The following is a 72,089-nucleotide window of genomic DNA, read 5'->3' as shown; positions in this document are numbered from 1 at the left end:
CTTGCTGTTGACTTCTATGAGCTTTCATTTGCCATGCTTTAACTTCTTTTATTTATGAAATGATGATGATGCATGATATGAACATGAAACCAATTGAGTTTGCTTCTTAAATGTTTGAATTTGACTTTGATTGGATATCACTTGCTGTTTTGACTTTCTCATTCTCTTTTGACCCTAGGCTTGTCCTAGTGGTCTTATTGCTTATGTTTGAGTTCATGTTTTCAGGGTGAGAAGCAATTGCCTCAAAGAAATCTATACAAGTTGAAAGAATTTGTTTGTTTATCATGAGCTAACCTCATTGTTTTGTAGGTGGCTTGACTCATAAGCCTTGTGCCTTGTGCATTGCACATTTGTCTATTTGACTGTTGACTTCTGTTTCCTTTTGCTTTGACTTTTGAACTGTGTACTGATTCTGTTTGACTATTTCAGGTACCATTAGTTGCTTAGTTCTTTGAACTTGCTTTGCTTTGCTATATAGCAATTTGCATTGAGGTATAATTCCTTTTCTTCATGTAGTCTGGAAGACCTGGCCTGTTACTTGGCCAAGCAACTGTCTGAAGTCCTCCTTAAGAGGCAATGCTTGTGTGTGTTTACATTTGTCCCAAGCAGGAAAAGTCCTTTAAACAAGGCAATTGGTAGATCAAAGAGATATGTAACCTATCTCCTACTATTCTGTGAGTCTTCTCCTTGCTCCCATTACATGGTTGTAGCATTGAGATCCAAGCCCAAGATCTATTGAGTCTTACTTGTGGAGAGAGTTCCTACTTTCTGAACTCCCACACCCTCTGATATTCAATGCTCTCCCTGATCAGGGATAAGAGAAATGAGGCACACCCCTCATATCCTTTCATCTGCTTCACCTTAGCCCCTCAATGGCAAGGTTAAGAGCACCATTGACCCTATTCCAGTTGGCTTCAATGCCTAACCCTTTTGTATGAGCCTCCTTGTTTGGTTATAGTGTGTGCTGATTGCCTTCATTGATTGATTGTTCTATTCATATGCACATGTTTGCTTGTTTGCTCTATGCATTTATCATCATTGATTGCTCATTATTGCATGATCATCTCATTTGTCTTTGTGACATCATTATCATTGTTGTTTCCCCATTGAGAACAATTGTAAGACCATTCCTTTGGCCTTTGTTTCTATGATATGGAAGTGAGTTGTAAGACCATTTCATTGGCCACTCATCTTATCTTTGCATGTTGCATTGTTTGTTGTATGTGAGGATGCAATTATAAGTCCCTGTGATGTGGCATTTGTATTCCCAGGACCGTACTGTGGAGATTAGAATAAGCCCAGATAAATTGGCATCTGATATCCATGTTTTGCTTCTGTTTGTTTATGTGAGGATACAATTGTAAGCCCCTGTAAGTTGGCATTTGCTTTCCTATGATCATAAGTTGCTTTGTTTGATTGTATGTGAGGATACAATTGTAAGTCCGTGTAATTGGCATTTGTATTCCTATGATCATATGTTGGAGTTTAGAGTAAGCCCAGATAAATTGGCATCTGACATTCAAGTGTTTGCTTCTTTTGTTGGAGATTGGTATAAGTCCAGACAGATTGGCATCCGGTATCCACTTTCTTTTCATTTTCTTTGTTAAGGAGATTAGTGTAAGTCCATTGAGTGGCCTCTGATATCCATTTCTGTTTTAGGAGATTGGTGTAAATCCATTTATTGGTATCCGGTATCCGCTTTTGTTTGTGAGATTGGAGTAAGACCATTGAGTGGCATCCGGTATCACTTGTTTGTTTACTTTATTATTGCTTATTGCCCATTCCAAAGGACACACTTGAATCATCCTCTATATGATCTCAAGAGGTGAACTTTCTAAGAAGTTTTACAATCTATCCTCATCCATTCATCCCCATTGTGTCCTAAACCTTTTCACACATTACTTTTAAAACTTGAGATAGATATTGTGCAAACGTCCTCATGCTTTTCAAACTGAAAACCTGGACCCAAGTCCTTGACTTTTTTCAAACTCCATTTCATAATACTTCTTTGAATTAATCTTAATCATACTTTGACTTCATTTTCATAATCACAATCAATTAACTTCACCCATTCAATGTTTTTGTGGCGTTGTCCATTCTTGTTAAGTTTTCATACATGAGCTATAGGTTTGATTTATCTTAGTTGGTTGATGTCAATCTCACCTATTTGTCCTTAGTTGATTGAATTGTAAGTCTTCCTTGCTTATTATAGGGTTAACCCCTCACTAGCAAGTTGAAGCTGTTCTCACATGGTGGACCTGTTGTTTGTATAAGGTTGAGTTTTCTCCCATGGATAACGTAAGACCTTAGGGCTTGTGTTTAAAATTGAATCCACTAACTTTTGGAAGTTTTTAACCGAACTACGGCGTTTTGATCCTTACCTTTGATGGAAGGTACGTAGGCAACGGGTTCATCCGTTCAAACCCAATAAAATTGTATATTCTTTTCTCATCATCCCAATCATGTCTGCACAATATTTATGTCATAACAAATAACAATTTTATACAACAAGTGTGAAAAGGGCTCCCTAGGAGTACCTAGGACGTGATGGGTGCCTAACACCTTCCCATTGCGTAATTTACCCCTTACCCAGACTCTCTGATCTTTTTATTAGTTTTCTACGTGTAAAACTTCTTAGGCTTTTGTTCGCTTTTTAGCCAGTCCTTTGGATAAATAAAAGTGCGGTGGCGACTCGAAATTTCATTGTATGCTTTGCTTATGGTTTAATCGATAGATCATATTGCGACGAATACACCGCTACAAACTGCCACTCAGAACTCTGAGGAAAAACATTCACCTGTAATCCCAAAGAAAGCTAAAAGTCGCATCAACGTATCTGAAGAATTGATTCTGGGCAACAAAGACGAACCTGCCAGAATCAGATCTACCTTCAGGAACTCTGAAGAAACGCCTCTGGGACTAGTGTCTCTGATCGAGCCTACTGTAGCGGTGTATTCGTCGCTATATGATCTATTGATTAAATCATAAGCAAGGTATACAATGAATTTCGAGTCGCCACCGCACTTTTATTTATCCAAAGGACTGGCTAAAAAGCGAACAAAAGCCTAAGAAGTTTTACACGTAGAAAACTAATAAAAAGATCAGAGAGTCTGGGTAAGGGGTAAATTACGCAATGGGAAGGTGTTAGGCACCCATCACGTCCTAGGTACTCCTAGGGAGCCCTTTTCACACTTGTTGTATAAAATTGTTATTGGTTATGACATAAATATTGTGCAAACATGATTGGGATGGTGAGAAAAGAATATACAATTTTTATTGGGTTTGAACGGATGAACCCGTTGCCTACGTACCTTCCATCAAAGGTAAGGATCAAAACACCGTAGTTTGGCTAAAAACTTCCAAAAGTTAGTGGATTCAATTTTAAACACAAGCCCTAAGGTCTTACGTTATCCACGGGAGAAAACTCAACCTTATACAAACAACAGGTCCACCATGTGAGAACAGCTTCAACTTGCTAGTGAGGGGTTAACCCTATAATAAGCAAGGAAGACTTACAATTCAATCAACTAAGGACAAGTAGGTGAGATTGACATCAACCAACTAAGATAAATCAAACCTATAGCTCATGTATGAAAACTTAGCAAGGATGGACAAAGCCACAAAAACATTGAATGGGTGAAGTTAATTGATTATGAGTATTCATGAAAGTAGGTCAAGGTATGGTTAGGATTAATTCAAAGAAGTATTATGAAATGAAGTTTGAAAAAAGTCAAGGACTTGGGTCCAGGTTTTCAGTTTGAAAAGCATGAAGATGTTTGCACAATATCTATCTCAAGTTTGAAAGTAATGTGTGAAAAGGTTTAGGACATAATGGGGATGAATGGATGAGGATGGATTGTAAAACTTCTTAGAAGGTTCACCTCTTGAAATCATATAGAAGATGATTCAAGTGCGTCCTTTGGAATGGGCACTAAGCAATAATAAAACATAAGCAAACAAATGATACCGGATGCCACTCAATGGTCTTACTCCAATCTCACAAACAAAAAGCGGATACCGGATTCCAATAGACGGATTTACACCAATATCCTAAAACAGAAATGGATATCAGAGGCCACTCAATGGACTTACACTAATCTCCTTAACAAAGAAAATGAAAGAAAGTGGATACCGGATGCCAATCTGTCTGGACTTATACCAATCTCCAACAAAGGACAACATTTGGATGTCAGATGCCAATTTATCTGGGCTTACTCTAACCTCCAACGTATGATCATAGGAATACAAATGCCAAATTACACGGACTTACAATTGTATCCTCACATACAATCAAACAATGCAACATATGATCACAGGAAAGCAAATGCCAACTTACAGGGGCTTACAATTGCATCCTCACATAAACAAACAGAAGCAAAACATGGATGTCAGATGCCAATTCATCTGGGCTTATTCTAACCTCCAACATATGATCCTGGGAATACAAATGCCACATCACAGGGACTTATAATTGCATCCTCACATACAACAAACAAATGCATCAAGCAAAGATAAGATGAGTGGCCAATGAAATGGTCTTACAACTCACTTCCATATCATAGGAACAATGGCCAATGAATGGTCTTACAATTGTCCTCAATGGGTAAATCAACAATGATAATGATGTCACAAAGACAAATGAGATGATCATGCAATAATGAGCAATTAATGATGATAAATGCATAAAGCATACAAGCAAACATGTGCATATGAAGATAAGCAATCAATCAATGAAATCATTCAGCACACACTATAACCAAACAATGAGGCTCATACAAAAGGGTTAGGCATTAAAGCCAACTGGAATAGGGTCAATGGTGCTCTTAACCTTGCCATTGAGGGGCTAAGGTGAAGCAGATGAAAGGATATGAGGGGTGTGCCTCATTGCTCTTATCCCTGGTCAGGGAGAGCATTTGGATATCAGAAGGTGTGGGAGTTCAGAAAGTAGGAACTCTCTCCACAGATAAGACTCTATAGATCTTGGGCTTGGATCTCAATGCTACAACCATGTAATGGGAGTAAGGAGAAGACTCACAGAATAGTAGGAGATAGGTTGCATATCTCTTGGATTCTACCAATTGCCTTATTTGAAGGACTTTTCCTGCTTGGGACAAATGTAAACACACGCAGGCATTGCCTCTTAAGGAGGACTTCAGACAGTTGCCTGGCCAAGTAACAGGCCAGGTCTTCCAGACTACATGAAGAAAAGGGATTATACCTTAATGCAAATTGCTATATAGCAAAGCAAAGCAAGTTCTTAAGAACTAAGCAACTAAAGGTACCTGAAATAGTCAAACAGAATCAGTACACAATTCAAAAGTTAAAGCAAAAGGAGGTAGGAATCAACAGTCAAAACAAACAGACAAATGTGCAATGCACAAGTCTCAAGGCATACGAGCCAAGCAACCTATAAAACAAAGAGGTTAGCTCATGATAATCAAATAAACTCATTCAACTTGTATAAGTTTCTTTGAGACAATTGCTTCTTAACCTGAAAACATGAACTCAAACATAAGCAATAAGACCACTAGGACAAGCCTAGGGTCAAAAGAGGATGAGAAAGTCAAAACAGAAAATGATATCCAATCAAAATCAAATTCAAACATTTGAGAAGCAAGCTCAATTGGTTTCATGTTCATATCATGCATCATCATCATTTCATAAGCAAAAGAAGTCAAAGCATGGCAAATGTAAGCTCATAGAAGTCAACAGCAAGACTTAACTCAAAACCAATCATAAACAATTCCAAAAATCATCAAATAATTCATGATCAATCATAATCCATAACATGACATGCATATAAAATTTCAGCTCATTTGGATCAAGGGAAGATAGTCAATGAAAATCAGAAAGTCAAAACAATTTCAAGCATGCTCAAAGAAGTCAACCAAACATGCATCAACTTCAAAAATTCATAAATCAGTGATAACATATGAGAAATGAATGGGATCAACACCATGGCAAAGCTTAAGATGTCTACTAATCACATGTCAAATTTCAAGTCCATCTAATAAAGTATGAGAATTTCACAAATGATATGGCATGATGTGTCACAAAAAGTCAATATATGATCAAACAGGGGAGAAAAATCTCAATCAATTAGGAAATGCCACAAATAATTCCAAGAAAAATCACATGTAAACTAGACATTCAAGAGTACATTCATGCAAAAATTCAAAGCAATTGGAGTTCAAGAAGCATGGTATAGAAAATCATGAAGTTGCACATCAATGGTGTGACACAAATTGTCACACCCTACTTCAAAAAATCATAACTCAAAGACCAGAGATAATAAATTCATAAACTCTAGACCAAAATCACCATGAATGTGTCTAGTTTATGCACAAAAAATTTCAAGGCCAATGGATAATGTATCATCATTTCACAAATGTTTTGGCAAAAGGTACAAAATATGAGCACATGAACAAAACCCTAGCACCAATTAAAATTCACTTATCCAAAAAAATCAGGAAAAATCATGATTAAATATTAGAGATCCAGATGAACACAATGCAAAAATTCTCATGAAATTTGGATTTAAAATGAAGATGCTATGATTTTTGCAAGATGATGCATCAAAATGAAATAAAAAAATAAAACAACATGGATTAATGAGGCAAGGGGCACGACAGTGGCAAACTTGTAATTATGGGACAACTTAAGTAAAACGCTGCGCAGCAGCCCAAAGCTGGAAATGTTCTGATTGGTCATGGGGGAATAGAACAGTACATTCATGCATTCAACACGTAAAAAATGCAAATTCTGGGAATTTTAAGAAATTGGGTTCACGTACAGTAGCAATGTTCATCTCCTTCCAAAATCGTGAAATTAATTTATGCCCAGAAATGGAAATTGAACATACTATCGTGATCAACAAACATCACACATCAACAATCTAAAAGCCATTTACATTAAATCAAACCAAGCATCATGAATCGAGCAAAAACAACTTTGAGCATCAAACTTTAAAACTAGATTTCTCTAAGCACAAGCAACCAAAATGCACGATTCAAAGCTTAATGAAACCAGCAAAGTGAGATCTATTAGAAGCATGTAATGGTTTGGTAAATAGTGAAACTCGAAAACTTACTTGATCTTGAAGAAAAGAATGGAACAGTGATGATTTGGTTCCAAATGCTCGAAACAGTTGTTGCTTCAAGCCTCAAATGATGGATGATGAAGGAAATTTAGCTCAGGAATGTTTGTAATAGCTTAGCTCGACATTTGCCATGGATGGAGCTTGGAAAAACAGTCCATGAAAGTGGCTGCACAGTTAAGATTCGAGGCTAGCAAATGGTCCAAAGATGTTGGTAGACCAAGGAACAAAGGACCAAAACTCGAGCTCTTTGGAGTTTTTAGCAGAAAAATCAAATGAGGGAAAAATGGTGATTTTGAGAGCACAAGAGTTTTTCTGTTAGAATGTGTGGCTGCTAGGGTTGCTTTGAGCAGAAAAAGTGGTATATATTTGCTGTTTAAGGTTGGCTAAGCATGGTTAGTGGTAATGTAATCCCCATTTGCCAAAATAACAAAATTGCTAAAAATAACCAAGCTTGCATGAGGTGTATGTGCTGCACGAAAATGGGCCTTCCAACATGTCTTAAACAACATTTCAGAACTTATTTGAATGGAAAAATGGATTGGAATTGGTTAATTCAAAAGTTCATTTTTCAACCTCACTTGAAATTAATTCATGATAGTTCAAAAATGCCATTTTGATTGGTGATGTTTTGGTGAATGATGGTTACATTTTTGGAAAGAGGGGATCAAATGTGACTTGTTGCAAAAAACCCCACCCAATTTGGCCAAATGGTTTGAGAGATATGGCCTTTTGAAGTTCAAAAATTTCTAAAAATGATTTGATCATAACTTGCCAACCATACATGGGAATTGAGTGTTCTTGGACTTTTTGGAAATGGGAGAACAAGATATTCAACTTTCATGTTGGGCAAAAATTCATTTGAAGCTTGTATCATGATGCAAGTTTAGGATCAAGAAGTTTCCATTTTTGGCAAGTTTCAATTACAGGTCAAGTTTCTATTTTTGGAAATTTTCTGTTTGACTTCAAATTCTTCCATGATGGTGTTTGACATGATATATGAGGCCTATGTGGACATGAATGAGTTCCCTCAAACCAATTCCCACCATCAAATCACTGATTAAATCCACAGTTGACCAAGGGTTGACTTTTCTAGGGTTTTGCTTGACTGAACCACCTTCTGATGAATCCCAAACCCTAATTCCTTGAGATCTTGATTCCAAATGATATCACAACATATATGAACTCTTGATTATTAGTCATGGTGCCCAAATTCTTCAAGAATGGCCACCATCCACTGTTTAATGACTGATTTGACTGATTGACTGATGATTGCTTCATCTGCAAGTAACATGGTTAGTTGACAATATTTTTGTACTTTTTGGTTAGTAAACATATGAAAAGCAATGATATACAAATGCAAAACATGCTTGGTGATCAAGAACCACACTCACAAGGCAAACCACCCACTAGGAGGGAAGCTAGGGCATGCAATGATCCTTGAGGCCATGATATGATATGATGTGAGCCATGAGGGATCTTAGGGCCAAAATTGGGGTCTTACAGATGCCCCTATTTAAGGTCATTCTAGCCGGAGAAGTGAAGTTTAGAAATCTTCATCTCGACGCGGTAGAATGGGCTTAAATAACAGTGATGAGACAAATTTTGGTCCCTAAGAGACCTCATGATGCAAATGTATGCATGCAAAAGACACAAACTCTGTGGGGAATATGATTCACATAGAAGAAAAGACGATCCATCGGAGTAATACACTCACCAGGAACAGAGACTCTAACAAGACTCTAGTTGGGGATAGTAAGAGAAAAAGAAATGCGTGAACAAGACACGACTCTGATTAGGGAACATAAAACAAACTGGAGACCTCACTGGGGAAAAGAATTCCAAAGGAAAATAAATCCATTGGAAAGACACAGGCTGACTCCTGGGAAAAAGCAACATGAAACTTCAATGAGGAAGTACCAAAGAAATGAGATGTTACCGGTATAAGGGTAACAAGCTCAGGAAGAATGAATATCTAAGACCGGTATAAGGGTGAGAGATATCAATCAACCAACATCTGAGAAAGACCTGAAAAAGGTACATAAACTCAGGAAAGTCTGACTCCACAAGGGACCGAGGTCATAATAGGGAGCAGAAAGGAAGGAACACCAGGGATACCGAGGTATATAATAGGTGACCGACCGAAACGTGAATTGGTATATATGCCAAAACACTCATCATCCGAAAGGAGGGCTTGAAAAAGCAAATCAACTTACAGGATGGACATTCGAATCCACAACGGGAAAACGAATCTTACTCAACTGGGGACACAAACCCAAAGAGTGCATGAGATACAATATCCATTACCGGACGACCGTGGATAAGAATACTCGCATGAGATATATTATCTATTACCGTCAGAACGTAGATAATAAACTCGCATGGTAAGAAACACCAGAGATACCGGTTACTGGGTATATAATAGGTGATCTACCGAAAACGTGAATTGGTATATATGCCAAAACACTCATCATCCAGAACACAAACTGGTTAAAGGATGGATATTCGATTCTACAAAGAATACGAATCTTGCTCAGCTGGGGAAAATCAACAAAGGATTCCAACTAAAGAGCGCATGAGACATATTATTCATTACCGGCAGACCGTGAATAATATACTCGAAAGGAAAAGACACCAGAGATACCGAAGTATATAATAGGTGACTAACCAAAAAGAGAGACAATCGATACCAAGCATCCGGGTAAACGAAAGACAACTCAAAGGGATAAATTGCAAGCATCCGACAATTATCCAACAACAAAGAAATATTCGATTCCACAAAGGGAAATAACGAATCTTACTCAACAAAGAAAACACGAAAGGCTTCGACTGAAGAGTGCATGAGATATATTATTCATTACCGGCAGACCGTGAATAATATACTCGCATGGAAGATTATCCACAACCGGTTACTGGGTTAATAAAGGATAAATCAACCGAAAAGAAAGGCATCGGGATACCAAACTAGGTATATAATGATGACCAATCAAGAGGAGCAACAGACATTACCAACAAGAGGGTAAATGAAAGGCGATCTGCTGAGGATTCACTGGTGAAAATCAATGATCCAGGGATGAATTGCATAAACAGCAATTATCCACAACAACAGGCTGGGAATACAATGATGACAATCAACTATCCCGGGAACGCAATCACTGACAAAAGGTGAAAGGACCCACTGGGGATAAAATTGCTAGCATACGGCAATTATCCACAAAAAATTTGCTGGGAATACAAGTGCTTATCTGAGCAACTTATCCGAGCAAAGGAAACTCAACATCAAGAACTAGATGGAGATAACCACAAATTTAGGGTTTACATTTACCGAATACAGGGTAGAAAACCAACAACTCCGCGTGGGGATAGAACAAATCACAAATCCGCACGGGAAACCAAAATAGGGTTTATAACAAACCACAAACTGCTGGAGAGCAGGAAAGTAGGATTTACAACTACCGACTGTTAGGTAGAAAACCAACAAATCTGGCTGGGGAATAAAAGGTGTATAACCACAAATTCTGCCAAGAAGTCAGGAAAAATAGGACTTATAACTACCGGTATGAGGGTAGAAGCCCGAAAAAATCCGCTGGGGAACAACCCACTGGGAAGCACAAGACTTTTGACAAATAGCCAATTCGGGAATAATCCGAAAAGACAAACTGAATCAAAACACGTCCTAATGAGGATGTAACTCAAATAGGAAAATCCATCCCAATATATGTGTTGGGAGGAAACGGAAGAAACCGTCATCCACGAGGATATATCTCGGTGGGGAACTGCAGAAAGAAAGACAGACACATTTTCTGCTTATGGGGCTGACTCTATATGGAGAGATTTTAAACACCCGACATCTGCTTGGGGAGATCTGTAAAGAGATCTGTATCACCCGTTGCAGGAGACACAACAAACAAAGGATATATGGCAATAAATGCAACATGAATATCTGAATGTTTTATGAATATGCATGAATATGCGTGATTTATGTTTAATGAATGCTGACAAAACAGACAGTTTTAACACAAACAGGTCCAGGAATCAAACGCCCGGTATTATACTTCCAGAGGTAAAACCAACTGGAGAGCCAATCCGCGGAGATCTACATGCGGAGAAGCAAAGATCTGCGAGTACTGCTGAAGAAGCAGAGGGTCAGAGATATCAGGAAACAAACCAACCAGGGTACAGAAAGTCACAACGGGCAAAACAGCCACCAAGACAAATCTGTAGGGGAACAAGAGAAAATCCAAGATATCTGCAGGGGATCTCAGCATCAACTGAGGAACAAAAAGTGCGTTGCACAAGCACGAACTGCTGTAGAAGCAAATCCACAAAACTCCACTGGGGAACAACCCACTGGGGGAGAATGATATCATCCAAATAGAATCTAACTACATAAGCAACTCTACTGGGGAAAACTGTCGGCTACTCTCTTGGGGAACAAACCACTGAGGGAGGACAGATCAAACAAGTAGATTCTGCAACAAACCACTCTACTTGGGGAGAATACACATAGCAAACTGATCACAACAAGTAGACTCTGCAATATAAGCCACTCTACTGGGGATCACAAACAGTCAGGAAATCAATCCGTTCACTGGAGGCCAAAGCCATCATCCGACCATACTGGGGATTGAAGGAGTATTCAACAGGCAAAACTGCCTCAACAAACGCTCTGCAGACTAAGCTGAGGAAAAGAATGGATGCAAATACTGGGATGTCAACCCAAATCAACCACCGAGTAGGAACATAAATCCTGCTCTGCTGAAGAGAACAACTCTGATGGAGAGATAGCAACAATTCCGCAGACGACTTCGCCGGGGAAAAGGTAAAGTACCGGGTATCAAACCACTGACTTACCAAGCCTTTCAAAAAGGAAAGCGATCGTGCTGAGGAAACAGACAACTCCGCTGGCAACTGCACTGGGAAGAGTGACAACAACTCTGCTCGCGAATCCGATGGGGATATTAACAACAACTCTACTCGTGACTGTGTCGAGGAGACAAATGAAGTCTGGGAATGTCGTCCCACTGGAGAAAGTGACGGGGCACCAAGATGACAAACTATCAACCACCGAAACTTCCACAAGAAAATCACCCATGCTGGGGGAAAATTGCTGCTGGAGAAAACGAAGTCTTCAACAACGTTCTGCTTGCGACTATACTGGGGAACAACCCTAACAACAACTCTGTTTGAGGAGCAACCCCAACAAAGGTCTGAAGAAAGAAGATACAACCAAACCAGGAATATGAACAAATGTCTTACCTGTTGGAGATCATGCCACCCTCGGGAGAGCACTGAGATATTCTTGAGTATCCTTTCAATCTTGTGAATGTTCACTTTGTTTGAAAAATGATTTTGAAAAGATTTGTTTTGTTTAAACAATGACGTTTTATCAATTAAAAACATGCAAAACATTTGTTGAATTGAAACAAATAAGAGTGCAAATAATTGGATAAAAAGCTCAAATTGATTTGATAGAATGGTAGCCTGCGAATGGCAAGACTCCATAGATCTGTACAAATTTGAAATCAGTGATATATATTGGAAGAGGGCTACATTGAACATAATGATCCTTTCTCTACCAATTTGAATCTCGATGTATCCGAAGCTTCAGTTGACGACGAATCGAGAATCTTCTGACGAAATGACGACTGGTGAAATAGAAAGTCTTGTCAGGATGCAGTTACTTGCCAAATCCCTAATTTTTGCCTAGATTGCCCCAGGGTGAGGTACTCAATCTAGCGGGATGCAAATATATTCTTTTTTTCTAGTCTCTAATTTTTGCCTGGATTACCCTTGCGGGTTCTCCACCGAGACGCTCATTTTTGCCTAAGCCGCCCTTTCGGGTTTTCAACTTAGCGAGCAATTCTATTTTTTTCATTCTTTTCATTTGCATATACTTTTTTTTTATTTTTTTTTTAGGCAAAGTATCTCTTAACTGCATCTGAATTCACAGGACGAGTGAAATCCTCCCCATCCATTGTTGTAAGCATCAAAGCACCGCCTGAAAAGGCTCTCTTAACAACATATGGACCCTCGTAGTTTGGAGTCCGCTTGCCCCTGGAATCGGGCGCGAAAGACAAAACTTTCTTGAGCACGAGGTAACCTTCTCGGAACACACGAGGCTTGACCTTCTTATCGAATGCTTTCTTCATTCTCTGCTGATATAACTGACCATGACACATGGCAGTCAATCTCTTCTCTTCGATCAAATTCAGTTGGTCGTAACGACTCTGGATCCATTCAGCATCAGTCAACTTGGCTTCCATCAAGACTCGCATTGATGGGATCTCCACCTCTACTGGGAGAATGGCTTCCATGCCATAAACAAGAGAGAAAGGGGTTGCCCCTGTTGAAGTACGTACAGACGTACGATATCCATGCAAAGCAAATGGCAGCATCTCATGCCAATCTTTGTATGTGACAGTCATTTTCTGGATAATCCTCTTGATATTTTTATTAGCAGCTTCAACAGCCCCATTCATCTTAGGTCTGTAGGGAGAGGAATTATGGTGTGCAATCTTGAATTCAACGCACAACTCATCCATCATCTTGTTATTCAGATTGGATCCATTATCAGTAATGATCCTCTCTGGCACACCATAACGGCAAATCAGCTGGTTCTTGATAAACTTCACAACCACCTGCCTGGTTACATTCGCGTACGAAGCAGCTTCCACCCATTTGGTGAAGTAATCAATTGCTACGAGAATAAACCTGTGTCCGTTGGACGCTTTCGGCTCAATCATGCCGATCATGTCGATTCCCCACATAGAGAAAGGCCATGGTGATGAAATCACATTCAGGAGTGTCGGAGGAATATGAATCTTATCCGCATAAATTTGACACTTGTGACATTTCTTCACATACTTGCAACAATCAGACTCCATTGTCAGCCAATAGTAGCCTGCTCTCAACATCTTCTTAGCCATGGCATGTCCATTGGAATGAGTACCAAATTAACCCTCATGGACCTCAGTCATCAACAGGTTTGCTTCGTGTCTATCCACGCATCTGAGCAAAACCATATCAAAGTTTCTCTTATACAGCACTTCACCACTGAGGTAGAAACTGCCTGACAACCTTCTTAAAGTTTTCCTATCTTTCACAGATGCTCCAGGCGGGTAGACCTGGTTCTGGAGGAAATTCTTGATATCAAAATACCAAGGCTTGTCATCTTTCACTTCTTCAATTGCAAATATGTGAGCGGGTCTGTCCAAGCGCATCACAGTAATATTGGGAACATCATTCCACCACCTGACCACAATCATGGAAGCAAGCGTAGCAAGGGCATCTGCCATCCGATTATCCTCTCGAGGAATATGATAAAATTCAACTTCTGTGAAGAATGTTGAAATTCTCCTTGCGTAATCTCTGTACGGAATGAGACCTGGCTGATTCGTCTCCCATTCACCCTTGATCTGATTGACAACCAAGGCCGAATCACCATAGACATCAAGATACTTGATTATCAAGTTAATGCATTCTTCAAGTCCCATAATACAGGCTTCATACTCCGCCATATTATTCGTGCATTTGAAAGTTAGCCTTGCTGTAAACGGGATGTGCGAACCTTGAGGAGTAATGATCACTGCCCCAATTCCATTCCCATATTGATTAACAGCGCCATCAAACACCATCGTCCATCTGGAACCAGGCTCTGGACCTTCATCAAGTGTAGGCTCATCGCAATCTTTCATCTTCAAATACAGAATTTCCTCGTCAGGGAAGTCATACTGAACAGACTGATGATCTTCAATTGGCTGGTGCGCTAAATGGTCAGCCAAGATGCTACCTTTGATAGCTTTCTGAGCTCGATACTCAATATCATACTCAGACAACAACATCTGCCAACGGGCAATCCTCCCAGTTAAAGCAGGCTTCTCGAAGATATACTTAATTGGATCCATTCTGGATATCAACCAAGTTGTATGATTTATCATGTACTGGCGCAAACGCTTAGCAGCCCAAGCCAAAGCACATCACGTCTTCTCAAGCGTAGAGTACCGAGACTCACAATCAGTAAACTTCTTACTGAGGTAGTAGATAGCAAACTCCTTCTTCCCTGATTCATCTTGTTGACCGAGTACACAACCCATCGAGTCTTCAAGAACAGTCAAATACATAATCAGAGGTCTTCCTTCCACAGGCGGAGACAAAATCGGAGGTTCAGACAGATAATCTTTGATACTGTCGAAAGCTTTCTGGCAATCCTCGGTCCAATCAAGGGACTGATCTTTCCGAAGGAGCTTGAATATCGGCGCACATGTGGCAGTCATGTGGGATATAAATCTGGAAATGTAGTTCAAGCGGCCAAGAAAACCTCGGACTTGCTTCTCAGTTTTGGGTGCGGGCATCTCTTGTATTGCTTTGACCTTTGCAGGATCAACTTCAATACCTCTTTCACTTACCACAAAACCCAACAATTTCCCGGAACGGACTCCAAAGGTACATTTGTTCGGATTCAGGTGAAGTTTGAACTTTCTCAAACGCTGAAAAAGCTTCAACAAATGCTCAACATGTTCAACTTCCGTTCGGGACTTAGCAATCATATCATCAACATAGACTTCTATCTCCTTGTGCATCATGTCATGAAACAAGGTAGTCATAGCTCGTTGATACGTGGCTCCGGCGTTCTTCAAACCGAAGGGCATCACTCGATAACAGAATGTTCCCCAAGGTGTGATGAATGTTGTCTTCTCCATATCCTCTGGTGCCATCTTGATTTGATTATATCCGGAAAATCCGTCCATAAAGGAAAAGACTTTGAATTTGGCTGTATTGTCTACCAACATGTCAATGTGTGGTAGAGGAAAATCATCTTTTGGACTAGCTTTATTCAAATCTCTGTAGTCAACGCACATACGGACTTTTCCGTCCTTCTTAGGAACAGGCACAATATTGGCCACCCATTGAGGATATGTAGAAGTCACCAGAAACCCCGCATCAATTTGCTTCTGAACTTCCTCTTTGATCTTCACTGCCATATCTGGATGAGTTCTTCTGAGCTTCTGCTTCACAGGCACGCACTCAGGCTTCAAAGGCAGGAAATGCTGCACAATATCTGTATCTAAACCCGGCATATCTTCATAGGACCAAGCAAAGATATCTGGATATTCTCGTAGCAAGCTGATCAAATCTTCCTTGACAGACCCTTCGAGAAGTGCCCCAATCTTCACCAGGCGAACACAATCCTCAGACCCCAAGTTGACTGTTTCCAAGTCTTCGAGATGCGGCTGAATGATCTTCTCTTCGTGCTTAAGGAGACGGGTGATCTCATCAGGAATCCCTTCAACGTCATCTTCTTCTGCCTCAAGTACAGGGAATTCAAAATTGGGAGATGGCGTTGGATCATTATGTTCAATGGGTTTTAGGATCAACCTGCATAATGATTTTGGTTAGGGAAAAACTTCAGAATTTAATCAAGCAAATCATTATGCAGATGAAAAATGTTTGATTTTATTTTTGTTTTTATGGGTTTTTTGTGATCACTGATTTCATGAAAAAGCAAAAAGTGAAAACAAAGGAAAAACAAATGTTTAACAATGCGAAAATTGAATGAAAACATCATTGTATATATGCTTTGCCAACAATGTCATCACTTCTCCTTTTGGCATGGGAGAAGGGTTTTAAACAAAGTGAACAATTTACTCTGATCTATGGATAACTGTAGGAACATCCACAGCGACCCAATTGTGGCAGACACCACCAGGAATAACAAAATTGTTCACATCTTCTGCATCTTCTTCAATGATAGCAGCAACTTCCTCTTCTTCAGGTTGATCAGCATGGATGAATCCTCCACTTGTGAACAAACCTTGCTCATTGCATGCCCCAGAACAGTAGTCAATGCCAGCCCGCGATTGGTTAACCAGGAATAAATCCATCAAAAGTACTTAGTCTGGCAAATATCTCTCTGAGTTCACAACTCTAGCTCAGGATGATCCATAAATCTGGCAGAGATGGCTCTGGTATAATACCGGCGAAGTGCGTCTCCAAAATAAATGAAGATCGCAGGGTCAGACCACAGGACGGGAGACCGGAACAAAACACCCGCTTATGCAAATGATGCATGAAGTGTTTATGCATATGCTTGTTTTTATTTCAAAGGAACTCGAGGGTTTTATTTGCAAACTTTGAAATATTTAAGCATTTTGATCATATATGAGAATATCTCATCAGATATATCAGGTGAAAAAATTTTCCCGGTTTTTTATGTTTGAAATTTTTTGCAAATAAACTCCTTTGAGTTCCTTGAAAATTTTCTTTTTTTTCTGATGATATGGATGCAGATGAATGCATGAATGTGTGGATGCAACAATCACACTCAAGGATCAAGCAAGGCACACCAAATAAAGGTCATGGGAAAGCTCAATGTATCCCTAATATCAATCATCCATTTTGGTGGATTTAGGTTTTCACCTTATCGACACCCAAGTTCCATTGATATTAACGGTACATGAACCGGCTCGAACACCCTTAATATCAACCAGCCGCTTTGATGGATTTTAGGTTTTACACCTGATCCGGGATCTATTGATATTAACGGTGTCTAAACGACTCAACCATGAATCACGGGTTTGTTGAGAGTCACGAGCATGGAGTCTCGGTTAAAAAACCACCCAAAGGGAGTGTACTAGGGTTTAAACCTGCCAGACATGTTCTACCAGAGGTTCCCATAATCATCGTTCCATCTTTCGAATATTATCGGAGGAACGAATACTCGTATTCCAAGAATATTCTCAAGAGAAACTCTTATGAGTGTAGTATCGCGTGACAATCGCATCAGAACTGACATCTGAACGACCTCCGCACTACGTTCCTAAAAATAGGCCAAGATGGGTTTGGTAAACTAAGGTCCTTGGCTTCTGCGGAACATGATTGAAAGAATAATGCCTAACCACAAATAACTTGTGTGACATTATTAGTTCAACATGACCTCCACCAAGTGAATGGGCTCGCAAGTCAACTGGCTAAGGAATACTCCACACCAGTCAACAAGACTATGCCATTCTCCTATCCTAGAGTGCACTCGAGTTCGGGTACAGAACTCATCTCACAGATCACCAAAGCAACCAGCAATTGTATATCAAGCAATTCACACATTACAATCAATACAGTTATCCCAAATTGTACAAAAATATGTCATATAACAGATACCAATATAGCACACAAGGGTGAAAAGTAGGCAATACAACCAAGGATCGATGTCCCCAGCAGAGTCGCCACTTTTCTGTAGCGGTGTATTCGTCGCTATATGATCTATTGATTAAATCATAAGCAAGGTATACAATGAATTTCGAGTCGCCACCGCACTTTTATTTATCCAAAGGACTGGCTAAAAAGCGAACAAAAGCCTAAGAAGTTTTACACGTAGAAAACTAATAAAAAGATCAGAGAGTCTGGGTAAGGGGTAAATTACGCAATGGGAAGGTGTTAGGCACCCATCACGTCCTAGGTACTCCTAGGGAGCCCTTTTCACACTTGTTGTGTAAAATTGTTATTGGTTATGACATAAATATTGTGCAAACATGATTGGGATGGTGAGAAAAGAATATACAATTTTTATTGGGTTTGAACGGATGAACCCGTTGCCTACGTACCTTCCATCAAAGGTAAGGATCAAAACGCCGTAGTTCGGATAAAAACTTCCAAAAGTTAGTGGATTCAATTTTAAACACAAGCCCTAAGGTCTTACGTTATCCACGGGAGAAAACTCAACCTTATACAAACAACAGGTCCACCATGTGAGAACAGCTTCAACTTGCTAGTGAGGGGTTAACCCTATAATAAGCAAGGAAGACTTACAATTCAATCAACTAAGGACAAGTAGGTGAGATTGACATCAACCAACTAAGATAAATCAAACCTATAGCTCATGTATGAAAACTTAGCAAGGATGGACAAAGCCACAAAAACATTGAATGGGTGAAGTTAATTGATTATGAGTATTCATGAAAGTAGGTCAAGGTATGGTTAGGATTAATTCAAAGAAGTATTATGAAATGAAGTTTGAAAAAAGTCAAGGACTTGGGTCCAGGTTTTCAGTTTGAAAAGCATGAAGATGTTTGCACAATATCTATCTCAAGTTTGAAAGTAATGTGTGAAAAGGTTTAGGACATAATGGGGATGAATGGATGAGGATGGATTGTAAAACTTCTTAGAAGGTTCACCTCTTGAAATCATATAGACGATGATTCAAGTGCGTCCTTTGGAATGGGCACTAAGCAATAATAAAACATAAGCAAACAAATGATACCGGATGCCACTCAATGGTCTTACTCCAATCTCACAAACAAAAAGCGGATACCGGATACCAATAGATGGATTTACACCAATCTCCTAAAACAGAAATGGATATCAGAGGTCACTCAATGGACTTACACTAATCTCCTTAACAAAGAAAATGAAAGAAAGTGGATACCGGATGCCAATCTGTCTGGACTTATACCAATATCCAACAAAGGACAACATTTGGATGTCAGATGCCAATTTATCTGGGCTTACTCTAACCTCCAACGTATGATCATAGGAATACAAATGCCAAATTACACGGACTTACAATTGTATCCTCACATACAATCAAACAATGCAACATATGATCACAGGAAAGCAAATGCCAACTTACAGGGGCTTACAATTGCATCCTCACATAAACAAACAGAAGCAAAACATGGATGTCAGATGCCAATTTATCTGGGCTTATTCTAACCTCCAACATATGATCCTGGGAATACAAATGCCACATCACAGGGACTTATAATTGCATCCTCACATAAAACAAACAAATGCATCAAGCAAAGATAAGATGAGTGGCCAATGAAATGGTCTTACAACTCACTTCCATATCATAGGAACAATGGCCAATGAATGGTCTTACAATTGTCCTCAATGGGTAAATCAACAATGATAATGATGTCACAAAGACAAATGAGATGATCATGCAATAATGAGCAATTAATGATGATAAATGCATAAAGCATACAAGCAAACATGTGCATATGAAGATAAGCAATCAATCAATGAAATCATTCAGCACACACTATAACCAAACAATGAGGCTCATACAAAAGGGTTAGGCATTAAAGCCAACTAGAATAGGGTCAATGGTGCTCTTAACCTTGCCATTAAGGGGCTAAGGTGAAGCAGATGAAAGGATATGAGGGGTGTGCCTCATTGCTCTTATCCCTGGTCAGGGAGAGCATTTGGATATCAGAAGGTGTGGGAGTTCAGAAAGTAGGAACTCTCTCCACAGATAAGACTCTATAGATCTTGGGCTTGGATCTCAATGCTACAACCATGTAATGGGAGCAAGGAGAAGACTCACAGAATAGTAGGAGATAGGTTGCATATCTCTTGGATTCTACCAATTGCCTTATTTGAAGGACTTTTCCTGCTTGGGACAAATGTAAACACACACAGGCATTGCCTCTTAAGGAGGACTTCAGACAGTTGCCTGGCCAAGTAACAGGCCAGGTCTTCCAGACTACATGAAGAAAAGGGATTATACCTCAATGCAAATTGCTATATAGCAAAGCAAAGCAAGTTCTTAAGAACTAAGCAACTAAAGGTACCTGAAATAGTCAAACAGAATCAGTACACAATTCAAAAGTTAAAGCAAAAGGAGGTAGGAATCAACAGTCAAAACAAACAGACAAATGTGCAATGCACAAGTCTCAAGGCATACGAGCCAAGCAACCTATAAAACAAAGAGGTTAGCTCATGATAATCAAATAAACTCATTCAACTTGTATAAGTTTCTTTGAGACAATTGCTTCTTAACCTGAAAACATGAACTCAAACATAAGCAATAAGACCACTAGGACAAGCCTAGGGTCAAAAGAGGATGAGAAAGTCAAAACAGAAAATGATATCCAATCAAAATCAAATTCAAACATTTGAGAAGCAAGCTCAATTGGTTTCATGTTCATATCATGCATCATCATCATTTCATAAGCAAAAGAAGTCAAAACATGGCAAATGTAAGCTCATAGAAGTCAACAGCAAGACTTAACTCAAAACCAATGATAAACAATTCCAAAAATCATCAAATAATTCATGATCAATCATAATCCATAACATGACATGCATATAAAATTTCAGCTCATTTGGATCAAGGGAAGATAGTCAATGAAAATCAGAAATTCAAAACAATTTCAAGCATGCTCAAAGAAGTCAACCAAACATGCATCAACTTCAAAAATTCATAAATCAGTGATAACATATGAGAAATGAATGGGATCAACACCATGGCAAAGCTTAAGATGTCTACTAATCACATGTCAAATTTCAAGTCCATCTAATAAAGTATGAGAATTTCACAAATGATATGGCATGATGTGTCACAAAAAGTCAACATATGATCAAACAGGGGAGAAAAATCTCAATCAATTAGGAAATGCCACAAATAATTCCAAGAAAAATCACATGTAAACTAGACATTCAAGAGTAAATTCATGCAAAAATTCAAAGCAATTGGAGTTCAAGAAGCATGGTATAGAAAATCATGAAGTTGCACATCAATGGTGTGACACAAATTGTCACACCCTACTTCAAAAAATCATAACTCAAAGACCAGAGATGATAAATTCATAAACTCTACACCAAAATCACCATGAATGTGTCTAGTTTATGCACAAAAAATTTCAAGGCCAATGGATAATGTATCATCATTTCACAAATGTTTTGGCAAAAGATACAAAATATGAGCACATGAACAAAACCCTAGCACCAATTAAAATTCACTTATCCAAAAAAATCAGGAAAAATCATGATTAAATATTAGAGATCCAGATGAACATAATGCAAAAATTTTCATGAAATTTGGATTTAAAATGAAGATGCTATGATTTTTGCAAGATGATGCATCAAAATGAAATAAAAAAATAAAACAACATGGATTAATGAGGCAAGGGGCACGACAGTGGCAAACTTGTAATTATGGGACAACTTAAGTAAAACGCTGCGCAGCAGCCCAAAGCTGGAAATGTTCTGATTGGTCATGGGGGAATAGAACAGTACATTCATGCATTCAACACGTAAAAAATGCAAATTCTGGGAATTTTAAGAACTAGGGTTCACGTACAGTAGCAATGTTCATCTCCTTCCAAAATCGTGAAATTAATTTATGCCCAGAAATGGAAATTGAACATACTATCGTGATCAACAAACATCACACATCAACAATCTAAAAGCCATTTACATTAAATCAAACCAAGCATCATGAATCGAGCAAAAACAACTTTGAGCATCAAACTTTAAAACTAGATTTCTCTAAGCACAAGCAACCAAAATGCACGATTCAAAGCTTAATGAAACCAGCAAAGTGAGATCTATTAGAAGCATGTAATGGTTTGGTAAATAGTGAAACTCGAAAACTTACTTGATCTTGAAGAAAAGAATGGAACAGTGATGATTTGGTTCCAAATGCTCGAAACAGTTGTTGCTTCAAGCCTCAAATGATGGATGATGAAGGAAATTTAGCTCAGGAATGTTTGTAATAGCTTAGCTCGACATTTGCCATGGATGGAGCTTGGAAAAACAGTCCATGAAAGTGGCTGCACAGTTAAGATTCGAGGCTAGCAAATGGTCCAAAGATGTTGGTAGACCAAGGAACAAAGGACCAAAACTCGAGCTCTTTGGAGTTTTTAGCAGAAAAATCAAATGAGGGAAAAATGGTGATTTTGAGAGCACAAGAGTTTTTCTGTTAGAATGTGTGGCTGCTAGGGTTGCTTTGAGCAGAAAAAGTGGTATATATTTGCTGTTTAAGGTTGGCTAAGCATGGTTAGTGGTAATGTAATCCCCATTTGCCAAAATAACAAAATTGCTAAAAACAACCAAGCTTGCATGAGGTGTATGTGCTGCACGAAAATGGGCCTTCCAACATGTCTTAAACAACATTTCAGAACTTATTTGAATGGAAAAATGGATTGGAATTGGTTAATTCAAAAGTTCATTTTTCAACCTCACTTGAAATTAATTCATGATAGTTCAAAAATGCCATTTTGATTGGTGATGTTTTGGTGAATGATGGTTACATTTTTGGAAAGAGGGGATCAAATGTGACTTGTTGCAAAAAACCCCACCCAATTTGGCCAAATGGTTTGAGAGATATGGCCTTTTGAAGTTCAAAAATTTCTAAAAATGATTTGATCATAACTTGCCAACCATACATGGGAATTGAGTGTTCTTGGACTTTTTGGAAATGGGAGAACAAGATATTCAACTTTCATGTTGGGAAAAAATTCATTTGAAGCTTGTATCATGATGTAAGTTTAGGATCAAGAAGTTTCCATTTTTGGCAAGTTTCAATTACAGGTCAAGTTTCTATTTTTGGAAATTTTCTGTTTGACTTCAAATTCTTCCATGATGGTGTTTGACATGATATATGAGGCCTATGTGGACATGAATGAGTTCCCTCAAACCAATTCCCACCATCAAATCACTGATTAAATCCACAGTTGACCAAGGGTTGACTTTTCTAGGGTTTTGCTTGACTGAACCACCTTCTGATGAATCCCAAACCCTAATTCCTTGAGATCTTGATTCCAAATGATATCACAACATATATGAACTCTTGATTATTGATCATGGTGCCCAAATTCTTCAAGAATGGCCACCATCCACTGTTTAATGACTGATTTGACTGATTGAATGATGATTGCTTCATCTGCAAGTAACATGGTTAGCTGACAATATTTTTGTACTTTTTGGTTAGTAAACATATGAAAAGCAATGATATACAAATGCAAAACATGCTTGGTGATCAAGAACCACACTCACAAGGCAAACTACCCACTAGGAGGGAAGCTAGGACATGCAATGATCCTTGAGGCCATGATATGATATGATGTGAGCCATGAGGGATCTTAGGGCCAAAATTGGGGTCTTACACCTACGTCATGTGATGAAGCACTTCAAGATAACGACTGGGTTTCAGCTATGCAAGAAGAGTTGGATCAATTCACAAAGAATGACGTCTGGGATCTTGTTCCCAAGCCCAGAAGCACTCACGTTATTGGAACCAGATGGGTATTCAGAAACAAGCTGAATGAGAAAGGAGAAGTCGTCAGAAACAAAGCTCGACTGGTAGCTCAAGGTTACAGTCAACAAGAAGGTATTGACTACAATGAAACCTTTGCTCCAGTCGCAAGGTTAGAATCTATTCGTCTTCTTGTATCTTTTGCTATTAACCATTATATTAAATTATATCAAATGGATGTCAAGAGCACATTCCTTAATGGTTATATATCAGAAGAAGTGTATGTCAACCAACCTCCAGGTTTTGAAAATCCAAATTTTCCAGAACATGTCTTTAAACTTAAAAAATCCTTATATGGACTTAAACAAGCTCCCAGAGCTTGGTATGAACGTTTAAGTAATTTTCTTCTGGAACACAATTTTATCAGAGGGAAAGTTGACTCTACACTCTTTTGTAAGAACCTTAACAATGATCTCATGATATGTTAGATATATGTTGATGATATTATTTTTTGTTCTGCTAACGCCTCTGTGTGTCAAGAATTCTCTGAGTTAATGCAGGCAGAACTTGAAATGAGCTTAATGCAAGAACTAAAGTTCTTTCTAGGAATTCAAATTAACCAAACTTCAGAAGTCACGTACGTTCATCAAAGCAAATACATAAAAGATGTTCTGAAGAAATTTGACATGGCTGAATGCAACTCTGCAAAGACTCCCATGCATCCAACATGCATTTTGGAAAAGGAAGAAGTCAGTAAAAAGGTTTGTCAGAAGCTCTATCGTGGTATGATAGGCTCCCTTCTCTATCTGACTGCTACTCGACCTGCTATTCTCTTTAGTGACTGTCTATGTGCCAGATTCCAATCAGATCCTAGAGAAACTCACTTAACAGCAGTTAAGAGAATTTTCAAATATCTGAAAGGAACTCCTAACCTGGGCCTGATGTATGAGAAAACATCAGAGTATAGACTTTCGGGTTACTGTGATGCAGATTATACAGGAGATAGATTGGAACGGAGAAGCACATCTTTGAGCAAGTCAGAAACGACTTCATCAGAGATGCTGAGGCAAGACTACAGGAGAGACTTACCAGGGAAGCTGAAGAGGAAGCCAGAAGGCAAGAAGAAGAAAGAGCCAAACAAGCAGAAATCCAAAGGGCCAAGGAAGCTGAAGCACTTGCTGCTGCTGAAGCTGAAGCACTAGCTGCCGCTGAAGCTGAAGCACAAGCCGCTGCTGAAGCACATAATGCCTTGACTTAGGGGGAGTCCTCCTCTGTTATTCCTATGGTTCTCAAGACACTTGAAGAACTTCAGAAAGACCAGAAGGAACTCAGAGCCAGAATGGACAAACAGGACACCGTCACCGACAACATTCAGAACATGCTGGCTCAACTACTTCAGAGAATGCCTCCTCCTCCCAACCCTTAGGCACTTAGGATCTTTTGCTTGTTGCTTCGTTTTCCTTGTTTCTGATGGTTGTGTGCTTGTTTTCTTGCCATTGTCTCTGCTGTTTTATTATCTGAATATAATGCTTTTTCTTGATTATTTTGTTTGTCTTTTTGATTCTGACAAAAAGGGGGAGAAATCAAATATAGCTCTGATGAAAAATTGCCTAATTCCTTAAGCACTTTGCAACATACTTTTCTTAAAAAATAAATTCATCTAACATTGGACTTAAGAAATTGCAGAAGGTATCAACTTCATTGCTTGGAAGCTCTGGTAAGAACTTCTGAACTCCCTAGCCCATCTCAGGGGGAGATCACTTCTATCTGATATGATTTTTTTTCATCTACTAATTGAGTTTGTTTTGTCATCATCAAAAAGGGGGAGATTGTAAGAATAAAAATTGTTCTACAACAGATTCCAGGATTTTGATGATAACAAAAGATGAAACCAAAAATGGCACCCTAACGAAAAGTTTCTAAGTGTGCAGGGTTCTAAGGAAAGAAGAAAGAGATCTGATGACGTCATCAGATACAGAATCAAATCAGATACAAAATATCAAAAGATCAGAAGTATCTGAAGTGGAAACACGCTCTAGAAGATCTGAGTCCAAGCAAAAGCGGATCAGAATATCAGAAGCATCTGAAGAAGAAGTATTCTCTAGAAGATCTGACTCTGAACATGGTACATCAATTCCAGAAGCTCTTAACATCATCTGAAGTTATCATCAGAATACTAAGCTATCAGAACCTTCTAAAGCTCTGAAGACGCGTAGCCAGACTCCAGCAACTCAGACTCTAATAATGGAATTCCTTATTCAGAATGAGTAACGGAAACTTCAATATCAAATGGAAAGAATCTATTATTGGAAAGAAGTTATTCAGGGAGACAAAGTTGTTTTGGCAAGAAACAACAGAAATTATGGCATTAATTCCTATTCAAGACAAATTATCTGCCATCAATTTCAACGGTCCTTTCACTCCTATATAAAGGACAGCAAACAACATTGAGAGGCGCGCAAGTACACACTGAAACATTCTCTCTCTCTCTCAATCTTTCACGAGCTTTTGCTCATACGTGAAACATTCTATTTGCTGTTACCATTGTAATATTTGCTTTATCCTAGAAGCACTCTAGATTACAAAAGTTTTTTATTACTTTATTTCCTCAAGTGACTCTGCGTAGTCTGTATACTTGAGAGGACTAAGAGATCTTTCTCTTAGACGTTGGTTGTAAACTATCTTTCAAGATTAGTGGATTAAGTCCTTGTTGAAGGCGAAATCACCTTGGCCGGGTGGACTGGAGTAGCTTTGTGTTATAAGCGAACCAGTATAAATTCCTTGTGTGGTCTTTATTTGAAAAAGCGCTTATTTTCCAAAAATAATTCAAACCCCCCCTTTCTTGTTTTTCTCACCTTCACCAACGTGATGGTGAAGAAAAAGGATGGCCCCAACTTCACCAAAAGAGATCCCAAGATTTCAAGTAAGATGGTCGGAGAAAATAAGATGGCTGCTGAAGATGAGTTATTAACTGACAACTTCGACTCTGGTTCAGAGGATTCTTTAGACATTTTAGTCGGAGTAGTATCCGTGATGCCTAGAAAATTCGATCGAATCACTGAAGTCGATGATAATGACAGTATCACTGAGAGGGAAATGGTCACTCACAAATCGGTCTGTTACTATGTAATGAACAATGGCTATGTCGAGGAGAAGAATGCTTTTTTCGAGAGACCCAGTGAAACCATGAAGAGTCATCTGAAACCCCTCTTCATCACTGGAAAAGTCGAAAACATCCCAGTTAATAAAATACTGGTAGATTGTGGAGTAACTGTGAATTTGATGCCCCATCGCATGTTGGCGAAAATTGGCAAGTATGATACTGATGCCAAACCTCATAATATAGTATTAACCAATTATGAAGGCAAAGTAGGTTCCACCCTGGGGGTTATCCAAGTCGAATTTGAAGGAGAAGAGCGATCCAAAATGCAACGGAATTTAAAATTTCTCCTTTAGTGATCCTTACGAATGGGCATGATCAATGATATAATCGTTACCTCTTGTGGCGATTGTAACCTTTGATGCAGATCTACGGAGCGATCACGAACGTTGAACGATGACAACGTCTCTACTCAGTCCACACGAACGGATTCCTTCAATCTCCGTGCTAGCTGCTACGAATGAAGGCTTTGAGTGAGAGAGAGAGAGAAATGAAATTGCAACTGCACAAATGCTTCTACACAAGGGTTCTATTTATAGAACTACTTGTGTGGGCTGCAAGCTAAAAAAAAGCCCACTCAAGTGTATGTGACCCATATCTTATAATATGCCAAAATCACTTAAGCGCGTGGTACCTTACCATATTTCGTATTCTACTTAAGCACACCGTACCTTACGATGTTCTACAATTCACTTAAGTGCACCGTACATTATGATATTCCTTAGTTACTCTATCTCTCATCAATCCGTCCTTTTGTGTGTGACCCAGTAGGTTTTCGCGGCATTGGCAATTATATTAAATCACGTATTTAACATAATAAACAGTGAGCGGTATCTAGAAACACATCACTGCTACCCAAGACACGAAAATGTCATGTGATCTGACAAGTCCTTTTGTTATAATACTTATTTGTACAATTACCCTTTTGCCCTTATGTCTATATTGAACACAAGGCATAGACCGTGTCATCCTTGTCCAGTTCAATATTGGGCCCATAGACATTTATCCTGTTACACAGGATAGGAAAATTCCATCTAGGTCACTCATGTCCCTTAGCATGCTTCGTGGAATACCCATCAACTGTCTTTATGGTCATCCAGTTACGGATAATGTTTGATCAGCAATAAGGCACTCGACTCTACATCTAGGGTCCATAGTGGTTTCAGGTTGAAGGGTTGTATACACCATTATCACCATGAGAATAACTTATGACACTTTGCATAACATTCTAAATAGTATTCTCATGGCGGGTCAATCCAGTATAAATATTACTCTTAATATTCATACCTATGTTTAAGACTTGATAACTCCTTATCCATGATCCATGAGATGTGATCATCAGTCTATATACATAATACTCTTAATGATTTAATGTTATCCCACTTCACAATAAAGCTCGACTATGGATACTTTAAGAATAATGTCCTTATGTTTAATGTGATCTCATGATTAAGTCACACTTGATACATTAAACGGACTATCTATTCTAGGAACTTTATTAGACAAACATAATAAAGAAAAAGCCTTTTATTATTAATAAATAATTCGATAAAGTACCAAAAGTATTGGCCTCTAGGGCTTACACCAACAGAATTGACTGTGAGAACGGTCACTAGGTCTATAATGTTCATGATTGTGGAAACAAAGGCAAACTACAACCTGCTGTTGGGAAGAGAATGGATCCATGGAGTTGGAGCCGTCCCATCTTCGATGCACCAGAGGATTATAATTTGGCATCCAGATGGTATTGTCGAAAATATAGAGGCAGATCAGGGGTACTTTAAGACCCCTATCAATCATGTTGATATGCGCCAATTTGATAAGCACTTAGCCACTATAGCCCCTTGTGATTCGACTGAGTTTGTGTTTACCCCCTAATGACAACGCCTATTGTTTCTTATCACTACACCCCCACTATGGTTTCTGGTGGGATAGAGAGGTAGTAGGCGAAGACAACTTCGGATACTTAGGAGTAACCGGAATTGACCCCATGGGATGGGGAAGTGAATTCAGTAATGATGATTGAGTTTGCAGCTTCAAAGAGGATTTCAGCTTACATAGCCGAAAGCAAGCAACAATTGGCCTTAGAGGCCGAAGTAAGAAATATGGTTGTCGAGGCCAGTGAAGTTCCTCCACCAATATGTCTCGGGAAAGACTTTGACCCAAGACCACCTGACAAAGAACAAGACCAGAGGCTTAATGCGATCTACGACGACGAGCCTTTGGCTTTCGAGAAGGACCCGCTAGCAACAAATATTAAGATGCTGGCTCAGGATCCCCTCGAAAAAGTGGACTTGGGGGAGGGGATAATAAAAAAGCCAACTTACATCAGCGTCATCCTCAACTCAAGATCGAAGTGGTTCAGTTGCTGAGAGAGTTTAAATACTATTTCGCATGGGACTATGATGAAATGCCTGATTTAAGCAGGGAGTTGGTCGAACTGAAACTGCCAATCAAACCTGGAAAGAAACCAGTGAAGCGGAATCCAAGACGATTTGCTCCAGCAATACTGTCGAAGATCAAGGAGGAAGTTGAAAGGCTTCTCCGTTGTAATTTCATTCGCACAGCCAGGTATGTCGAATGGTTAGCTAACATTGTCCCAGTTGTAAAGAAAAATGGTACGTTAAGGGTTTGCATTGGTTTTAGAGATTTGAATATTGCAACCCCAAAAGATGATTATTCAATACCAGTGGCGGAAATGTTGGTCAATTCTGCCACAGGCTATGAATATCTAAGCATGCTTGACAGGTATTCTGGGTATAATCAAATATTCATCTCAAACCTTAGTGGGAAGACACAAGCATTTTCGCCTTTGCTTCGACTCGACAAGGAAGTGTTCGAATGGGGGCAAGCTCAGCAAGAAGCGTTTGATAAGATTAAAACGTACTTGAGCCATCCACCAATCTTAACGCCACCTTGTAGAAATAAAAGTATGAGATTATACATATCTGCATCTGACAAAACCTTAGGGATCATGTTAGCACAAGAAGATGATAATGGCGTCGAAAGAGCCATTTACTATCTCATTAGGGTTTTAAACGATGCAGAAAATATGTATAGAATGATCGAAAAGTTATGTTTATGCTTATATTTCTCATGTACAAAATTGAAGCATTATATCAAACCTGTGGACATGTATGTTTCTTCTCATTATGATATTATTAAACATATGTTATCCAAACCAATTTTAAATAGTCGAATTGGGAAATGGGCATTAGCATTAACTGAGTTTTCCTTAACATACATGCCATTAAAAGCTGTGAAAGGACAAGTGGTAGAAGACTTCATAGTCGATCACTCCATTGACGCCAATGCATTAGACTATGTCGAATTAGGGTTGTGGAAGTTGTACTTCGACGGATCTAGTCATAAAAATGGCACAGGTGTCGGGATCGTAATTATTTCTCCAAATAAAATTCCAACAAAATTCCAGTACAAAGTAGAAGGCATTTGTTCAAATAATGAGGCTGAGTACGAATCCCTCATAGCAGGACTTGAAATCTTGTTGGAATTGGAGGCAACTCGGGTTGAGATAATGGGAGATTCGGAGTTAGTCATAAAACAGATCACGAAAGAATATAGATGTGTTAAGGAGAATTTGATCATGTATTTCATAATCGATAGTCGATTGTTAAAAAAGTTCGAAATGGTTTATATCCGACATATACCACGAATAGAAAACATGATAGCAAATGATTTAGCTCAAATTGCATCCGGGTACAAAATTTTGAAGGAAAAGTTACACAAAGTCATAGAAGTTAGAGGAAAGGTGGTGGCAACCAGACTAGTTCCTTCAGATTTAGAAAAGACTAAGCTAGGATGTGTTGATGAAGGAAATTTCAAAATATTGGCAATAGACAGTTTGACGGATGAGGATTGGAGAAAGAAAATAGTAGTATTCCTGCAGAATCCCACAACATCTACTGATCGAAAAACCAGGTATCGAGCATTAAGTTACGTTCTTTTGAGTTCAGAATTGTTTAAGAAATCTCTTGAAGGAGATCTGATGAAATGCCTTAGTGAGTCAGAGGCGTACTTCGCCCTTTCGACTGTGCATAGTGGAACGTGTGGGGCACACCAAGTCAGTCATAAGATGAAACGGCTCTTATTCCGTCAAGGGGTGTATTGGCCTACCATGTTGAAAGACTGTGTTGAATTCACGAAGGGATGCCAAGAATGCCAAGTGCATGTAGGCATACAACATGTCCCTACAAGTGAATTACATTCTATCATCAAACCTTGGCCATTTAGAGGTTGGGCTTTAGACTTGATTGGAGAGATTCGACCTTCATCGTCTAAGAGTTAAAGATATATATTGGCGGGAGTCGATTATTTTACAAAGTGCATTGAAGCTATACCCTTTCCAAATGTGAACCAAGAGGATATGATCGAATTTATCCAAAAACATATCTTCTATAGGTTTGAAATTCCAGAGACAATCACAACAGATCAAGGATCAGTATTTACTGGTCGAAATATGCAGGAATTCGCCATCGAAACGGGTTTCAAATTATTAACGTAAACACCCTATTATGCTCAGGCCAATGGACAAGTTGAGGCTGCCAATAAGGTGATTATTGGTTTGATTAAAAAACATGTAGGGAAGAAGCCTAGGAATTGGCATAAAACTTTGGACCAAATTTTGTGGGCATGTCGTACGTCTCCTAAAGAGGCTACTAAGTCGACCCTTTTTCGCTTAACCTTTGGCCATGATGTTGTCTTGCCATTAGAAATTCACTTACAATCCCTAAGGATTCAAAGGCAACATGAACTCCCAACGGAATCATATTGGAGCATGATGTTGGTTAATTGGTCGATCTAGACGAGGAAATGTTAAATGCTTTATAATTACTAAGGCAACAAAAGAAGAGGATAGAAGTCTCTTATAATAAGAAAGTGAAAGTTAAAAGTTTTACACCTGGAGATTTGGTCTGGAAAGTTATCCTTCCAATGGATCGAAAAGATAGAGCCTTGGGGAAATGGTCCCCAAAATGGGAAGGCCCTTTCTAAATTTTGCAGATATTTTCTAATGGTGCCTATGAGATCGAAGAGCTTAGTGAAGATAGAAGGATTCTAAGAGTAAACGGGAAATATTTGAAAAAATATAAACCGACAATCCAAGAAGTAAAAATAAGAAATGAATAATCACAAATAAAGTAGAACCAAAATGGTAAGAGTGCCAAAATGGTGATGTACAAGTCATAGGGCCAGAAGACCAATATTCATTACAAGGAGAAATTCTGTTACATTACCAAATAAATAAAAATAGTACTAAAAGGGAAGGTTAGCCTTAATCTGAAGATATTTGATTTTAAGGAGCTCTAGCCATTTTTCGCACAAAGATTTTTTTCAGCGCAGGAGTTTGATATCTGACTCAAGTTGTCGAGCTTTTTCCAAAAATTCCATGCCAAATGATAAATCCTGAGCCATTGAAGCTTCATCAAACTCCAAAAGTTGATGTTTGTCCTTTTCAGCATCAGAGATTTTTGCCTGAAATTCTGATATTTGTTGTCTCCAATAAGCGATGTTGCGATCGTGAGCATCAACCTTCTCCTTATTCTTCTGCTTGGTCTATTCCAATTGCATTGCCTTAGTGGTGTATTCGGTAGCAGCATCCCATGATGCAGCCTGAGAACCAGACTTTTTCTCTTTCTCCCCTGTAAGTCGAGGCAACAACTTATGATCTGCCACAGCTTGGTGGATCATGGTTCCTATCTCTAAAATAACGTTCACCACTTCAGGGGAAGCCTCTAGCAAGTCAACCTGGATAAGCAGAGCTTTTAGAGTCAGAGGAGCAGAAGGATCAGCCAACAGCAACAGAAATAAGTCACCCTTGAAGACTTTATCTTTGATCTTAGAGAGGATTTCACCGACATGGGTGCTCGAAGGTTGATCCTCAGACACTGAAGTATGGCTTTAGTCAGAAGAACTGTCCCTGCAATTTAGCATATCCTTTAAATATTCAAGTGGCTGACTTCGCTTCTAGATAGCCAATTTTTCTGCAGAAAGGGCCCCAATGCTACTCGACGAAACTCCAACCTGCAGATTGTCAGCCATAACAGGGGTTTGAGTTCGAGCATGTTCTTCACCTGCACTGGCCTTTCCTTCTATTTGGCCTTAAACATTATCAGGGTTAGTGGCAAGATTTCCTTCGTCCGCTTCCTCTACAACCATGTCTTCGACGCCCCATCCTTCTCCCTGGGGATTATCCGTTCCTTCGGCTGTATGTAGATCAGCCCTAGGGGTTTCCTCATCTTCGATTAGCTCATCCTCAGCCGTAGGGTTTAGATCACCTTTGGCCCCATCTTCTTCGCTCAAATCGGTTTCATGACCAGATTCACTGGTATGAGAATGTTGAGTAGCAGTTTTTGGTGGCGAAGTGTCGAGCTCACCAAGTGGAGGTTGATTAATCTCGCTTATGGACCCCTTCTCAGAGGACGATCGATAGGTAGGTTCGCCAGCGCTGTTCAAAACATAAGGCACATAGACATGCATGGAGGAAGCAGTTTTCTTGGGAAGAATGACAGTGCTCACGTCACCCTAAAATCAATGCAATCAGAAGGTATAAATGGATAAACGAGGCAAACAAGTTTAAAAAAAGTGAAGAGAAGTGTGTGGTACCTTATAACCTTCGACCCCAGGGCTAGAACTGTCATTCTCACTTTGGGCCGCTACTACTCTTGCCATTTCCTCAGGAGTAGGTTCTTGTATAATAAGTGCAACACGCCTTTTTCTTGGAAGTTTGATTGGTGGTTCATTCGAAGCATTTGTGGTTTTCGATTGCAACTTCCTTTTCCTAGAAGTGAGGTCGAGAACAGGCGACATGTCATCTTCGTCAGAATCTACGATGATGGGGGCAGCAACAGGTTTTTGGATTCTTAGGGGACTCACCGGAAGTTTTCGAGCAACCTGAGCCAAGGATGAAATGTTATATCATCAATGTATAACACAGATAAAAGAACAAGGAAAGAGAGGTACCTTTGCAGGTTTGCTGCTTCCTTCGGTCTTCGAGTCAATGGGTCTTTTGCTGGTGTGTTTCTTGGGGGGGATCTTGATAGCTAAACAAGAACAAGATGAAATGGACAGTGTTAACTAAAAGCAAATAGCCTGTCAAAGGGAGTATAATTTGAGGGAAGCCCTTGTGTCACACCTTCATATATGTCTGATTCGATTCAGACATCTTCGATTCCTATATGAAGGTGCCCTTTAAAATTGCCTAAAGTGTGCTTAGCCGCAACCACCCACTGAGCCTTTTTCTGAGATTGTTGTCGGAGGACTTTGATAGAGTCTCCACAAATGAACCAATCTAGAAATTGGGGGGCAAGAGCCACTCCGAAGTCAACATTTGGCAGTGGAGGAAACCATGAGGGAAATAGTTCGAGAGCCATTTCATAGTGTTCATCGTGAGGAACGTATGAGGGAATCTTTAGGTTTCTATTTTCTTTGAAAATTTCTCTTTGAGCGTAACAGCTGCTTCGTGGATGGTTCGACTAAGATCATCAGGCCGATAGGCAGTTTCAAAGTAGTTTTGAAAAGCTTGAATTTCTTTTATAAGCGTATAAGTACCTTTCCCGGTCTTTTCCTACACAAGAAGAAAAGATTTATCAAATAGTTGAACAAAAGAAGTGACGTCGCAGAATTCCTCGGCGTAATATTTAGCCCACCACTTCCCAAATTCTCGACTACAAAGGAAGTTGGGCTCGAAATGGAATGGAGTCAACTGGGTTCTGCTAGTATACTTAGATATTTGTCTGAGAGATGTGGTTTCAGTATGAACTGCATTATGAAGGAGGAGGTTACTCTTCTTGTCATACAGGCACTTCGGGAGGACCTGAACCAACCCAAATTGTCGAGAAGCAAGGTTAGGCTGGTAAGTTATCAGTGTAACTTGGACCTTCGAAGGGTTAAATCGAAGAGTGAGAATCCTAGGCATCAAGAAGGCTTCCAAAATTAGCAAATATTTTGTCTCCTATTTTTTAGATGGAGAAGGGAAGGTCCTAGTAAACCACTTAGGGCCAACTTTCCTGAAAGCGAAAGGAGCCATACTCGAAGTAAAGGTATGACACTTAGCGAACATCATGATATAACTCATGAAAGTTGGTTGAAGAGCTTGTCCTTCGTCCCTACGGGTTAGTTGAGCTAATCGTGGGCCCTCGACCCTTCTTCGCCGGATTTCCTCAGCATTCTCGTCAACGAGGCCCTTGCTTGGCTGATTGGCCTCGAAGGTGGCATAAAGCCAAAGTTGTAATAACCAAAAGGGGCCAGACAACAGAAGGTTCCCTTTGTCTCCCAGATTCTTCAGTTGAGCCACTCCATCGCTCAATGATTCGTAGAGGCTCGCCAGAATCATCTCACTTAGGCAGACACCGTGCCCCGTGTGTAGTTGGTTTGCAAAGGTAAGATATTTCTTGGCAACTTGTAGTGATTTTGAGCAGAATACGGAGTGTGACATCCACAATGCCAAAAAAGCTACGTGCTCCACGTCGGAGACAGTTTCAGTGTCTTTGTCATGGTAGTGTGTTATGTGTGTTCAATACGCCGCTCTTGTAAAGGCGATAGTTGTAACACCCTTCTAAAAACCCCAAATATTTAATTAAAACAACAACATATAAATCAATATCAGAGTAATCATGCACCAAGGGTGTCACATAATACTTCACATAATTCACCGTAAAAATCAGTCATGCTCATTATTTAATCCAACATGAACACTTCTTTAAAAATTCGCAGCGGATAGAAACATTCAACATCTGTAATATCTTAAATTTAACATTTATTCAACAAATAAAACGTCCCGTCCCGATGTTACATCTATCAGAGCATGACCCACTAAAACCACTCTAGACTTCAAACACTAGCTTCTACTCAACTCACTGCTCGTTACCTGAAAAATATAACTGTAAGGGTGAGTTCCTCAATCGATATAACAAATATTATAAATCATCATGTTATGTTAAGTAACTTTACACGTTAATCACCCACATCATATCATGCATTCGGTAGCAGCATATTCAACTCAACATCATATTCAAACACAACGTAAATGCAACTCAAATGAGACTCGACTCTTCATGCATGTGGTACCATTTGGAGTAAAACTCTCAACTTAAAATCATTGCCAGTTTAGTGGGCATCAAGGCATAAGCCTTCAACTTTCAACTTAAAATTTTTGCCAATCCAGGCCAACGTGGTGTGAGCAAAAGCCCCATAATTTTGCCAATCCAGGCCAACGTGGTGTGAGCAAAAGCCCCGACTTAATGCATATGAATGTATATGGCATGTACGACTTGAAAGTTCCACAACATAATAACAACGACAACATAACAGCTTTTTCAGCAACAACAACTTAAAAATCAACTTTGGCTCATCCGCCTACAACTCAGCATTTTCAACAAAACAACTTATATTCAACTTTGGCTCATCAGCCTACAACTTAATATTTTCCACAAAAACAACTTATCAACATATTTGCATCAACATTTCGCAACATAGACTCCACGAATTTATTTATCACAATTGGATACAATAGGCCAATCACCAATTACACTTACATCATAAAAATCAACCATTTTTACATACTGCAACAGTGTTAACCGGTTAACGCTATAGGTTAACCGGTTAACGCAGGAAATTTACACTTCCAGGCAAAACGCAACAGTGTTAACCGGTTAACGCAGGCAAAACTCAACATTTTTCACAATTTATAACAGTGTTAACCGGTTAACACCCTGGGTTAACCGGTTAACGCAGGCGAAACAGCAGTTCCTGCGCTAACACAAGGCAGAATGCAGAGTTTCCGCATTTTCCGCCGTTGGAGGACTTCCGGACCTCCGATTCAACTTCCGTAAAAAGCTATACGCTCAGAAATTCACAATACACTCAAACACAAAATTCAATTTCAGCTTTAATACAACTTATTCAACATAATTTCTCAGCATTCTAAATCCCAATTAGGGTCAATCGACGGCTTATCACTACCCATTACATGTTAATCGATAATACCCATTAAACGACGATAAACCCCCCTTACCTTAACAATCCGGCAACTCTTCGAGCTTCAAGCTTTTCCGTTCTCCAACCTTTGCTCTACAGCTCTTTGCCCTTTTCCTCTTCTCTGCAGCTTCTCAGTTTTCACGTAAAAACCTTTTCCAAAAATGAAAACCTTTTCTCTTATTCCACTTATATATTTTCCAATTATAATTATTATTCCAAAATAATAATAATAATCCAATAATTCAATTTATTTAATTAAATTATTAAATATATTATTAACTTAATTAAATAATTCTTTTACTTTATTTGGGGTGTTACAACTCTCCCCCACTAAAAGAGTTTTCGTCCTCGAAAACATACCTCAAACAAATAACTCTGGATAGGACTCCTTCATCTGACTCTCCAGTTCCCAAGTCACATTGCCACCTGCTGGTCCTCCCCAAGCTACCTTCACTAAGGCAATCTCTTTACCCCGCAACTGCTTCAACTCTCGATCCTCGATCCTCATAGGCGATGTTTCAACAGTCAGGTTATCTCTCACCTGTACATCATCCACTTGGACTACATGCGACGGATCATGAATGTACCTCCTCAACTGAGACACATGAAAAACCTCATGCAAATTCGCAAGTGACGGCGGTAAAGCGATACGATAGGCTACCTCTCCTATCCTCTCTAAAATCTGATAAGGACCAATAAATCGAGGTGTCAACTTCTTCGACTTCAAAGCTCGACCAACACCAGTTATCGGAGTAACACGAAGAAACACATGATCTCCCTCTTGAAATTCAAGTGACTTCCTCCTCTTATCATGATAACTCTTCTGACGACTCTGAGAAATTCTCATCTTCTCCTGAATCATCTTAATCTTTTCCGTAGTTTGTTGAACAATTTCCGGTCCAACCACAGCACTCTCACCGGACTCATACCAACATAACGGTGTCCGACATCTCCTACCATACAAAGCTTCAAACGGCGCCATACCAATGCTCGAATGAAAACTATTGTTGTAGGTAAACTCAATCAAAGGTAAATAACAATCCCAAGCACCTCCCTTTTCCAAGACACAAGCTCTCAAAAGATCCTCTAATGACTGAATCGTCCTCTCAGTCTGACCATCAGTCTGCGGATGATATGCAGAACTCAATCTCAGTTTAGTTCCCAAAGCTCTCTGCAAACCTTCCCAGAACTTCGATGTAAATCTAGGATCTCTGTCCGAAACAATATTAGACGGAATACCATGCAAACTTACAATCTTCTCAATATACAGCTCGGCTAATTTCTCTAACGGATAGTCCATTCTGATCGGAATGAAATGAGCCGACTTTGTCAATCTGTCAACAATCACCCAAATAGCTTCAAAATTCTTACTTGTCCTCGGTAAACCAGAAACAAAGTCCATACTGATACTATCCCACTTCCACTCTGGAATAGCCAACGGTTGCATTAGCCCAGACGGCTTCTGATGCTCAATCTTTGACTTCTGACAAGTCAAACAAGAATAGACAAAACTCGCAATTTCTCTTTTCATTCCCGGCCACCAAAATAACTTCTTCAAATCATGATACATCTTCGTAGCTCCAGGATGAATACTCAGACCACTACGATGTCCTTCCTCAAGAATACTCTTCTTAAGCTCGGTAACATCCGGAATACACACCCGACTACCAAACTTCAAAATACCATTCTCATCAACTCTGAATTCGCCACCTTGACCTTGATTCACTAGAGTCAACTTATCAACCAAAAGCACATCGGATTTCTGACCCTCTCTGATCTCATCCAGAATGCCACTTGTTAACCTCAACATTCCCAATTTAACACTATTGTGAGTACTCTCACACACCAAACTCAAGTCTCTAAACTGCTCAATTAAATCCAATTCCTTAACCATTAGCATAGACATATGTAATGATTTCCGACTCAATGCATCAGCCACTACGTTTGCTTTACCCGGATGGTAATTCAACCCAAAGTCATAATCCTTCAGAAACTCTAACCATCTTCTCTGTCTCATATTCAGCTCTTTCTGATCAAACAAATACTTTAAACTTTTATGGTCACTGAAAACCTCAAATCTTGACCCGTACAAGTAATGTCTCCATAACTTCAGAACAAACACCACAGCTGCCAACTCTAAATCGTGCGTCGGATAGTTCCTCTCATGAACCCTCAGCTGTCTTGAAGCATAAGCTATAACCTGCTTATTCTGCATCAACACGCCACCCAAACCCAACAATGAAGCATCGCAATAAACTTCAAATGATTCCGACGAACTCGGTAATATCAGAATAGGAGCAGTAGTCAACTTTCTCTTTAGCTCTTGGAAACCTTCTTCACATTTTGAGTCCCAAACAAACGCTTGCCCCTTTCTAGTCAACATCATCAACGGTAACGCCAACTTAGAAAATCCCTCAATGAACTTCCTATAATAACCAGCCAAACCAAGAAAACTTCGAATCTCAGCAACAGACTTCGGAGCTTCCCACTTAGATACCGCTTCTATCTTAGAAGGATCAACAGCAACGCCACCTCTTGAAATCACCTGACCAAGAAAACTCACCTCTTCTAACCAAAATTCGCACTTGGACAATTTAGCAAATAACTTCTTTTCTCGTAGGACTTCTAAAACCACTCTCAAATGTTCAGCATGCTCTTCTTCAGATTTCGAATACACCAAAATATCATCAATAAACACCACAACAAACTTGTCTAGGTACGGATGGAAAATCCTATTCATATACTCCATAAATACTCCAGGTGCATTAGTCACACCAAAAGGCATTACAGAATACTCATAATGTCCATACCTTGTTCTGAAAGCAGTCTTCTGAATATCCTCTGTTTTCACACGGATCTGATGATACCCAGATCTCAAATCTATTTTACTGAACACACTTGCACCAACCAACTGATCCATCAAATCATCAATCCTCGGCAAAGGATACCGATTCTTGATCGTCACTTTATTCAGTTGCCTGTAGTCCACACACAACCTCATAGTACCTTCTTTCTTCTTAACCAATAGCACTGGTGCACCCCACGGTGACACACTCGGACGAATAAATTTCTTATCCAATAGATCTTCCAACTGACTCTTCAATTCAGTTAACTCAACAGCAGACATACGGTACGGAGCCATCGATATCGGCCTAGTACCAGGTACCAAGTCAATAGAGAACTCCACTTCACGCTCTGGCGGCAATTCATTCACTTCTTCCGGAAACACATCAGGAAAATCACACACCACAGCTAGATCGCAAATCATCAGTTTATCTTTAGCCTCCAAAGTCGCTAACAGCATAAACAACTCTGCCCCATCAGCTACTTCCTCATCCACTTGTCTCGCTGATAGAAACAAACTCTTTCCCTCCTCACTCTCAGGAAAGACCACTGTCTTATCAAAACAGTTGATAGAAACTCGGTTAAACACCAACCAGTTCATACCCAGAATAACATCAATCTGCACTAGTGGAAGACACACTAGGTCCATCCCAAAGTCTCTACCAAAAATACTCAAAGGACAGTTTAAACAAACCGAAGTAGTAGTCACTTAACCCTTCGCAGGAGTATCAATTACCATACTACCAAACATCTCAGATATCTCTAACTTAAGTTTCACAGCACAATCCAAAGATATAAAGGAATGAGTCGCACCTGTGTCAATAATAGCTACAAGAGGAAAGCCATTAATATAACACGTACCTCGGATCAAACGATCATCTGCAGAAGTCTCAGAACCCGATAAAGCAAAGACCTTGCCTCCTGACTGATTCCCTTTCTTCGGCTTCTGACACTGACTTCCAATATGCCCTTCTTCTCCGCAATTAAAACAAATCACTTCCTTGTGCTTGCAATCAGCTATTGCATGGCCAATCTTACCACAGCGAAAACACCTCTTTACTTCAGCAGTGCATACATTACTCTTATGACCAGCCTGACCACACTTGAAGCAAACTATACCAGTAGGAGCACCTCCCCCACTAGCTCTCTGAGCCGGAGCAGCTCTTTGTCTCCCTTTTCCAGCTGGAACATCATACGGCTTGCCATGGTTTTGATGTTGCTTGCCTCTGCGGTCACTGACAATCTTGTAATGAGCATTATTGTCTTCTTCAAATATCCTGCAGCTATCAACCAAATCAGTAAAAATGCGTATCTTCTGATACCCAACAGCCTTCTTAATTTCAGAGCGCAATCCGTTCTCAAACTTGATGCACTTTGAAAATTCAGCACCAGCACCAGTGTAATGAGGATAAAATTTGGACAGCTCCACAAATTTTGCAGCATAATCAGTGACAGACATGTTTCCTTGCTTCATCTCAAGGAACTCGATTTCCTTCTTACCACGGACATCTTCCGGATAATACTTTCTCAGGAATTCCCTACGGAATACATCCCAAGTAATGTCTTCACCTGCCACGGTCAACTTCTCGTGAGTCTCTAGCCACCAGTCATCAGCTTCGACTGCTAGCATGTGAGTACCATACCGAACCTTCTGAGCTGGAGTGCAATCCATAACACGGAAGATCCTCTCAATTTCTTTCAACCATCCCAAGGCTGCATCTGGATCATGCTTCCCTTTAAACACCGGCGGATTCTCTCTTTGAAAAGTCGCCAAGCTACGTGATCCAGCATCTCCACCAGCATTTGGCAAGTTCTGCACAGCTTGTGCCATCGCTTGCATTGCGGCAGCCATTGCAGCGTCATTCCTTCCAGCCATTTCAACTTATCACTACAACACAACTTAACGTTAGATTAATAACAATTACACAATTGTTAGACAGTAACGACACGACAACTGGCCGGACAGACCAACCTGCTCTGATACCACTAATGTAACACCCTTCTAAAAACCCCAAATATTTAATTAAAACAACAGCATATAAATCAATATCAGAGTAATCATGCACCAAGGGTGTCACATAATACTTCACATAATTCACCGTAAAAATCAGTCATGCTCATTATTTAATCCAACATGAACACTTCTTTAAAAATTCGCAGCGGATAGAAACATTCAACATCTGTAATATCTTAAATTTAACATTTATTCAACAAATAAAACGTCCCGTCCCGATGTTACATCTATCAGAGCATGACCCACTAAAACCACTCTAGACTTCAAACACTAGCTTCTACTCAACTCACTGCTCGTTACCTGAAAAATATAACTGTAAGGGTGAGTTCCTCAATCGATATAACAAATATTATAAATCATCATGTTATGTTAAGTAACTTTACACGTTAATCACCCACATCATATCATGCATTCGGTAGCAGCATATTCAACTCAACATCATATTCAAACACAACGTAAATGCAACTCAAATGAGACTCGACTCTTCATGCATGTGGTACCATTTGGAGTAAAACTCTCAACTTAAAATCATTGCCAGTTTAGTGGGCATCAAGGCATAAGCCTTCAACTTTCAACTTAAAATTTTTGCCAATCCAGGCCAACGTGGTGTGAGCAAAAGCCCCATAATTTTGCCAATCCAGGCCAACGTGGTGTGAGCAAAAGCCCCGACTTAATGCATATGAATGTATATGGCATGTACGACTTGAAAGTTCCACAACATAATAACAACGACAACATAACAGCTTTTTCAGCAACAACAACTTAAAAATCAACTTTGGCTCATCCGCCTACAACTCAGCATTTTCAACAAAACAACTTATATTCAACTTTGGCTCATCAGCCTACAACTTAATATTTTCCACAAAAACAACTTATCAACATATTTGCATCAACATTTCGCAACATAGACTCCACGAATTTATTTATCACAATTGGATACAATAGGCCAATCACCAATTACACTTACATCATAAAAATCAACCATTTTTACATACTGCAACAGTGTTAACCGGTTAACGCTATAGGTTAACCGGTTAACGCAGGAAATTTACACTTCCAGGCAAAACGCAACAGTGTTAACCGGTTAACGCTATAGGTTAACCGGTTAACGCAGGCAAAACTCAACATTTTTCACAATTTATAACAGTGTTAACCGGTTAACACCCTGGGTTAACCGGTTAACGCAGGCGAAACAGCAGTTCCTGCGCTAACACAAGGCAGAATGCAGAGTTTCCGCATTTTCCGCCGTTGGAGGACTTCCGGACCTCCGATTCAACTTCCGTAAAAAGCTATACGCTCAGAAATTCACAATACACTCAAACACAAAATTCAATTTCAGCTTTAATACAACTTATTCAACATAATTTCTCAGCATTCTAAATCCCAATTAGGGTCAATCGACGGCTTATCACTACCCATTACATGTTAATCGATAATACCCATTAAACGACGATAAACCCCCCTTACCTTAACAATCCGGCAACTCTTCGAGCTTCAAGCTTTTCCGTTCTCCAACCTTTGCTCTACAGCTCTTTGCCCTTTTCCTCTTCTCTGCAGCTTCTCAGTTTTCACGTAAAAACCTTTTCCAAAAATGAAAACCTTTTCTCTTATTCCACTTATATATTTTCCAATTATAATTATTATTCCAAAATAATAATAATAATCCAATAATTCAATTTATTTAATTAAATTATTAAATATATTATTAACTTAATTAAATAATTCTTTTACTTTATTTGGGGTGTTACAATAGTATCCATGGAATCAATATCAGGATCATAGGTGTATCCAGTGGGTTTCATCCTTGTGATAACGGCCATGTCGAAGAGAGTGGGGGTGACCATTCCACAAGGAAGATGAAAGGTATAGTGTGTGATGTCCCAGAAGTACAGCGAAGAAATTAACATATGGTTGTTGTATTCTAAATCCAATTTCGACAGCATAATGAGGTCATATATCCCTATATCTTTCCAAGCCTGGACTTTTTGTCTCTCTATCTTGTTTAACCAATTGGAGTAATCAGTGGGGTCCTTAAAAGTTAGGGTGGCACGGAAGTCTCTAAAAACATTGTTCATAAACCTCAAATATATAGTGTCCTCGGCCTGAGTGTTTTCGATGGAAGTAGTCGTAGGGTTTCTAGTCTTCCCTATGGGTTTGTGTTTATGGTAAGAAGGAAAAAATTCTCTAAGTTTACTGGTATCAGCGTCTAACTCAGCTAAAGGTCCAGATAACGCATGAGTCTTATCAGAGACAGAAACAGGAATGAGTACCTGAGAAGCGTATATCATGCGTTGTGCCTCTGTATGAGGTTCTGGGATGTACTGACGATTGCCGACTGTGAGTGGAGCAGATAGCGTAGCAAAAGGCGGAAGTTTAGAGCTCTTCTTCGGAGCTTTAGACCGGTTGGCGGTAGTTTTGAGGGAGACTCATGTTCCCTTAAGAGCTTTGTGTGAAGCGTCCATTGTTAGGGTTTGAAGATAAAACCTGGGTTTCAGTTAGAAGATATTTGAAGAGATGCGAGTTTGAATGATTGAAGATTCAGAGAATGTGAGAAAGTTTTGAAATGGGCAAGTAAGTGGGTTTTATAGGCCTGCGTGGGAGACATTTCAAATCAACACTAATGGTGGACAAGGTAATGGGACACTGTAGCGGGGTATTCGTTACCTTATGGCTTATTGATTAAACCAAAAGTAAATCATACAAGTCGAGTTGCCATCGCACTTTTATTTGTCCAAAGGAAAGGCTAAAAAGAGAACAAAAGCCAAGTAAGAAGTTTTATCAAATCAAAAACTAATAAAAATGTCAGAGATCTGGGTAAGGGGGTTGGTTATGCAATGGGAAGGTTTTAAGCACCCAAAACATCCTTAGTACTCTAAGGGAGCCCTTTTTGCAAAGATGTATTGTAGGTTGGTATTTGTGAAAATATTTGTTCAAACAAGATTGGGGATATGAGAAGAGAATATACATATTTATAATTTTGTTGTTTGAATGGATGAACCCATTGCCAACGTACCATCACAAAGGTAGGATAAAAACCTCGTAGTTTGGGGTAAAAATCTCAAAATAGATTGGTGAATTGATTTGATCAAAAGCCTTAAGGTCTTTTGTTATCAAAGGGAGAAAACTCAACCCTAAACCAACAATCCACCATGTGAGGAGAGCTTCAACATACTAGTGAGGGATCCACCCTATAATAAGTATGGAAGACTTATAGTATGATTACTAAGGATAAGGTGAGGTTTACATCAACCACTATGATAACTCAAACCTATGGCTAATGTTTATGAATTTTTTTAGCAAAGGTGGCCATTGGAACCACAAAATTAACTTGAAGTGAGTTGTATTTACAAGTTAGAAGTACTCACAAAATGAAGTCAAAGTTGACTTAAGATTCATTCAAAATAAGTATTATTGAAAAGATTTTGAAAAATCAAAGGCATAACGCCTAGGTTTCTAATTTGAAAACAATGTCAAAGTTTGCACAAAATGAGTTTGGCTTGGGTTAGAGTGGAGAGAAGAAGAGAATGACTAGTCCTAAACATGCAAAGATAAGAGAAGAGATAAAACCCTTGGAGTTCCTTTTCTTGAGATCATAAAGATGATTCAAGATGCTCCTTTCCTTTGGACTTAGCAATTGCTCAAGCAATCCAACAAATATTATATTCAAGCTCCTAGGATCTCCATTTGGCTTGTCTCTCTTAACTTGGATATTCATGACAATGGTCCTCCTTACTATCTCAAGGTTGGAAACGCTATCACACAAGAACAAAAAATCAAAAGGTTCACAACACAATAAGAGGAATGGACAAAGAATGAGTTTAGATTAGGGGTCCTTTGAAGTCAACTCTAAGATTTAGCATTCTAATATCATGAGACCTAGTTGATCTTCAACAAATTTAGCATTCTAAAGGCATGAGGCCTAGTTGCTCTTGAACTCCTTTAAGCATAGGTAAGGTCCTAATTCTAAGTCCTTCCTCCTTTTTACATTGGGTTCACACAAACAAAGACAAAACAAACACAAAGCAACAATATATTTATATACAATAATGAGCTCAAATGAGCAAAAGGAAAATGGCATAAACATAAAATATGAGCTCAAGTGAGCAAAGTGAAGAGGCAATATGAATAAATGAGCAATAAAGTAAATTGCATTAAAGTAAAATTGCAAGAAATTAAATGCTTGAATTAAAGTTAGTAGTTAGTAGTTAATGTTAGTATGTCATTAGACAATTTAGCGCTATGTTAAGCAATCGTAAGTAGACTAATGTAGTAGTCACACCTATCTGAGGCCGGTCAATAAAACTATAGGCAAATAAACACAAGTTAGAGATCATGACTAGTAAGCCAAGCTCCTACAACTTGCCATGCCAAAAGAAAAGAAGGAAAGCCTTGTATGGATTTTAGGTTTTTTGCTTGACCAAGAAGCAACCTATCTTGGACACAAAGCAACTCACTTGATCTTTGATCAAGTTGAGTTTGATTTGGATCAAAGAAGGTTAAGCCTCTCATATGTCAAGACCAACCACAAATCATTAACTCATTGGCCAAAATAAAAAGAAGAAGAAAAGAGATGAAGATGAAATGGACAAAATGAGAATTCAAATGACATAATCAAAACACAATGATCAAATGTGGATCAAATCATCATCAATCAATGTAAAACAGAAAAGAAATGAAGATTAGAAGTCAACAAAGTCAAACATATTTTTTGGTATTTTTTTTGGAATTAAAATAAATGAAAAATTAAAATGGACAAAATATGGTCAAACCTCAAATTCAATTCAAATCAACTTCAACAAGTCCAATTGAATCATCATAGGTCTAACATGGTCAAAAAGGTTTGACAAATTTTCTCAACATTTTTTTAAAACAGACACTATTTAAAATCAATTAAAAATAATGAGAAAATAACACAAATGAATTAAAATCTCAAATAAATCTCAAATCAATTAAGAAATTGATGAGAATTTTTTTCATAGACTTATCATGATCCATATGTGTTAAGAAAATATTTTTGGAATTTTTGGATATCAAAAAGTATTTAAAATGAATTAAAAACTATTAAAAACAAAATAATTCACAAATAAATTTTAAATGAAGTCACAAAAATAATTAAAAATCAGATTATGAAACTAGATTTTTTAAGAAATTTTTTGCCATTGGTCTCATATTTTTATGACTTCAAATAAAATAGTTATGAATTTTTGAAAATAAATGAAATTAAAAGAAAATAAAACATAAAATAGAAAATAGGAAAAAACCAGGAGCGCTGGATCCATTTCATTAAATGACGTGGACTCATCAGGCGGTCCAGAAGTGATGGTGTACCATGAGCCTTAGTCCAATGCGCCACAAAGTGTATTAAAATAAGTCAATAGAATGCATGGCTGAGATCAGAACGTGTGAGCCTCATCCAAGGGCTTAGGTTCAACCACATGGGGATGGTGGCGGAAACCACCATCTTCTCCGATGGACCAACCAACTCTGGCCACTAGTTGCAGGTTTTTGAACCTAAACAAAAACACACGAGCCAGGTACCAAAATGAAGCTAGGGTGATGTACATCACCCCTGTAACCTTGGGTTGTCCTCAAGATTTCTATCAAGTGAAAAATCTAAGCTTGAAATTCAAGGTGTGCAAACTGAAATGCTTCAAAACATGAAATTAAGACCACCACTGGCCTGCCTCTTGCTCGAGGACTTCAGAAAATAGTTTGAACACAAGTAATTCACATCACGGAGGAAGATATAGATCAAAACAGTTAGATGATAAACCTTTGAAGTGCAGCTTTAAACAGCACGATTTGCTCAAACTCTTGCTTCCAATTTGATCAGGAGATGATGAGGATGCAAGGCTTAGGAATTGAAACTTGAAGATCAACTGATTGTGTTGAAATTCAAGTTTGAAATTGAGAAATAAAAATCAGAATTCCTTTGAGTATGGTTGGGGTTTGATTTCAGCAGAGCTTCAGATCACCATAAGGTTGAGATTTGAATGAGGAGAGGCTTCTATTTATAGCTGAGCTTGATGCCAAGGCAAGGTAAAACTCGTGTGCATGAAGCTTTGGATCCTCCATGCATGGGCCTGTACAGGCACTTGTGAGGCCCAAACTTGAGCGTAATCATAAGCTGAGATCATTCTGAAGTGAAATGGACGTGCAATTGGCCTTGTGTTTGTTTGTGCATGAAATTACAAAGTGAATTGCACTATTGATCATAAATGTTCACCTCTTCGAAAGTCCCACATAGAAAATCCAAATATAGGCATGTGAGTAATGGTTGGAAAGGTCTTGACATAAGGAATAAAAGCTATGTTGGAAAAAAATCCATTTGGAGTTTGGAAATTTTTGAAAACTGGTCTTGAAGTTTGAGGTACAAAACATGTATAAATTCCCTTTGAATTTTTTTGCCAAAAGTGACCAACTTCAAGCCCTTTTGTTTCAATGATGCAAGTCTCAAATGGAAAAACCTTCAAAATCAAAGTTGTAGATATTTTCACGATGGTCAATTTGGACTTAAATGTTTCATCATTTGTATTTTCGATGAGAAATTTATGGGCACTTGAAGTTGGATTTTTTCAAGATTCAATGGTTTCGGTCCAAAGTGACCTATAATGTTTTGTATTATCACATGTGTTTATTTTAGGATTATAAAACTCTGTCCAAAATAAAAATTGAATTAGACATTTTAAGCTTTCCAATGCATTTGGTCTCACCTCAAAATCATAAAAAATGAATAAGTTAGGTTCTTGGGAAGTTGACCCAAAATTAGGGTTTCAGTCAAAATGACCTATAATGTTTTGAAATGAATGATGACCTTACAAGTTTCAAATGTATTTTTGATGAACATTAAAGTTGTTCATATGGTTCTTAATAACACTTTTTATCTTGGGGTCATCTTCATTTGACAAACACATCAAAAGTTAGGTCCCAGTGGATCTCAAATTAGTCAGATGACTTGACTGGTCAACTTCTCAAAGCCAAACCTCAAATCTTGATGAATGAATGATTGAGGATACTCATATAGGCTCATATATGTATAAAATAATGAATGATTTAACTTACCTTGATTTAATTTGATCATAGGTTGAGGTTGCTTCATGAGCAAGGCACAATCAATGCACAGTTGAATTAGGTTTTCCTTGGGAAACAAGCCTCAAGCCCTTTGAGTTATCTTGATCAAATTGGCAAATTGAGATACTTGGGAGACATATATGATGATTGAGAGCTTTGTGAACCATTGTCATGCTTGCTTTCATCTTCATGTGGCCACTCAATGAGCATAGGAGCCTCCTAGGAGCAAGGGCACATGTGATCCCTTAAGCTTTACAAATAAAAGAGATTAGTGACATATTTTTGTGCTTTTAGTTAGTAAACAAAATAAGAAAGGAAATAATATACAATTCAAGCATGATTGGTGGTCTCAAACCTACTCACACAAGTCCCAACCCAAGGGTTAAGGAGCCACATATGCTATGATCCTTGAGGCAATGCAATGAGAAAATGATATGTAGCCATGAGGGATCTTATGGTCAAAATTAGGGTCTTACAGATGCCCCTATTTAAGGTCATTCTAGCCGGAGATATGAAGGTTAAAATATTTGTCTCGACGAGGTATAATGGGCTTAAATAATAACAAAGAGACGAATTTTGGTCCCTAAGAGACCTCATGATGCAGATGTATGCATGCAAACGTTAATACTTTGTGGGGAAATATGGCCATAAAGGAAAAAGAAACCAGAGGAAAACTGAAAGTCCATAGAAGTAGAACACTCACTAGGGAGACAGAGACTCTGGGGAAAAATAGGGGTAACATACGTGAGCAGATCACGATTTGAAAACTTGCTGGGAGACACGAAGGGATTCCACGAAAATAAATCAATGGAAAGAATCGAGCTGACGCAAAGATGCATGTATTGGGGAATATGCTAATAAAGCAAAACTATCCACAAAGGATACATTAGATAAAAATCCGGACTCAGATGGGGAAATCCATGAAGGATCCAGCTGAGGAAGAAACAACGAGAAATTACCGGTTACTGGGTAATAAACTCAAAGAGAGACATGTTATCAAAACACCGGTATAAGGGTGAGAGAACAACACGCTCAGGGAGAAAGAATATCTAAGACCGGTATAAGGGTGAGAGATATCAATCATCCGAAACACCTGAGGAGGACCCAAAAGGCCCAATCTCAACTCAGAAAAATCTGACTCCACAGGGGACAAAAAGTCATAATAGGGAACAAAAGGAAGGAACACCAGGGATACCGGTTACTGGGCATATAAAAGGTGACCAACTAGGCGTGAATTGGGAACATATCCAAGACACTCATCATCCGAAAGGAGGGCTGAAAAAGCAAACTCATCTTAAAGGATGGGCATTCGATTTCTCAAGGAAATTCGAATCTTACTCGACTGGGGAAGAAAAAGACTTCGACTGAAGAGTGCATGAGATATATTATGTATTACCGTTAGAACATAGTTAACATACTCGCATGGAAGATTATCCACAACCTGTTACTGGGTTAATAAAGGATAAATCGACCGAAAAGAAAGGACATCGGGATACCGGTTACTGGGTATAAAATGATGACCAATCCAAAGGAGAAACAATCATTACCAAACAAAAGAGGTAAATGAAAGATGACTCGCGGGGGATGAATTGCTTGACAAGAGCAATTATTCATGAGATATATCACCGGTTACTTGGTGGTATACTCAAAACGAAGGAATATCGATACCGAATATTGGATAAAGATAACCAACAAAGAGGGGATTACATCTACCGGTTACTGGGTAGAAAACCACAAGAAAAGGACTTACAACTACTGGTTACTGGGTAGAAGGCCACATAGTTCCACTGGGGAAAAGATGAACAATTACTGGATACTGAGCAATCAAACAACTAAACCACAGGAAACTGTAGGGGAAAAACAAGAAAGGAGTCAATCTAGGAACAAACTAGAGAGACACAATGAAACAAGACTCAACCCAATGAGGATATAACTCAGGGGAGTAATTCCATCCCAACACATAGGGAGGAAACTGAAACAATAATCATCCACGAGGATCTAACTCAGTGGGGAGTGATGAAGGAAAGATAGACACTTTATGCCTATGGGGATCTCTATATGGAGAGATCAGACACAAACATCTACTTGGGGAAGAACATTTCACCAATAGCAGGAGATATCAAGCAAAGATATATGGCAAAGAATACAACATGAATATCTGAATGCTATAATTATGCATCTATATGTGTGGTTTATGTATGATTAATGCTGACAAACAGACATATCTAACACAAACAGGTCCAAGAATCAATGGACCGACATCCGGTATAACATCTCAAAAGAGAAAAGCCAGGCCCACAGGAGAAACCAAATCTGGTGAGGAGCATCAAATACTAGGAGCCAACAGATCACCGCTGGGGACAAAGACCACCGTCAGGGATAAGCAAAGTTTCAGCTACTGACTGTTGGGGATCTTCCAGCAATTCTCGGGAACATGCAGAGATATCAATAAGATCTGTCATAAAAGAACTCTACTGGGGATCATATTAGGGGATAATGAGAAATCCTGTGGGGACCTGTCGCAACCTGAAAAAAGGAAATGCGAAAAAACAACCGGCGAGAAAGAAATGACAGAAGAGTCGCCACCGCGTGTTATTTATCCCAAAGGAGGGAAAGGAAACGCTCGAAGTAAACCTGGAAAAAGGAAAGAAAAAGACGAGGTCTCGCAACCAAATCTTGGGTTCGGGAGCCGATTATGCAAAGGGAAGGTATTAGCACCCCTACGCATCCGTAGTACTCCACGGGATCCACTTTTGTTGTTATTGTCTAAAGGGTATGGGTTTATCTAATGTACTATTTACTAAAAGAGGGGTTAAAAGAAAATGACTCGCACGGATGTCGCATCCACTGCATACGTATCTCATCTGAATATGAGAATCAGAGTCTTCGTAGCTCGGCTACCTAGGGTTAAAGAGGAGTGTGCTCGCTAAGACATCGCGTCTTATGCCTACGTATCTCATCTGGAATGAGAATCAGAGCAAGCCGTAGTTCGGCTACCTACGGGTTAAGGGTTGTGTTTTTTAGGTGAACGACGTTACTACGCAATCTACCGGATGCTCGACCTTTGGAGACTTACTCGCCTGTAGTAGAAGGAGTTAACGTGTTCTTAGGAGAAGAAAAATCAATGAGTTTGTTTGTGTTTTAGGGATGCTCATGCAAAAAGGAAGTCCTAGACGAAGGAACAATGCTACCTTAATTGACATGCAGACTAGAGACTATACGAAGCCTAGCAATCTTATAGGGCAACGATCACACCACACAAAACATGTATCTTAAAGTAAACACACCAGCAAGGGGCTCAAACATACAAAGGTAGGGCTTTAGTCAAGAGGGGTCATATCAACCTCGACAAACAAGCCATGAAAAAGGTAATCAAATGGGCTCTTAACCACTGACATTGAACATCAGGGTGAGCAGATCAAAAGGGTAATGAGGATAAGACCTCATAGCTCTTAACCCTTGACAGGGTGAGCTCATGACAAAGAGTGGGGATTCAGAAAGGTGGAACCCTCTCCACTGACTGACCGAACAAAAGATCTGGGGCTTTTGTTCTGAAGCATCGACACGTAGTGCGAGCTTAAAGAACAACACACTGAATAACGGGGGATTGATTACTAATCCTTTTTATCCGTCAATTGCCTCTTCAGGGAGGTCTTTAGCACTGATGCCTCTTCTTGGAGGTCTTTGAGCACAAAAGTAAACAAACAAAAGAAAACATTGCCTCCTATTGAGGTCTTCCAGCTAAGAAAGCGGTAAAATACGGGAAAGATAAAGGATCAAGAGATCTACCACACGGATAAAGATCCGAAGTAATAACAGCTAAAGAAATAAGAAACCCAGAGATCTCTCGAGCTGGCACCATCAAAGAAAGCAAGTCAATACAGGTAATCGGAATAAATCTCCAAATGGTATCCCACAAATAAAGTGGAATGCCAAGCAAGCTATCCTTTCAGGAGTCATGTGAGCCCTCACAAAAAACTCAACAAACAGATTAGAATGACAAGATGGGGCGCAATCAAGAGTTGTCCCAAATCAAGATGTAACCACACGAATCATGCCATTAAAATTCACAAAAAGAGCTCACAAAAAGCAACCAAGTGTAGGAGGCCTAAACCTCTTGTCAAACACATGCATCAAAAGGGTATCAAAATTCAAAGGTTGAAAGTATAAAGTAGTGGAAATAGGGCAAACCTGATTGGAGAGATCGAATGAAATTGAATTGCCCGGTTGGGTTTGCAAAGCAATCTGAGGGTTTATATGAGAGGGAATTGGTTCTTTGAATATGAGTTCCCTTCAGTCTTTGGAGGTTGCTCTGAACTCTGTTAGCTCTTCTCTCACTATCTTTTTCCTAGGGTTTTTTGGGAGATGGAAGTCTAGAATTTATAACCTGATTTTTGTGACTTTGTAGGCTCAAAAGAGAGAGGTTCAAGTCCAAGATTTTTCTGTTAAATTTTATTTTTTTTTTTTTTTTTTTTTATTTTATTTTATTTTCGTTTTTTTTTTTTCGTTTTTTTTTCCGAAACGCGTGGGCTTCGCCTAGCGAGCATGACAGCTCATGAACAAACTTTTTCTCCTTCAAGATTAACGTTTTGACTGATGAATAGACCCCATTTGAACATGTTGGAAGTATCTCAAGCCATTCCCTTGTGTTGACTGATCACCCAGATAGGACCCACAAAGTATCTTGGATGATATTCAAGCTTCTTGGATCTAATTCCGATTGACATGATGAAATGCAATATGAAATGTTAAATGACCTAAAAATGAATGCATGAATGAGAGGGGCAAATTTTGAGGTATTACAGCTGCCCCTATTCAATCAACTGGAGACCCGAAAAGAAGATAGCAGCGACTTTTGCACTTTCGAGGTATCAAGGGATTGAATATAATAAAAGCCCGAAAATTTGCACTGAAGTGAAGTGAAGTAACAATGCCTGTCAGAATCAGCAAAGAGGTGGTCTTGAAAGAAGAATCCGTCTGGTACGGTGAGAGTCAGTCTGAATACCGAAAAAGAATGTTAACCTGGATACCAAAATAAATGGTAACACAGAAATAACCATGGCCTGAATGCCGCTCATCAGTCTGAATACTGGAAATGACTTTGATCTGAACATCGGAAGATATGAGATTATTAATATCGGTCTGAACACCGAGAGGCTGGCGTGAATGCCACAAGTTGCATCGACCTGAATGTCGGAAACTTCTTCGATCTGAACATCAGAAAACTGGCCTGAATGCCACTTCGATCTGAATACCAAAAACTGGCCTGAATGCCACAAGTTGCATCGACCTGAACGTCAGAAACTTCTTCGATCTGAACATCGGAAAACTGGCTTGAACGCCACTTCGGTCTGAATACCGGAAACTGGCCTAAATGCCACTTTTTCTCCTTCAAGATTAACGTTTTGACTGATGAATAGACCCCATTTGAACATGTTGGAAGTATCTCAAGCCATTCCCTTGTGTTGACTGATCACCCAGATAGGACCCACAAAGTATCTTGGATGATATTCAAGCTTCTTGGATCTAATTCCGATTGACATGATGAAATGCAATATGAAATGTTAAATGACCTAAAAATGAATGCATGAATGAGGGGGGCAAATTTTGAGGTATTACAGCTGCCCCTATTCAATCAACTGGAGACCCGAAAAGAAGATAGCAGCGGCTTTCGCACTTTCGAGGTATCAAGGGATTGAATACAATAAAAGCCCGAAAATTTGCACTGAAGTGAAGTGAAGTAACAATGCCTGTCAGAATCGGCAAAGAGGTGGTCTTGAAAGAAGAATCCGTCTGGTACGGTGAGAGTCAGTCTGAATACCGAAAAAGAATGTTAACCTGGATACTAAAATAAATGGTAACATAGAAATAACCATGGCCTGAATGCCGCTCATCAGTCTGAATACTAGAAATGACTTTGATCTGAACATCGGAAGATATGAGATTATTAATATCGGTCTGAACACCGAGAGGCTGGCGTGAATGCCACAAGTTGTGTCGACCTGAATGTCGGAAACTTCTTCGATTTGAACATCGGAAAACTGGCCTGAATGCCACTTCGATCTGAATACCAAAAATTGGCCTGAATGCCACAAGTTGCATCGACCTGAACGTCAGAAACTTCTTCGATCTGAACATCGGAAAACTGGCCTGAACGCCACTTCGGGCTGAATACCGGAAACTGGCCTAGATGCCACTTCGATCTGAATATCGAAAAATTGGCCTAAATGCCACAAGTTGCATCGACCTGAACATCGGAAACTTCTTCGATCTGAACATCGGAAAACTGGCCTGAACGCCACTTCGGTCTGAATACCGAAAACTGGCATGAATGCCACTTCGGTCTGAATAACGGAAATTGGCCTGAATGCCACAAGTTGTGTCGACCTGAATGTTGGAAACTTCTTCGATCTGAACATCGGAAAACTGGCCTGAATGCCACTTCGATATGAATACCGGAAACTGGCCTGAATGCCACAAGTTGCATCGACCTGAACGTCGGAAACTTCTTCGATCTGAACATCGGAAAACTGGCCTGAACGCCACTTCGGTCTGAATACCGGAAAAATAATAGAGGCGGCGCATGGGCCAATGACACTTGCTGGGGATAATAAAGGTAAGTCGTGAACAATCTTCAGTCTGAGTACTGGAAACAACTTCTGGCTTATCACTTGGGATACCGAGAATGTTTTATGCTTACATGCGTATGTTTGAATTTTTCAATGGCGTAATGCTCCATGAAAATGGAAATGCTACGCGATTTGGGAGGATGCAAGGCAATATGATTCTACATGCAGGGATGCGAAATGCTGGGTAGAATGCCAAGCCGAGGCAAAGAATTTTGCTGGGGAAATGATCACCATCTTCTAGACCCTGGCAATGTTGTTGGAGGAGATACACAACACACAGAATTCTGTGGGGAAATGAACCGTCACTCGGTGTTCTGGCAATAACGAAATACCGAGGCTCAGACTAGGGAGAGAACGGCACTGAAAGCTTGTTGTTGGGGAAAGAGATAGTGGTTCTGGCAACCATAATCTGCGAGAGAGATGACTCAGCAAGGGAAGCAAACACCGATACGGTACCATGGATCTTGCATTGGGATTATCGATCTGGCATCGAACTCTGAGGAGCAAAAGCTTCTGCTGGGAAGATACAGTCTGGCACTGTCAACTCCGTTGGGGATATATAGTCTGGCACTGTCAACTCTACTGGGGAGTGTATATTCTGAAACAACCGCTTGGGGGAGGTACAGCAGTGAGAACCTGCTGGGGATTGAAGAATCCAACGCTCGGACCAGCTCTGCAGGGATAAGATACCAACTTCGACTGATGGGGGAAAACATCCTCGATCTTCGGCTGGGAACCTTAAGGAAATGCCCCGAGGGTACCTGTTCTGAATAGACGATCTAAAGCACTTAAAATTCACAGCAATTTTCAATGTTTATTGAGCATGTACCAATAAAGCTCTTATGTTTCATGATGCGATGTTTATCAAAAATTCGGACGTCATTTTTGCAAACAAAACAGAAAAAATGAAAGTGAACACAATGATGTACTGAATAACATGATTTTATTGACTGAATGGCCTCTGAATAGGCATTTAAATCAGGAAGCAATCCCTGGAAATAGGTAATCACACAAAAGATAAAAACAGAAATTAATCTAATGGCAATGTGAAATGGATTCCTATCGGGTTCCAATTCTACTATGACTCGCTCGTCTTCAAGATCCTCCAGATGATCAGCTTTCTGAAAAAGATGATTGGAATGTTTCCTACCCTTCGGAAGTTTCCGGTTATCAACACGAGATGAGATTCAGAACTACTCAGAACACAATCATTCGCTTAATTCGTAACTTTTACCTGGATCGCCCTTTTCGGGTTTTCAATCCACCGGGATACCCATTTTTGCCTAAGTTGCCTTTTGCAGGTTTTCAACTTACCGGGTGTACATATTATTTTTATTCTTTATCCCTAACTTTTTCCCGAACCTTTTCATTTTCTTGGTTCGTCGGGATGCCCATTTTTTGCCTGGACTATTCTTTTTATTGTCCAGCGGGTCTATTTTATGCGAAGTATTTTTTAACTGCGTCTGAGTTCACAGGGGAAGTGAAGTTTTCACCATCCATAGTTGTAAGCATTAAGGCCCCACCATCAAAAACCTTGGTGACAATATACGGTCCATCATAGTTAGGAGTCCACTTGCCCTTGTGATCTGTCTAAGGAGGAAGGATCCTTTTCAACACCAAATCTCCGACCTGGAAGCATCGAGGACACACTTTCTGATCAAAGGCTCTCTTCATCCGACTCTGATACAACTGCCCATGACAAATGGCTGCCATTCGCTTCTCTTCGATAAGACTCAACTCATTGAACCTTGTCCGAATCCATTCAGCTTCGTCTAACTTGACATCCAACAGGACTCTTAGAGAAGGAATCTCCACTTCAACAAGTAGGACTGCTTCCATACCATACACAAGGGAGTAAGGGGTTTCCCCGGTCGATGTACATACTGAAGTACGGTACCCATGCAAGGCGAATGGTAGCATCTCATGCTAATCTCTGTACGTAACGACCATCTTCTGCACAATCTTCTTTATGTTCTTATTTGCTGCCTCAACAACACCATTCATCTTAGGGCGGTAAGGGGAAGAATTGTGATGCTGAATGTTGAAGTTCTGGCACAACTCCTTCATCATTTTGTTGTTGAGATTAGAACCATTATCAGTAATGATTCTTTCGGGAATCCCATAGCGACAAATGATTTCTTTCTTAATGAATCGGGCAACCACATGTCTGGTGACATTCGCAAACGATGTTGCTTCGACCCACTTGGTGAAATAGTCGATGGCAACAAGGATGAAGCGATGCCCATTGGAGGCGGTCGGCTCAATCTTTCCAATCATATCAATGCCCCACATAGCAAAAGGCCACGACGAAGACATCACATTCAAAGGATTTGGCGGCACATGTACCTTATCAGCATAAATCTAGCATTTATGACACTTCCGAGCATATTTGAAACAATCAAATTCCACGGTCATCCAGTAATAACCCGCTCTCAACAATTTCTTAGCCATTGCATGTCCGCCGGCATGAGTACCGAAGGAGCCTTCATGAACTTCCTGCATTAACATGTCTGCTTCGTGTCTATCCACACATCTGAGCAAAACCATGTCGAAGTTCCTCTTATACAACACATCGTCTTTATTCAAGAAGAAACTGCCTGCCAATCTTCTCAAAGTCTTTCTATCATTGTTGGATGCCCCTGCAGGGTACTCTTGATTCTTCAGAAAGCAATTGATGTCGTGGTACCAGGGCTTGTCATCAACTACCAGTTCAGCAGCAAACACATACGCGGCCCTGTCGAGGCGCATCACATCGATCCTGGGAGCGTGGTTCCACCGAATCACATTGATCATGGAGGATAGAGTGGAAAGAGCATATGCCATCTGGTTCTCATCACGAGGTATGTGATACAACTTTACTGTTGTGAAGAAAGTCAATAGTCTTCTCGTGTAATCTCTGTAAGGGACCAGATTGGGCTGGAGAGTATTCCAATCACCATTCACTTGATTGATCACTAGAGCTGAATCTCCGAAGATGTCCAGAGTCTTGATTCTCAAATCAATGGCTTGCTCAATACCCAAGATACAAGCTTCATACTCAGCTTCATTATTGGTGCACTCGAAAGTCAGACGAGCGGTGAAAGGCATGTGGGCACCTTTCGGAGTAGTAATGACATCGCCAATTCCACTTCCTCTGGCATTGACAGCCCCATCAAACAACAAAGTCCACTTTTCGTCTGGATCAGGTCCCTCCTCAACAACTGGCTCTTCACAGTCTTTCATCTTGAGGAACATGATGTCTTCATCTGGAAAATCAAACTTCATTGGCTCATAATCTTCAACCGGATGTTGAGCAAGATAGTCTGACAGAATACTCCCCTTGATGGCTTTCTGGGATGTATACTGGATATCGTACTCTGTCAGTACCATTTACCAACGAGCAACCCTTCCGGTGAGAGCTGGCTTCTCGAATATGTATTTGACAGGATCCATCTTGGAGATCAGTAAGGTTGTGTGAGTCAGCATGTATTGTCTCAAACGCTTAGCAGCCCATGCAAGTGCACAACATGTCTTTTCAAGCATCGAGTATCTCGACTCGCAATCTGTGAATTTCTTACTCAGGTAGTAGATGGCATGCTCTTTCCTACCTGTCTCGTCGTGTTGACCGAGAACACAACCCATGGAATTGTCTAGTACTGTCAAATACATAATCAGCGGTCTCCCTTAGACCGGAGGCATAAGGATAGGAGGATTCTGCAAATACTCTTTTATCTTCTTGAAATCCCTTTGGCAATCATCATTCCACCTGATAGCCTGATCTTTTCTCAGCAATTTGAATATTGGCTCGCACGTGGATGTTAGGTGAGAGATGAACCTTGCAATGTAGTTCAACCTCCCTAAGAAACCACGGACTTGTTTCTCTGTTCTTGGCTCAGGCATTTCCTGTATCGCTTTCACTTTGGCCGAATCCACCTCAATCCGTTTTTCACTAACAATAAAACCCAGTAATTTTCCAGATCTCACCCCAAAAGTACACTTGTTCGGATTAAGCCTCAACTTGAATTTTCTCAAACGCTCAAACAATTTCTGCAAATTCACCAAATGTACTTCTTCCGTCTGAGATTTGGAAATCATATCATCAACATAAACCTCGATTTCATGATGAATCATATCATGGAAAAGAGTTACCATCGCTCGTTGATATGTTGCTCCGGCATTTTTCAGACCAAACGACATCACCTTGTAGCAGAAGGTGCCCCATGGGGTTATGAATGTTGTCTTCTCCATGTCTTCTGGTGCCATCTTAATTTGATTATAGCCAGAAAAGCCATCCATGAAGGAGAATACCGAGAACTGAGCCGTGTTATCCACCAAAACGTCAATGTGAGGTAATGGGAAATCATCCTTAGGGCTAGCTCTGTTCAGATCCCGGTAGTCAACACACATCCCTACCTTTCCATCCTTCTTAGGTACTGGAACGATATTTGCAATCCATGGCGGATAATTTGTGACTGCTAGAAACCCTGCATCCAACTATTTTTGCACTTCTTCCTTTATCTTGACAGCCATCTCTGGTCTTGTTCTTCTGAGCTTCTGCTTGACCGGAGGACAACCTTGTTTGAGAGGCAAACGGTGTACCACAATGTCTGTGTCCAGCCCTGGCATGTCCTGATACGACCAAGCGAAGATGTCAACATACTCTTGCAGCAATTCAATCAGCGCCTTTTTCACATTATCTTCCAAAGCAGCCCTTATCTTGATTTCTCTCTTGGCGTCCTCGGTGCCAAGATTAATCACTTAAGTAGACTCTTGATACGGTTGAATGACCCTTTCCCCTTGTTTTAATAACCTGGCAAGTTCTTCAGGGAGTTCACAATCTTCATCACCCTCTTCTTCAGCTTGAAAGATTGGATTTTCAGAGTTGAAGCGAGCCATAGCAGAACTGTTATCAATAGGATCCGGTGACGTGCATTTGTATGAGTGATGGTATGTGCTTATGAGTGTGAACAAGGAATGAAAACTAAACAAAAACATTTCCAAATGTATTTTTTGATTTTTTGATTTTTGAAAACTGCAAAAATAGAAAGACAGTGAGCAAAATATTTGAATGCAAAAAGACGTCCTTTATTTATGATAAAAAAAATGCAGGTATCCACATAGATGAGCCCTACAATGATTCATTACGCCCTGGGTGGAACGTAAGACTTGGATATGCATGAATAAACAAAGAAAATTACTCCTCCAGAAAAGTGACTTGGACAATCTCCTCAAAAGACCAATTGTTGATGACTTCACCTGGGCTCCTCAGACGCACCCAGTTATCGATGTCGCAATCACTATCCCCATATTCATCATTGACCGTAGAGACCTGGCCAAATGATTTGGCTTCTCCTTCCATCATATTAACATTTGCACCACCATGCTGGAGCATGGGATTGTTGACGACATTCGGAGCCGGTGCAAGGTCGATGGCCTTTGAATCTATGAGGTTCTGAACTACGTGCTTAAAAGCTTTGCAGTTCTCAATATTGTGGCCAGGTGCCCCAGAGTGGAAGTTACACCTAGCGTTGGCGTCGTAACCCACCGGAAGCCTACCAACGGGAGGAGCCAAAGTGCGTAACTGCACAAGTTGTAGTTGTTGAAGACTAGAAAGTAGCTGAGCGTACGACATTGGAAGAGTGTCGAAACGCCGGTCCATCGTCCTTGGCCTCTGTTGATAAGCGGGTCGGTTACCCGGTTGTTGTGGTTGGTACTGAGCTGGTTGACGCTGGGGTTGTTGTTATTGTAGTGGTGCTGCAGCCGGAATGGTCACAGCCGCAACATACGGTTGTTGATGATAGTTCTGAAAGTTATTCCTCCGGTTACCCCTGTTCTGATAAGAAGATATGGCACTTGCATCCCCTTCTTCCCCTTCTGTCCCTGAATGAATGGCTTCTTCACCCCTGATGAAGATCCACCTCCACTCTGGGTCTTGTATGTCTTCAGGTAATTCTCCACCCTCTCTCCGGTAGAGACTACATCAGCAAAGTTGGAGGCATTGCAACCCACCAGGCGCTCCAAATAAGGTCCGGGCAGAGTGTTCATGAACGTGTTAGCCATTTCCTTCTCCAACATAGGAGGTTGAACACGAGAAGTTGTCTCCCTCCAGCGTTGAGCGTATTCCCTGAAGCATTCATTTCCTTTAAAAGACAAATTCTGGAGTTGAGTTCTGTCCGGAGCCATGTCTGCATTATACTGATACTGCTTCACGAAAGCCTCAGCCAAATCCCTCCAGCAGCGGATGTGGGCTCTGTCCAGCCTCATATACCATTTCAGGGATGCCCCAGCTAGGCTATCCTGGAAAAAGTACATAAGCAACTTTTCATCGTCAGAGTATGCAACCATTTTACGGAAGTAGGCTTGCACATGGGTCTTCGGGCAAGAGTTGCCGTTGTATTTGTCGAATATCGGGACCTTGAATTTCGGTGGCACCCTCACGCCTGGGACCAATCCCAAGTCAGCAACGTCTACTCCCAGAGGATTCTGTCCTTCCACTGCCTTCAATCTCTCTTCCAGTCTCCGAAACATAGGGTCCATACCATGACTCATTCCAAAGTCTTACTGAAGCAAGGGGAACTGATCCTCCTGGTCATCATGGACGGGTTGTTGACCGGAGGTGACATGTAGGATCGGGGTAGGCCCCGGTCCACTGGGTCCGTTAACCTCTCCAGCTGGAGGATCAGTCAACGTCTCTAGTTGAGTAGTGGCGGGATTCCTCTGCATCATCTGCCTGAGCTCTTGATGTCCCTGAGCCACCCCTTGAACCACATCCATGAACTAATTCATGTGGATCTTCATCTCGGCGAGTTCTGCTTGTAGGCTTTTCATTACTCTCCGGTGGCTTCTGCGGGTACCGTACCGGTGAATGCCTGAGTCAGCTATCCTCTAGTGGAACACCAAACAACTGAGAACACTGCGGCGGTACCTGTTATGCAAGACATGCTGATGGATATGCAAATGCAATGGCATGTTTATCAATTCCAAAGGGCATTCTACCCCCTTGATTCCAGTCTCTCATCAGATAAAATATCCCTTTTAAAAAGTACCAGAAAACCCCGACTAGAATCAAGAAGAAGATATAAACCCCACAGAAATGGATAAACATGTGTTAAATGATATGAATGCGAGATGATGTGATGCAAAATGATGTGAATGCAATGCAGTGGTGTAACAACCCGTATGATATACATCTAGAATAATATCATACAAGTGTTAAATTTTGGTACTGTCACAACATAAGTGCCTAATGGCATCAATATATATACATGTCCAAACTAAAACATCAATGGAACATGTCATACAATAATGCCTAAACAATAAAAATCTAAGAACTATGTACAATATCTTCATTGCACACCACTCCACAGCGGAAGATTATAATAAACAGCAACCCTTGAAACATCCATAACAGTTTCTCTTAGATTCAGCCTGTAAAGAATACCTGAAAAATAACAACAATAATGGGATGAGATAATAATCTCAGTGAGTTCTCCTATCCTATGGGTCCACTCGGCTCTACAGGGTTCTAATCAATGTTCAACTCATATCCAACTCAGTCAACAAGGGGACGAAGACTTGAGCCATGGGGAACTATCTCGCAATTGTATGGCAACATGCATCTGAGTTCTCATAACTCAACCACGATCATTATTCAGATTCACGCAACATCGATCCCCAACCGGACCTACGTCTAGGCCAAGGCTTGGTTCACGCATGTCCGTATGATTCGACTTTCGCGGTGGATATCCGGTTCCCCTATGGGACTTAAACCCACTTTTAAGAACCATCACCCGTACGGGACTCTAACCCACCTAGGGTATCTTTCACCGTATGGGACTCTAACCCACATAGGTGTCCACCTTTCCCCCATGTCCGCCATGGTTGGGGCTCAAACCCAATTGAGGCTCGAATCATTGGTCCCACATCCCAATGCTTACTCATCTAAGCATACCAATAGAGATGTGTACCACCACAGAAAAACACACACATTCTGAATACATGATCGGTTCCACAAAACATTGGTTCCACGAACCATAACAAATTCATCAATCATGGGTGACTTCATTCACCATAATACACAAATAATAATATGGCATGTTCCATACAATGCGTCTCATTCTCAATCATGGTAACAATTCGTCCACAACCTCACATAAGCGTCGTACGAATGAATACCGTATTCTCATACATGTATCTCACATGTTCCATAACCTAGATTATCTTTCTAAGTTATTAATCAAATTATTCTTCTAGGTTTCCTCACTCATCTTTGTAAGGTTTTTACTCATGTTATTTCACCTTTCACATAACAACAATATTTAATTTTTCATCATGATAAAATTCATGGCATTTATAAATCACATAATATTTTATAACATGGAACAATAATAATAGCCCTTTACGTTATCTTTCTAACGCATCCGGCCGTGTCCAAAACGGAGGTATAATACTCAATTAATTCATAAATCTATCTTAATTAAGATTTAGATTAATATTTATTCATTGCATAAGCATTCAACAATGACCTCTCTAGCCTAGTGGTAAGGCATGTACAGTTTCAAGGAGGTCCTGGGTTCGAATCCCCTTGGTGACATATTCTGTACAAACAGGAAATTAAATTCTGTTTCAGTGTTAACCGGTTAACCTATACCGTCAACCGGTTAACCACTCACGAATTTGCCCAGAAATTAAATTCCTTTCCATATACCATTTTTACCTACTATTTTCACATAACTTGATTTTTTTTCAACAACAACCAACATAATATCAACACATAGCATGGATAGGGAGTATGAACACAACAAGTTCATCACAATTCACACAAACCCTAACCCCACAAATATTGATTATTTTCCCCCAAATGCTAAAACTATCTAAGAACTCACCTAGTAGAAGAAGATGAAGTTGGTGATGATGAAGATGACATGGTGGTGGTGGTGGTTCCTTCCTCTTCTCCTCTTCTTCCACTTTCTCCTTTCTTCTTTCCTTCTCTTCCTTTCTTCTCTTTTCCTCCTCTCTACTCTTCCCTTTCTTCTTTTCTTTCTGATAACTCTTTCTCTCTCACCTACTTCCTCTTATCCTTTTTCTTCTTCTTTCTCTTATAACCACACAAATACTATATACTATATATATAATATCAAGTAATAATAAAAATATCTCAATTGATATTTCATCTTCCAACACCAATTGACCAATTATTAATGTTACCAAAATGTCCTCTCTTATACTTATTAATATTGGTATGTATCTTTATTAATAATTAATCCCTTCAGAGTTCACTGGTTACTCTATTGGTCCCAATTGACAACATTTAGAGCACATAGGAACTCCAAGTGTTACAACTAACAAAAGATATAACACATAGGAATTCAATTGGTCTCAACTGACAACTAATTGAGCATTTAAGGGAATATGGGATATTACAAGTGGCATGTCAATTAGGATTGCTGTATCACGAGGCACAGGATCAGAACTTCAGCATGAATTCGGAACCGGGAACCATAGAACACAGTCATCCACTTAGAACCCATACTTCAGAACCAACAGTCACCAACGACAACCAAACAAAAGTCACCAACGGAATAAGTCACCATCAGTACCTGTAAAATGATTCATTCCCGCCCCACTCACGGGTGTAATCTAGGTCAGGGTAAGGTAAAGAGAAACGTAGGATAAACAATCCTTTCAAGAATATCATCATATGCACACCAGGTGTATGCAACGATAATACCCCATCAGAATCTGAACTGCTCGTGATACCATGTTCCGCTAAATGGCGCCATACCACCCGCTTCCCATGAATCACTATTCCTAGGTGTCCTAAAGTTCACTCATAGCCTGTGTATTGGGCCTTTTACCTCTTGTGACTCCCACCCAACAGTGAAACAGATACACAACCAGCATAGTATGCATGAAACAGTAAAGCGCACATAGGATGCAGTGCAAGCAGATAAGTATGCAAAGCAATAAATAAATAACACACAATAGACAATAAACAAACAAAAGCTAGGAAAGGCCCACTAAGGGAAAATAAATCCCCAGCAGAGTCGCCAGCTGTCGCAACCTGAAAAAAGGAAATGCGAAAAAACAACCGGCAAGAAAGAAATGACAGAAGAGTCACCACCGTGCGTTATTTATCCCAAAGGAGGGAAAGGAAACGCTCGAAGTAAACTTGGAAAAAGGAAAGGAAAAGACGAGGTCTCGTAACCAAATCTTGGGTTCGGGAGCCGATTATGCGAAGGGAAGGTATTAGCACCCCTACGCATTCGTAGTACTCTACGGGAGCCACTTTTGTTGTTCTTGTCTAAAGGGTGTGGGTTTATCTAATGTACTATTTACTAAAAGAGGGGTTAAAAGAAAATGACTCGCACGTATGTCGCATCCACTGCATACGTATCTCATCTGAATATGAGAATCAGAGTCTTCGTAGCTCGGCTACCTAGGGTTAAAGAGGAGTGTGCTCGCTAAGACATCGCGTCTTATGCCTACGTATCTCATCCGGAATGAGAATCAGAGCAAAGCGTAGTTCGGCTACCTACGGGTTAAGGGTTGTGTTTTTTAGGTGAACGACATTACTACGCAATCTACCGGATGCTCGACCTTTGGAGACTTACTCGCCTGTAGTAGAAGGAGTTAACGTGTTCTTAGGAGAAGAAAAATCAATGAGTTTGTTTGTGTTTTAGGGATGCTCATGCAAAAAGGAAGTCCTAGACAAAGGAACAATGCTACCTTAATTGACATGCAGACTAGAGACTATACGAAGCCTAGCAATCTTATGGGGCAACAATCCCACCATACAAAACATGTTTCTTAAAGTAAACACACCAACAAGGGGCTCAAACATACATGGGTAGGGCTTTAGTCAAGAGGGGTCATATCAACCTCGACAAACAAGCCATGAAAAAGGTAATCAAATGGGCTCTTAACCACTGACATTGAACGTCAGGGTGAGCAGATCAAAAGGGTAATGAGGATAAGACCTCATAGCTCTTAACCCTTGACAGGGTGAGCTCATGACAAAGAGTGGGGATTCAGAAAGGTGGAACCCTTTCCACTGACTGACCGGACAAAAGATTTGGGGCTTTTGTTCTGAAGCATCGACACGTAGTGCGAGCTTAAAGAACGACACACTGAATAACGGGGGATTGATTAGTAATCCCTTTTATCCGTCAATTGCCTCTTCAGGGAGGTCTTTAGCACTGATGCCTCTTCTTGGAGGTCTTTGGGCACAAAATTAAACAAACAAAAGAAAACATTGCCTCCTATTGAGGTCTTCCAGCTAAGAAAGCGGTAAAATGCGGGAAAGATAAAGGATCAAGAGATCTACCACACGGATAAAGATCCGAAGTAATAACAGCTAAAGAAATAAGAAACCCAGAGATCTCTCGAGCTGGCACCATCAAAGAAAGCAAGTCAATACAGGTAATCAGAATAAATCTCTAAATGGTATCCCACAAATAAAGTGGAATGCCAAGCAAGCTATCCTTTCAGGAGTCATGTGAGCCCTCACAAAAAACTCAACAAACATGTTAGAGTGACAAGATGGGGCACAATCAAGAGTTTCCCCAAATCAAGATGTAACCACATGAATCATGCCATTAAAATTCACAAAAAGAGCTCACAAAAAGCAACCAAGTGTAGGAGGCCTAAACCTCTTGTCAAACATATGCATCAAAAGGGTATCAAAATTCAAAGGTTGAAAGTATAAAGTAGTGGAAATAGGGCAAACCTGATTGGAGAGATCGAATGAAATTGAATTGCCCGGTTGGGTTTGCAAAGCAATCTGAGGGTTTATATGAGAGAGAATTGGTTCTTTGCAGATGAGTTCCCTTCAGTCTCTGGAGGTTGCTCTGAACTCTGTTAGCTCTTCTCTCACTATCTTTTTCCCAGGGTTTTTTGGGAGATGGAAGTCTAAAATTTATAACCTGATTTTTGTGACTTTGTGGGCTCAAAAGAGAGAGGTCCAAGTCCAAGATTTTTCTGTTATATTTTATTTATTTATTTTTCTTTTATTTTTTCTTTTTTTTTCGTTTTTTTTTCGTTTTTTTTTTCGTTTTTTTTTCTTCGTTTTTTTCGAAACGCGTGGGCTTCGCCTAGCGAGCATGACAGCTCATGAACGAACTTTTTCTCCTTCAAGATTAATATTTTGACTGATGAATAGACCCCATTTGAACATGTTGGAAGTATCTCAAGCCATTCCCTTGTGTTGACTGATCACCCAAATAGGACCCACAAAGTGTCTTGGATGATATTCAAGCTTCTTGGATCTAATTCCGATTGACATGATGAAATGCAATATGAAATGTTAAATGACCTAAAAATGAATGCATGAATGAGGGGGGAAAATTTTGAGGTATTACAGGAACAACCGCCAAACAGACTCATCAATCAAACATTCTCTTCTAACTGCTGAAGAGACATCTCTGCTACCGGGAGAAGGAACAAATTGCTCCGCTGGGGAAGGAAATAACACATCTTCCTCAAAATCCCTCAACACTGGGAAACGTCTTCTACTTGGAGGGGATACCACTGTCAAACTAGGATCAGGCAAAGTCAGCTGGGGAACATACAGGGTCACCGCCAGGGATTTGCTATTGAACAGACAAAAGATCCATCATAGAGGAAACTCTACTGGGGAGCTCAACACGAATAAGATCCATCGTAGAAGAAACTCTATTGAGGAACTCATCAAGGAATGATATGAAACTCTGTGGGGAACAACCGCCAAACAGAAATTCCGACAATCAAAACATTTCCTCCATCTGCTGGAGAGACATCTATGCTAGGAGGAGAGAGAACCACAGCTCTGCTGGGGAAGGTCACAACATCTTCACCACCAGCTTAACTTGGAGGAAACTTTCCGATACTGAGGGGAAAACAATTATTAGGCTCTGATCAGGCAACTCCACTGAGGATAGACTGTGGGCGATCCATCTGGGGATAGTCTGCTGTGAGCAACCCTGCTAGGGAAGAGTTGTAAGCCAACCTGCTAAGGATAACTACAAGTATCTCCGGAGGAACTGTCCTGGCTAAGAGGATCGAAAATGAATCCCACGTCAATACGTGCTATGCTAGGGATGAAACGGGGAACAACCCTTCACCAACTGCTCTAAGCAACTACTGTTGAGGAGACATCTGAAAGATAGCTTTGCATGGAACACATGCTTACTCCTGCTGAGGACTTCTACTCATGCTGGGAATTAGCTCACTGGGGAAGAACAAACTTCCTCATGAATAGATAGCATATCAACTTTTTTCAATCTATATGGGATTTTAGGTGAGTCCACACAGGGGATGACAACCATATAGTTGATAAAACACAAATGCTAGACTCAGACTCTTTGGGGTGTTGAGGATGTGATTCTTTCTGCGCTCTCTAGGGAGACAAACTAAAAGATGATGAAGAGGATACAAACATGCCAGAATCTATGAATAAATGTCTTACCCTTTGGGAGATCATACTATTCTTGAGAGAGCACTGAAGATATTCCATTTATCCTTTCAGTCATTGTGAATGTTCACTTTGTTAAAAAATAGTTTATAAAAACTTTATTTGTTTAAAACAATGATATTTATCAATTAAAACATGCAAACATTTTTTAAACAGAAACAAATAAGAGTGCAAAGAATTGGATATAGGCTCAAATTTATTTGATAGAATGGTAGTCCGTAAATGGCGAGACTCCATGGATCTTTAGAAATTTGAAATTGGTGATATATATTGGAAAAAGGGCTACATTGAACATAATGACCATTTCCCCACCAACTTTGAATCCAGCAAATTCGAAGCTTCAGTTGACGATGACTGAGCGAGAATCTTTGACAGATGACAGTTGTAGAACAAAGTCTTGTCAGGATGCAGTTACTTGCCAAATCCCTAATTTTTTCCTAGATTGCCCCAGGGTGAGGTACTCAATCTAGTGGGATATATATATTCATTCTTTATGTCTCTAACTTTTTCCTGGATTGCCCTTTCGGGTTTTCAATCCACTGAGACGCTCATTTTTGCCTAAGCCGCCCTTTCAGGTTTTCAACTTAGCGAGCTATTCTGTTTTTATTTTAGGCGAAGTATTTCTTGACTGCGTCTGAATTCATAGGACGAGTGAAATCATCCCCATCCATAGTTATAAGTATCAAAGCACCGCCTGAAAAGGCTTTCTTAACAACATATGGACCTTCATAGTTTGGAGTCTACTTGCCCCTAGAATCGGGCTCGAAAGACAAAACTTTCTTGAGCACGAGGTCACCTTCTCAGAACACACGAGGCTTGAACTTCTTATCAAAGGCTTTCTTCATCCTTTATTGATACAACTGACCATGGCACATGGTAGTTAATCTCTTCTCCTCAATCAAATTCAGTTGATCATAACGACTCTGAACCCATTCAGCCTCAGTCAACTTGGCTCCCATCAAGACTCTCATTGATGGGATCTCAACCTCCACGGGGAGCACAACCTCCATGCCATATACAAGAGAGAAAGGGGTTGCCCCTGTTGAAGTGCGGACAGATGTACGATAGCCATGCAAAGCAAATGGCAACATCTCATGCCAATCTTTGTACGTAACAACCATCTTCTGGATAATCTTCTTGATGTTCTTGTTAGCAGCTTCAACAGCCCCATTCATGTTGGGTCTATAAGGAGAAGAATTATGAAGTGCAATCTTGAACTCGCTACATAACTCTTTCATCATCTTGTTGTTCAAGTTAGATCCATTATCAGTAATGATCTTTTCTGGCACACCATATCGGCATATGAGTTGATTCTTGATAAACTTCACAACCACCTGCCAGGTCACATTTGCATATGATGTTGCTTCAACCCACTTGGTGAAGTAATCAATTGCTACGAGAATAAAACGGTGACCGTTAGACGCCTTTGGCTCAATCATACCAATCATGTCAATTCCCCACATGGAGTGAAATTCTGGTATCAGATATAAGATGTCGAAGGTAATGTCACGACACTAATATCTATTAACACAAATAGGATAAAGAAACAAAATGGTAAAGCAAGTGACACAAGCAATTGTTAACCCAGTTCGGTCCAACTCACCTACATCTGAGGGCTACCAAGCCAGGAAGGAAATTCACTAAAATAGAATTAGTTCAAAGACTCTCCGTACACTTCAACAAGTTACAGTCTTTCTCACCTAATCTCTACCCGTGCAATTTCTACCTAAGCACTCTTAGATATGAGAACCCACTCACTTCCGTTCAATTTCTACCTAAGCACTCTTTAACAACAATCCCTTGAGAAAAGAAAATACTTTTCAATAACACACTCTTGATTTTACTTCACAGTTTCAATCAAGAAGACACACTCTTGATCTGGCTTCACAGCTTTGATCAAGAAGACACACACTTGATCTTGCTTCACAACTTTGATCAAGTAGACACACACTCTTGCTTAACAGCTTTAGAGTGACAAATTACAACCACAAATCAGTCCAATTCAATCATCAAAAGATGACTTGAATGGCTTACAAGTCTCACGACTAAACAGACACAAATCCTAGCTCTCTCTCTATATTTCGCTCAGTATTGGTTGTGTGTTCAAACATGTTTTCTAAGTCCCTTTTTATAGAAGCTTTCAGCTGGGCTTGGAAATCTTGAAAACCCTAAATCTATTTCCCAATCAAATCTTTTTATAACAGCTGGTTAGATCTCCTTGGAAAATAAATAAATCAGGTTGTAATCCATGATTGAATGCGCCAGCTAATCAGATCTTCAATCATACAAAGATTTCCATTAATTGTGCAATCACAAAACACCAGACATTCACACTGAATGTTCTATGTACAGGATGTCATGACATCGGGTCTAACATCCTGGAAAAATCCTGCATAATCCAATAATTCCTTTTATAACTTCCAGCAGGTACAACCATATTAGATGCCATGACCTTGTGTATGACATCTTGAAACACTCCTGCATGAACATGTCATTCATTTAAGCTCCAGCAGGTACAACCAATATCAGAAGCCATGACATTGTATATGGCATTCTGAAACAATCCTGCATGAACATGATCTTAAACTCCAGCAGGTACATAGGATATCTTATGTTAAGACATCACACATAACATCTTGTGAACTCTCTTTGTTTTACCAAAATTGCTGCCAACACTTAGAATCAACAAACTCCCCCTTTGGCAAATTTTGGCTAAAACATATATCTGTCCTTTTCGTTCACAAGAAAAACTATGAGCAGTTAAACACATAACATTAGTTTAAACAGCAGCAGAAGCAACACAATTACTAGCTTATATTTACTAGTAATACACACATGCAGAAGGGTATTTCTCCTCCCCCTAAATATGTGCAAC

This window comes from Lathyrus oleraceus, chromosome 2, assembly GCF_024323335.1.
Source record: "Lathyrus oleraceus cultivar Zhongwan6 chromosome 2, CAAS_Psat_ZW6_1.0, whole genome shotgun sequence".
NCBI lineage: Eukaryota > Viridiplantae > Streptophyta > Magnoliopsida > Fabales > Fabaceae > Lathyrus > Lathyrus oleraceus.
This window is presented reverse-complemented; position numbering follows the sequence as displayed.